The sequence below is a fragment of the Euwallacea similis genome, chromosome 31 (assembly GCF_039881205.1).
Source record: "Euwallacea similis isolate ESF13 chromosome 31, ESF131.1, whole genome shotgun sequence".
In the NCBI taxonomy this organism is placed as follows: Eukaryota; Metazoa; Arthropoda; class Insecta; order Coleoptera; family Curculionidae; genus Euwallacea; species Euwallacea similis.
Genome location: NC_089639.1, coordinates 1,062,193 through 1,134,281, shown reverse-complemented (window position 1 = coordinate 1,134,281; position 72,089 = coordinate 1,062,193). Strand labels below are relative to the sequence as shown.

The following is a 72,089-nucleotide window of genomic DNA, read 5'->3' as shown; positions in this document are numbered from 1 at the left end:
TCCTTGGGATTCGTACTCTTATAAGAGATAAATGCTGTGTGAGCATAAAATACATTTATGTACGTACGTCATAAAACGTAAGGCAGCTAAGAAAGATGATCCATATAACTTCTACATGTCTAATAAAAAAACATGGATGACGTCACACTTGTTTATAAAAATTTTCCAAAATTGGAATACTGGATTAAAGAAAAAGAAAAGAAAACAATTTTGCTCTTGGTAGACAATTTTCCAGTGTACCCAAAAATGTCAATTTTAAAGAACATTAACGCTCAATATCTCCCACCAAATACCACATCAGTCCTGCAGCTGGTTGACCAGGGTATCATAAGATCAATGAAAGTTCATTTCAGAAAGCTTCAGGCAATAAATATTATTGAAAATAATCAGCGAAACAAAGAGCGTGCTATTAATTTTTTTAATGCAATATCAATTATTTTCAAAGCATGGAATCATCACACAATATCATTTCAAACAATTATGAATTGTTTTAGACATGCATGTCCACAACTAGCACCAGTAGCTGACGAATTTGAAGAGAAGGACGATTTTCCTTTAGCTGATAAATAATGATTTTCAAAGAGAAGATGATGTGCCTCTCTCTTGCTATGATAAAAGAAAACCATACATTATCAGATTAGCTGCTTATGGACTGATTTTGTAAGTGTTGATTTTCACTTTGTAACAAACGGTGCTTTATTTGACAAGCAAATTACAAACGAAGTGCTGCATTCAAGAATCCAAGATGAAAGTGATGAAGACTCTGAGGGTGGTGAAGATTTAAAGCCCTCTAAGCTGTAAAAGACAGCTGTGTAAGATTAAAGCCCTCTAAACAGTTTTGCGCTATAGAGTTATTTCAGCGACAAAATGCTTCGAAATGAAATAAGTTCCATGAAGAAAAAATTTAATTAATTTATTTTAACATACGTTCAAAAAAGCAAACAAAAATTACAGGATATTCGAATGAACATCCTGTAATTGTAATCTTGTAAACTAATATGTTTTTACCATACATACTACGTAAATATAAATAAATTAGAAGTTGTATTAAATTATTTACGTTTCATTATTTATCTGTTATAGTTTTTAATTTTTTACTCACATTTTTGTGTTTTTTCCATGTTTCTTTAATCATAAAAAAAAACAAATTTTGATGCAACGACGATCGGATATAATGACTCTACTCGATCCCCACCCCGTCGTTATATTCGACTTTCACTGCATTTTCAGAGCTGTATGAAATTCCGACCGAAAATGAATAGGATATATTCCTACAAAGTTTAATACACTGCCAACAAATTAAACAACGATGATCACAGAACAAACTCAATTCGATTTCGTATAAAGTTCTAGTTAGCAACCTCAAAATAAATGTTTGCAGGGATGCTTTCGTTGGTTTGTATGGTATTACATATTGTGCTCACATGTATGTGTTAAACGAATCCGAAGCCTGTTACAAGAAGGACGCATTCGGGAGACAAGAGAGGAAAACGAAAAAGTGTGAACGCCTTGAATCCTTCAGAAGTTGTTGTAGTCATTTAACATATTTCCTCATTTCCAACTAAACGGACTCATTATAGTATTCGCGAACAGAACTTCTCGCATGCCGAACTGAATGTTAAAATAATGTATTCTCTATTTCTGTAAATACACCGTGCATCGAAAATAAAATACGAATATTATAACAAAATCTTCAGAGAAAATTTCAAACTCAGATTTGGAAGACCACAGGTGGATAAGTGTAATGAATTCGGAATTCTTTCACTTAAACTAAAAAATAAATCCCTCAACTACACAGCAAAAAGGGTTGCCGCGGCAAAGCTTCTAGATCATAAAACACGGTCGAAGAAATTCTACGATGCCTTAAAAGTTTCCAAAGAGTTTTGTCGTACACAAGAAAATGTGCTTGCTATTTCGTTTGACTACATGCAAAACTTGCAGTTGCCACGATACCTTGCTCAAGATCTATTTTTCTTATTTTCCTTAACTGTTAGCGTGTTTGATGTGCGATATGAAAACAGATAATGCCGTCTTTTTTATGTTTCATGAAGACTAAACAAAGAAAAGCCCAAATTAAGTTAATTCGTTATTATTGCAATACAGGTTATTCCCCAACCCGTTCGTTAAACGTTTACTAGAATCTGAAAGTGATACGAATTTACAAGTTTTTGTTTTTTAAGTTAATTTAAGTTAACATCGACGTATACTATTTTTTTAAAATATTTTCAATTTTCTGTTTCTTTCGGTTTGATCGGAAATAGCTATAAACTTGCTTATTTCAAACGAGACATCCAGTATATTATTTTACTTTTAGATTCTACGTAACACTTGAGACTCATTTTTTGTATAATATTCTCAGCTCTTATCGTTTTTAAGATATTATTATATTATTTATATTAGATTTTTTCGTATGAGACTATATTAAAAGCAAAGCTTATTCTTCTTCAGTGAATACTAGCGAAGATTTGCTCGACAAGATGCGGACAACATTTGACAAATTGGACAATAACCAAATCCGACAACCTGCAATAGAGGTCCAAAGAATTGAATTGTGCCTTTAGATGGACGGTCAACATATTAAACATTTGTTATAATACCTTTGTTTCGAAAATTATTGTAATTTAGTTATAATAATTAGTTTATCAATCGTATTTGTTATTCTTATTATTATTTAGTTCTTTATTCGACAGTTATTTAGTTGCATTAAGTTAGTTTGAATTCGCTTCAATTTTGTTTTGTTCATTGGCCGCAAATGGGGATGTCGTTCATTAAATACACGGCAAGTTCTCTCCAAAATTTTGTAACATTATCCATGAATTTAAAACAAATTGAGCGTTTGCGTATTCTTCTATTTTGTATTCAAAGTTTTATTTTTATTTTACTTATCTTTTTATTATTTAGTTTTCCATCATCACCTACGTGAAGAGTAAACATTTACCACAATGAATATGTACTACTAGTTTCACATAAAATTTAATTATTTCGAAAGTGGTTTGGAATAGGTACAGGCAACGCTGATACAGTTTGATAGAGAATTATATTCTCTATTTGATGCTATTACTAGGTGGGCTATTATACTCCACACCCCAAAATACCACATTTGGCACCTATTACCAACTCAAATTTTCTAAATCCCCAGATACCTGCCTAGCCCTCAATCACCGCACTAATCTTTTTGCCCCACTTAAACCATTGGAAAAACTTTTAAGCAAAGGCATCAAAAACCTTCTTAAACCCCCAAGTACCTACCTGGGAAAAATTAAAGAAATTTATCCCGAAATTTTTTTTTTCCCCAAAAAAGTTACTTTGCACAACATATGACGAGTGGGAGGAAGACTTTTAGGAGCATCTCTCCTTTTTAAAAAATATTTTATTTATTTAACACATTTTTTATTGTATCATAAATACTTTAAGTTCATAGCCCCTGGCAAAAGTCGTTTAACCGATTTGCATACAGAGGAAAAAGAAAAGAAGAGCATACAGAAACACTGTTTATTGATTTGTTAATTTATTTAGATACAAAAAGTAATGACTGCTTAAATGTTACATTTTATGTTCAAACTGCATCACATCTTCCTGAATACAGATATGACACCGAGTGCAAGCGTAGTTTTCAGAGATCGTTAACTGACTTATGCCAGGTCCTGTACTATATAGGATATTTCAAATTCGACCCTTACTGTTGCGATCTTGGAAACTAGAGGATATACGAAGAAGTTTGAATGGGGGCAAAGTTGCGCAATCTAGAGCTTGATTGAATACTATTTTCAAAATTTTAATTTTCTCATTCCTTCCGAAGATATCCGGCACTCGAAAAATTAAAATTTTGAAAATGGTATTCGGCCAAGGGCTAGATTATGCAACTTTGCCCCCATTTAATCTTCTTCATATCTCTTCTAGTTTCCGAGATCTCAATAGTAAGAGTCGAATTTAAAATATCCTGTGTACATATTCAATTAAACTGGTAGGTTTGGACTTGGTGTATCCGAGGACCTTCCTGAATCGTCATCACTGCAAGAATATAAAAAAGAATACAGTTTGGCTCAGAAATAATAAGGGCTCATCTTGATCTATATCTTATAGAAGACTGGAACAAAAAAAAGTGACAAGCTATAGATATGACATTCTGCATCTTTATCAAAAATAAGTTTTTTATAAGGACTTACAGAATGTTAGTTGTTGTATTATAGGATTATAGTTGCCATTTTGTTAACAACTGTTATATTATAATTATAGTTCATATTTTACCTATCAGCTCTGATGAGCCTCCGGAACGCATTTTTGGTCAATTCAGTTCCAAATTCGATGTCGATGTGGTGTTCCTGTCCTAAGAGCTCCAGTTCCAGTCTTATGGTTGTTATATTTAAGTTTATTACATTATCAATGTCTGTAATCCGAAGAGACATTGAAAAAGGCCCATTTGGCCCTGGCGAAATGTGGAGGAAAGCACCTATTTCATTATCTTCCGCTACTTGCAAATCGGCTTCATATGCGCCTCTCTGCATGTAATTTATGAGAACACGATATTGTCGTGCCATGATTCGTGTAAAATGTTTTCTAAGATTAATTTTTTTCTTCATTTTATCAATTTTTAAGATAGGGAGAGCACTAGTAGAATAACATAACCTTGAATGAAGAAAAATAACAACAATATGTACATGTTAAATGTCAAAAATGTGTATAGTGGGTAGTTTGCTCCCAACAGAGCACCTTGATAACTTCTTTCATAGATGGCGCTCGCTGTTTAAATTTGCATAGATTTAATACTATTTTTATTTTAAAAAGATCAACTATGTATTTTTAAAATAACTTCTTTATAGGTAAATGAACTATGAATAAAACATTAAAAAATGTTTGATCTCCCTTTTGTTGTGCATATTTGATGTTTAGTTACATATAAACACATTTGTGGTTCGGTTTTAAAATTTTTAATTATTTCCTCAACTTGTTTTTTGGTTAAATTACCATTTTTATATTTATCATTTAAATTGTATATAAATTTGTCAGGTGCCTGTTCATTTTCTGATTGATAATTATTCGCATTCGTAACCTCATTATCTGGCTGTTTTAATTGCCTCAATTGCTCACTTTGTTTACTTTTCGTTATCTCTTTGTTACTGTTAATTACAGTATCTTTATAATCACACTGTGTTTGCGCTTCAGTACTAGTACTAGTACGGATTTGCCGCATTTGAATAGTAACGTTTTCAAGTTCCTCTTTCAATTTGGTTACAGGATCTTTTAGTCCATGTTTATTCATCATATATTCATATATCGGTTTGATTTGATTATAAATTCGTAACACATTTGCTCCAGAAGTGTTACACTTATGTCCAATTTCTGTTATAGAACATATTTCGTACTCGACCAGTTCGTAAATTTTTAATTTTTGTTCAGAATTCATTTTAATATTTATTTATTAATATTAAAATAAAACTTTTATACGGGTGCAAAGCGCCCTACTAGGATGCCGCCGGCATCCGTATAACATTAACGGAACATTAACAATGTAATCGTGTAACGTAAGGTAACAGTTATATAACAGATTGAATTTCCTCTTTTAGAGTATTTTTTAGTATATCGTGATGAAAACTTCCATTTGAAACAACAATTACATAACATATCGTTCCTTCTGAGGTCCTCGTTGGAGCAGTGACATTTTTATTAAAATCCACATGAAGAATAATTTTGTTTTTGAAACCAGAGATATTGACAGGCTGGCGAGACAAATTTACACAGTAAATTGTACGGCCATTGTTGAATGAGACAGCCGTGTACAGATGAACTGTATTACCAAGTTCAAACACTTTTTTCAAATTATTACTCTACATATCATAAGCTATAGCGTATTTTTCATTTTCCAAATCTAAGTCAAGAAATTCTTCTGGATAACGTTTGCCATTAATTTCAAAGTAGAGATTTTTTACGTTTGCATCATCAAATAAGTTGTTATTTTTTAATTGATTATTAGTCCTATCCGTTTGGAAAGCTACGAATGCAAATACCGGATTATCTATATTCATATAAATGTTCGTGATATCTAAATGTAGTGTTTTTCCCAATACATTTTTGTGCTGTATATATTGTCAATTTTTAAATACGTATTGGTAGTGACCTGTAGTCAATTGATCGATAATTTCAACTTTAGTGTTATCGTCGTACTCTAGAATTGGTACTCTTAGTAAAAATTCCGTAATTACAATTTTTCCTGGATGAGGTAATGTACCATTGGCCTTTTTACTTTTCTACCTGTATAACGCTTCGTTGTCATTATTCCTCGTAAATGTTATTTCAAAACTACCTTTATAGATAGGAATATTCACGTCGTAAAAAAATCCCAAACTTAAATCCCCCAATTTGCCAACAACTGAAAAATTTCTTCCACCACTGAATCTCGAGATAAAACCTGAATTTAAAAGATATCCGTTCGTAGTAATTACACTTTTTAAACTTTCATCTGCAATTTGGGCACCAGAAAACGATACAGCTCCTTTAACTGTTCCTACAATTTCGGGGAACTCTATCTCGTTTAACAGTTTATTATGTTTCTTTACTTCGACATGAGAAAAAAGGTATCCAACAAAATTGTCAATTAGTTTGATATTTGAATTTGGACCATAATTTTTAGTATCGTCCTGATGTTTATATGCTCCAATGATATAGTACTGGAAATCGGAAGTACAGAAATGATCACCGGTATCGATTTGAAATAAAGTCTTCTTGTTTACGCTATTTACACTTAGCATTGAAACAGGATGTACATTTTTATATTCAGCTCTAATCACATCTTGAGAATATTTTGAAAACATTTGTTTACTCATACTGTTATTTATTTATGTAAAGATATTTTAAATATTATTTTTTAAGAGATATTTAGGTCTCTTAAGAAATGGCGGAGCATCTTTGGATCTATTCCTAAAACTTTTCAATGTTTCTGCTTTTCCGATTGTCTTCCCTTTCTCAATTAATGCCATTTTAATATCTTTACTAATTTCTGTTGGTTCCATTTTATTCTTATTGTATTCGTTTAAGATTAATGTCTTCATTTTTCCATAATTCTTTATTTCTTGTTCAACGTCATTGAACTTTTCACCTGTAATTTTTCCGTCTCTAATTGCTTTATAGAATTTTTCTTCTATTGAATCAAGTTTACTTTTTGCCAACAACCCTGTTGGGAAAATACCCAACATCTTCACCTAATAATAAATTTCTTTCTTTGTCAACGTAAACCCTTCTTAATCACCCTTAAGGGCAGTGTTTACATTATCCAAATGCATACACATTCCACACTCTTCCCACACTCATAACTCTTCTCACTCATCATTTTTCTCACACCTTCATGGCACCGTATTGATAAGCAGCCCTTATTCCCTTGCACTAATAATTCACACTAATTGGTATGACTATGAGGTGTTAAGTATATGGATAAGATGAGGTTCATATTCGGTGGGAAAATTAAGTTTTTGAGTCGGTCAAAAACAGTCTCGTATCTCGTGTCTCACACAATACACAACGCCTCTTCAACACCTCTCCAACTCTCTTTTTATACCCCTACAGCCTTAGTAGGGTCTCAATACTGCTCTCAGTTAAAACATAACTGTTTTAAAAAACTCCCAATCCTCAAAAGTTCTCGACAGTCAGTGGTCGCTTGTGGTTCTCTAGATTACCCTAATTTTATAATTTGTTATGACCCTTGTCACTTGTGCAGTAGTGTTGGACATTTAGTCAAATAAATATAAGTGTGTTTGTGCTACATCGGTTCAGTGCCAAATAAGCTGTGGTCCTTCGAACAAAAACAAGATATACACAAAAGAGATACAGTTCACCTCGGCACTGCCAACCAACTGTGCCCCCCTTGTGTCTGGGGTGATACAGCAAGCAAAACGCAAACTTGCCCCGTTCAAACCCAATTGCAGCATGCTTATTAATTTTTTCCGTAATTATTCCACTAAAACTTTGCAAAACCGCCATAAATGTTGTGAATCCAACAGAAATTGGTACGCTGAATGGAATTAGAATTGGAACTGCAGAAGATGCAATCATAACTCCAAGTTCTGAAAGTGTAATTACACATTCTGTACCAAAAGTTCCTGCAGATATTTTACGATATTTTTTTTCATACGATTTCTATCCTTTCTCTCCCCATCGAGATACTGGTATTGATTCACTATTCGATTAATTTTGTAATTGGTAGAGTTGAATTCCGGAAATGGAATTTTTGGGTAGAGATTTTGATGAAATGGTTCACAAAGCAAAATATTTTTTTCGGATGGTGCCGAAGCTGTAATATCATTTAAGTAATTTTCGTTCATATTTTATTTAATAAAATATTTTTTTCTCAAAATTTTGTTGGTTGCAACTCGTAATTGTAAAACGAACCAATAATTTCTTCATTATCTAAGTCTTTAATTTTATATGTGGTAGGGTTAGTGTGCTGAACTTCATTGATAAATATTTCGGTAAAACTTGGATATCACGGAAACCACTTAGAGCGTTACTTTTTTTTCCCGTAATCTACTCGCTTAGTAGTTCACCAATATGTATTTTTTTTGGTGCGGAAATGCTTTGTTCAAAAGTTTGCTTATCCACATTTATTTCAATACTCGACTCTCTTACGGGACCGTGGAGCGAACAGGGGTGCTAACCTGAACTAACTCGAACTAACCTGAACTACACCTTGACTTCCAGTTTTAGGCATTTGTTCCTGCATTTTCCCCTGCAGGTCCCTTTTATTGGGGCATTGGAGACACGCTAAATTGCGGATCTCAGCATTAGTTTAATTTAGACTGCACCTATTCACAAGTATCGTATTTCCCAAACATAAAACAACCCTCGGTATGGCTTTTTGGGTGTCGTCGTCATTCCCTCCACATAAAATCTCCCCAACAAATATTGACATATATTGGCGTAGCTTAAGGGATTAACTACGGCTAGTTTACGATTAAAATTAACTAATTACCTAACTCAAGGCACCAACAATACTACAACTTACCTAAACTTACTTTCATTTATCCTACCCAGCACCCCTGTGTCCCCACGGTCCCGTAAGAGAGTCAAGTATTGAAATAAATGTGGAAAAGCAAACTTTTGAACAAAGCAATTTCGCATAAAAAAAAACATATTGGTGAACTACTAAGCGAGTAGATTACGGGAAAAAAAGTAACGCTCTAAGTGGTTTCCGTGATATCCAAGTTGATCCAATATTTCTTTCGACCGATTATTTTTATATTTTATTATAACTAGTTCCCATAATCAAGCACATATATACCCTTTATTGTTTAGCCCTGTATTAAATAAGAATAAATCACTTGTTGTAGAAGATAGAGAGTCTGTTTATCATCTTGGCTAGAACATAAAATACAGAAAACGATTCACCTATCGGTCTGTTCTAACATAAGTGTGAACAGAATGATAGAGGGTTGTGAGCGTAGGAAGAAGGTAGAATGGTACATGTCAATTCTTTTAAAGATCAACAGATGCACTCGGGGTACGGTGCATCTGTTGCATCTTTGGTACGGTGGTACATTTGATTCCCGAAAAGGAGAAAATAAAGTTGTTTGAGGACACGTGCGTGTATTTCATTAAATATAAAACCTACCCTCTTTAACAATTTATTTGCGAACGTACTCTTGTAACTAGTTATTCGTACGCGATCTCCAACCTTATATTTAGGTTTATCGAAAGTAACACTTCTTGTGCTCAATCGAAGCAGAATATCTGCTTCATTACTTGTTTTAACTTCGGATAGTTTCATACCGATTGTGCTGCGCACATTTGTATAGTTATATTCCATGAACAGTTTTGGTAAAATATCAATCCATTTAAAATTTTGGCGAATCTCAAATTGGATTTTTAATTTTTCGTTCATTGTTCTGTTAAATCTTTCGATAATTGTCGACTTTTGTTCATTTTCCGTACGATACATTTTAATATTGTATTTTTTTAACATTGATTTGAAAGTTGCTTTTTCAAACTCTAATCCTTTATCTGTATGAAGCAGATTTGGCGATTTATGATTTACACGCATCGCTGCGTATATAATTCTTTCGAAAGCTTTAGTAACTTCTACACCACTTTTCTTCTTTAAAGGATCAAACCGTGCAATCTTGGAAAATGTGTCAATCACATTTAGTATATATCTAAAATTATCATTTTCTTTTTCACAATTAACCATTATAACCAGATCAGCTGCTCAAATATCGTCAATTCCTAATGTTATAATTTTTCGTGTAGGAAAATTTTTCCGAACTCGGTTGTGCAATTCTTTAGCTTCTTCTTCGGACACGGATGCCGGAGGCTTCCTTCGGATACCTTCAGCATCCGATGCTTCGCATCCTAGGAGGTCGGGGCGATCTCGTGACATTTCTGCACCGGTTTTAATTACAGCTTCAGATTTCGGTAATTTAATAAACATACTTTTGTTGGATTTACAAATTTTGCATTGTGCTTGGGATGCTGCAAGTCTCCAACCCCGTTAGACGCTTGTACTGTAGAGGCATTGATATTTTCCGTCTTGTTTTTACACTTACGACAATAAAGGAGTTCTTGTCTTGACATTTTTATTATATATAGAAATTATTTCCTATTTATTCTTCTAACAAATGCAAATATATCATAACTTGCAGAATATCTTTAATTAAGTCATTGTTTCTGTTGTACAATGAGAGTTTTATATTTGAAATTGTTATGTCCGTGGGATATAACGAAATAATAAAAACCACTAAAATACAAGTATATTGTACAAGGACTATTTACAGTATATGTAAAGGCTAGATGATTGCCGTGTACTCTAAGACTCTGATACTCGCTCTCTGATCCCGCATGCATTTATATGTGAGGTTCAGGTGTCGAGAACTGAGGCGCTCGAATATTCCTGAACGCTGTGGAAGAGTGCTTAACGTCTAGATTACGACAGGGGAGTTTTAGCATGGTTATTAGTATGTGGTGCACGTAATTTAAGTCAGGTGTTGATTATGAGTACCTGATTTACTTCCTTACCTGTTCCTTTTTAATTGTTAATAATTAGTTTATTTATAGGTATATTATAATCTGGCTATTGTCATAGATAGGTCTGGCAAACTACCGTTTCTTATTATTTTTTAGAGTATTTGTGAATAGTTACTTTTTGTCAATCATTGTTTGAACGAAGCCATATTTAAAATGATGGTCATTTTAAGAAAAATGATTAATAACATCATAAAAGTTATAAAGCAAAAAACTAACTTCCAAGAAGAGGATTTAATAAATATAACAGTTTTGAATGATAACTTTTTAGCGCCTATATCAACAGGCTACCAGAAGAAACCCAATGTTCGAATGTTATTGGACTTTATAGAAAACATTTTATCGTCCAACCGAAGTGTCGATATAAGCAACCCTACATTCAATATTCAAATTGTTAATATTTCCAGAGGCCAAAGACTGAAGAAAATAAATGGATATTCAAAAATTATAAATTTAGTAGAAGATAAAAGAGCAAAAAGAAGTATTACGCAAATTAAAAACAACGACAATTTATGTTGTCCAAGGGCTATAATAACAGCTCTTACCTGTCACGCAACCAATATTTTAGGAAGAGAATTAATCAATCGTGTCGTAAGAAGTATAAGAGATGGAAGGAAATTACAGTCTGATTTAACAAAAGCATTATGCCAAAAACTAAAGGATTATAACGAAGATGGTTTTACATTAGAAGATATTAAGAACACGGAGGAGTTGCTAGATATTCAAATCAAAATTATTTGTGCTGAAAATTTTAATACTGTAATATATTCGAGAGAAGAGAGACTAAAATTTATCTCTATAAGAATGGTAACCACTTTGATGTAATTAATAGTATGTCAGGTTTCTATGCTACTTCATACTATTGCAAAAAGTGCGATACACCTTACCAAAATAAGGAACAAAATTGTGAGAAAAAAAAGAAAAACAACACTTGTATAATGTGTAAAAAAGTTCAACACGATAAGTTACACAAAAATAAAATATACTGCAAGGAATGCAACAGATATTGTTATAACGAGCAACGTCTTGAAAATCACAAAAGTGTTTGTTCGAAAGTTTACAAATGTTTGGAATGTAATAAAATTCTTATCAGGGAAAAATACCATAATTGTGGTTCAGGAAAATGCTTCAATTGTAATAAAGTGTATGACAACATTGCAGTGCACGCATGCTACATGCAGCAAAAAATGCAAAAGGGTGGTATTTGTAAAGAGCCTTGTATCTGTAATGGAGAAGCTGACAAAAAAAGTAAGTCTTGTACTTATACGGAAAAATACATATGGTTTGATTACGAAGCTCAACAAGAAACGGGCGTCCATGAAGCCAATTGCGTAAATGCACATTATTTAAGTGGCACTAGGCACATTTTTAAAACAAATAAAGAATTTTGCACTTGGCTCATTTCTAAAAAGCATGCAGGTTATACAGCTATTGCACACAACACTAAAGCTTATGATTCACAATTCATGTTACAATTTTGCGTTGAGAATTCTTTGAAGCCTTATACAATTTATAATGGAACTAAAATAAGGATGCTCGAAGTAGGTTCAAAAATTAAAATTATTGACGGCCATAATTTTGTTGCTTCCGCCCTTTCTGATGTACGTTTCTCGAGGTAACGTACCACGATTATCACTCTCGGTATAGTACATACACACTGTGATAATAAACGTAGCAATAGTTTTGTGTAAATAAAGATAGTCGAGTAGTGTCAGCGCGTATTTTGTATCTATGACTAGTATCTTTGCCGGGCTAGAATACTGGTCCCTTCAGCGTATCCAACTCGTAACGGAAAAGTAAATCACCCCGTTAGCATCAACAACACGCCGCGTTACTCCGAGTCCCATCGGTAAACGCAAACACCTATAAACCCGACAACTCCAAGAACCTGCACCGACAAGTGACAGTTGACGAGGGGCAGGGGCAAAAATAGCGAAAGGGGTTAGTTAGCTATAAAAACTCAAAACTACCCTAAAAATCTCTTATGATTTTTCTCTTAGCTCTCTCGAGATAAAGTACTACAATTATCACCCTCAGTATAGTACACACAGACTGTGATAATAAACGTAGTAATAGTTTTGTGTAAATAAAGATAGTCGAGCAGTATCATCGCGTATTTTGTATCTAGGGCTAGTATTTTTGCCGGGTTAGAATGCTGGTCCCTTCAGCGTGCTCACCTCGTAATAGAAATATAGATTACCCCCGTTAGCACCAACGGCACACTGCGTTACCCAGAATCCCATCGGTACACGCAAACACCTATAACCCCAACATATTAAATATACGTCGTTAAACATTGAATTAAAGGTTATTTATTCCATTTTTTACTATAAAAAAAATTAGCTATAAAATGATTAAGAGTCGTATTAAGATGGCACTATACAGAGTTATAATAAATTATATGGATGAAGGTGCTTATGAAGCAAACATCACTACACAAGAAAACAATATTATTATTTCGCCGGGACCTGTAAACCGGATAGAAGGATTGGATTTATCGATTCCTTTCACAATGTTAGAAAACGTAGCTAACGTTAATGTTACCACCATAAGATTGGAATTATTTAATGGATTGCATGTGGACATAACATTTGGAAATCCACAGTCAAAAAGTTCTTTTAGGAGACGTATTCGAGCCGACAGGTAAAGTATGAACTATAATTATAATATAATATTATTAAAATGGTCTTGAACCTTTATTGGTTCTGAGCTCAACTGTATATTACAATTAAAAATTCTTTTATATTCTTGCAGTGATGAAGACTCGGGTGTGTCTTCTGGTACACCAAGCCCACCATTGTAAATTATGATCTTGTCGTTATATTAAACAATAAAAACATTTTTAAGAAAATTAAATATTTTGTAAAAAGAAAAGATCCATGTAAACTTCTTCCTCTCACTTGTCATATGTTGTGCAAAGTAACTTCTTTGGGGAGATAAAAAAATTTTTTGGAGAAAATTTCTTTAATTTTCCCTCAGGTAGGTACCTGGGAATTTGAGAAAATTTCTAATGCGTTTGTTTAAAAATTTTCCAATGGTTAGAGAGAGACGAAAAGATTAATGCAGAGGGTTTTTAGCGGTTATGGGGGCTAGGTAGGTACCTGGGGGTAAAGGGTAATATGGGGTGGGAATAGGTGCCAAATGTGGTATTTTGGGATGTGAGGTATAACAGCCCACCTAGTAGTGATACTACTTAAAATTGTAGGGTGTCCCATTAAAAAAATGTTAATGTTAGGAGCTGAATTTTGGACATCCTGTATAATGCTAAGCCATATAAATAGTAAAAGTGCACACTTAAGATTATGTACTGACATTCTGAAAAATATGACGATATTATGTAACGCAACAAACACTTTGTATTGTTTCCATTTGTGACGCCAGTTTGATGTAGTAGACTTTTTTCGAATTCGAACAAAACACAGAACACTCGGAAAATGGTATATTCTGCTGGTTAAAATTCACTGTAATCAGTAATTACACAAAATGAGCAGGATCGCGAATAACGTGATTGTGAGGATTGTGAGTGTATAAGAAATAAGAGAATCAAGAATGATAATTACATTAAGAATGAATACAATAGAATAAGAGTACTACTTCAACATCCTAAATGTTAAAAAAAGAATATCTCCTTACAATTGTTAAGATTGGGTTGTTGATGGGGGGATGATTATAAAGAGAGTGAAATAATAACGTGAAATAGTGATTTAATTTAATAGAAGGAAACTTAGTATATGGTTCAAATCACGTAACTATTTATGCACGTCACAGGCTTCACATCAGCAGTGATGCCACATCTTTTCAAAATCAATATGTTGCAGGAATTTGTCAGGTATCGATGCAATGCTATCAGTATTTAACACCATTTAATAGTTTTGTTAGATCGGGAGCGAATAATGATCAGACTAATGAACAAAAAAGTAAAAATAATAATAATCTTTATTGCTAACAAACTGACAAATCTGAAGAAAATATTCTGAATAAACACATTTAAAAAAGTATACTTAATCACTAAAATCACTAAAGGAAATTTCTGATTCACTTAAGTAATCATCAACATTAATAATTATGAGTGAGATTGCCTTTCTATCAAACAGTTTCTCTCTGTTAAACAAATTTTTACCGCCAAAGTCAATGAACAAAGAAGACAAAGGTTTAAAACACCAAATTAAACCAAAATCTCCACAGATTAAGCGGCAAAAAATTAATACAGGCGCAGACATTCAAATATATCTTTATTCTTTTTTAACATGTTAAATGTATATGACTCGTTATTTTACGTAAGGCGACTCTCAATTTTTACATTTTGTGACGGGAATAAAAAGTTACGTGATTTGAACCATAAGTTTTATAATGTCCATATAGAAAAATTAAAAGGAAAATAAAGTTGATTTTAATACGCCGGTATCATCATTAATGTAATCCACTAAAGTCTTCTTTGGGGTATTTACACTGCGTGACATAGAAAAGAGAACACCCCGTAAAAATGATTTGATTTAAATAATTTTTGGTATGCATGTTGTTTACGCCAAAACAAATACTTCATTAAAAAGTTGAACAAATTTAATTGTTAAAAACTAAAAAAAATTTAATAATTTGTCGGTCCTCCGCGGTGTCTTATACATTCCTGTACATGTCTAGGCATGGATCTAATGAGGTGATTGATGTCCTCTTGGGAGATCTCATTCCAGGCTAACTGGACAGCATGACACAGCATCGCTAGGGTTTGCGGGGGATGGGGTAAATTATGCAACCTTCTACCTATAATATCCCATACATGTTCGATCGGCGAGAGGTCTGGAGATCGAGGTGGCCAAGGTAGCAAATTGACTGCATTTTGTTGGAAGAAGTCCATAGTCACTCTAGCCACATGTGGTCGTGCATTGTCTTGTTGGAAAACTGGATCAACAAGAGTTTCCAGATAAGGCACAAGATGAGGTTCCATTACTTCTTGGATGTATCGCTGGGCTGTCATACTGCCTCTGACGAAAACTAAAGGTGACCTGCTACCATATGCAATGGCACCCCAAACCATTACCCCAACAGTCTGATGGACATGCCTCTGTATTGCAAACTGAGGATCCCATCTTTCACCCCGTCTCCTTCGTATTCTTGCCCGACCATCATGCATACCGAAACAGAATCTGGATTCGTCACTAAACACGATATTATCCCATTCCAGAGTCCAATGTATCCGCTCTTGGCACCACTGTAGTCGATTTTGACGATGATTTAATGTGAGGGGTAACACGAGATAGGGACGGTAGGAAATCAATCCAAAACTTCTTATGCGGCGATAAATGGTTCGTATCCCAATGGGCCTTCCATACTCAGCGAACCACTGATCCGCCAGCGTCCTCGACGAGACGAACCTATCTCTTAGGGCCATAATTCGGAGTCGGCGATCTTGGCGTTCTGTAGTTCTTCGAGGTCGTCCAGTACCTGTTCTTCTGCCTGTTTGCCCTTCTTCGAACCATCCCTGACAGCATCTCACTATAGTGTTTACACTACGGTTCAATCTAGTGGCGATTTCCCTAAATGACAGACCAGCCTCTCGTAGACCCACTATTCGACCCCTATCAAACTCGCTCAATTGATGAAAATTTCGCTCTATTCTGGTTCTAGGCATATCTCTACGCAGTTTCTAAGCACACTACACTCCAATAAATGTTATTTTCCAGTTGTATTGTTGATATTTTATTGCAATTTTTATATTTAAAAAAAACCTAAAATTCCGAATAACTCGTAAATACGTAGATAAATATGAGTGAAATTTTGATCGTTTCTGCTATACATATAAACAAACATGCATACCAAAAATTATTTAAATTAAACCATTTTTACGGGGTGTTCTCTTTTCTATGTCACGCAGTATATTTAGAGTGAAGCACGACCAAAATATAAATGATAACTCAAAGAGATAAATATTATTTTATTGTACCAACGTTTGTGAATTTAGAAGTGTTTAGTTGGGATTGTTATTCTTCGAAACAGTATTGAAAAATTATCAGTCTAGATATACATGTAAGAAAAATATTTCCTCCTTAGGAAAATTAAAAAAAAAACACAAATTTACGCAAGACTTCTTTATTCGTCAAAGATTAGGAATAGAATGTCTTCCCATACAAGGTGTCGGAGTCATCCCCGCGTATCTGTTTTTCTTCAAAAAATAATCGGTAAACCTTCCACATTCTTCCCACGCTTACATCCCTTAGTCATTCTCTTCACACCCCCATATGATAAACAGACCCTCGTTATCTTTTAAGGCAATGATCTACTTTAACTAGTACAAGTTTAGTCAATCTCCAATGGGGCACTCATAGGTGTCTGTGACATACCACATATGCCCAAGGATAAGATATAGCACTATCTCTGTAAGATAACAGGTTTATTACTCTTGCCTTAAATGAATTAATAACCAATCCCGTATTAATTTCTTTATGAAAGCTCACACGGCCAATCCTGACACCAAATTCGCTCTCGAATTTCCTTAACAATTACCAACAGAAAAGTAGTACACAGAGAACTTAGAACTAGGTATTAGTAAAGCTACAGAGTGCGAAGAGCTACAGTTTACAACATGACAACAAAAGCACATATTACAAAGCGTGCCGCCCCTAACATCACTACAATAAAGAACAGGAACTATATAGTGCTCCGTTCTCAACAGGACAACTAACATTAGTTGCGAAGCGTCCCGCTTCCAACAACTTTATAAAAATTTAAAAAATAATAAAAGAATATGAACTGCAAAGCGTCCCGCTTTCAACAACTTTAGAAAAATAAAAGTAAATAAATCATGAATTGTCCGATAAGTCATCAGGCCATAATTTAATCATGTCCTTGGCCACAACTCGTTTTCGATTTGACGCAATACTTTTCAGCGCATACCTTTCATTAGAGAGAACTTGAGTTATTTCAAATGGTCCCTCATACCTGTCGTCTAATTTTGCCAAATGACTATTGCCTGAAGGGTGATAGACGTAGTCACCTATTACGAATACCTTGTTTGACCTTCTTTTCTTGTCAAACAAATTTTTCGCCAAATCCGCTTGCTTCTTCATACGTTCGTATGCCAGTTCTCGATCGCTTAATAAATTATTGGGGACGTCCTTCAACGAAATGGACGCTATCAAGTTTTTTACATCGGGGCTACTGCCCTTAACCCCCGTTAATAAATACACTGGCGAAAATCCAGTTGTCTTTTGTACCATAGTGTTCAATGTATTTTGCAATTTCTGAATTACATTCGGCCCTTCTGTTTTATTAGTTATTTCTGCCCTAAGCAAGTTGGTTACTGTTCCCACATAGCGTTCCACCTGTCCATTGTCCCGTGGAGCACTTTTGGCAATAAAATGTTGGTGAATACCCAGTTCCGAGAGTAATTTTTGAACTAAACTATCAGTAAAATTGGCACCCCTATCGCAGATCACTCTCCGCGTGATACCAAACATATTTAAGTACAAGGTCATGGCATTGCACATCTCAGTACTTGACAAGGTCTTAAGTGGCGCCAAAAATAAAAATTTCGCGGTAAATAGGCGGGTTTTGACCGGGGTTAATTTTTTTAAATAACAACTCGTTTTGACAAAAATAGTCGGTCGTGAGTTTCCCGTCGTTTAGTTTGTTTATGATGCCCTGGGTTTCATGATCTTTTCTTTGGGCCCTCTTTAACCAATTGTCCGTGGTCACAGTCTGAATTTTTACGACCTCGGAGTCAACGACCTCCTTAATGGATTCCTAGTAAAGTAGTCCACGTGTTGGATATATTTTCCTTTGCGATATTCAATCTCAAAATCGTACGATTGTAAAAATAACCACCATCGGGCTACTCTCGGTATTAACTCCCTTTTGTTTTGGGATAACTTAAGAGAGTTACAATCGATTACGACTTTGAACTTCATGCCAAGTAAATAAACCCGGAAATTAATGGCATAATATACCGCCAGGGTTTCCAACTCGTAGGAGTGGTACTTCGACTCCTCCCTCGATGTTCTTTTAGAAAAGTAAGTAACCACTTGCAATTGATGGTCGTGTTTCTGAAAGAGGATGCCTCCGTAACCTACTGAACTAGCATCTGTATGGAGTTCTGTTCCCAAACTCGGATCAAAGACGGCTAGTAGAGGTCTCTGAATAAGGAAGGCGCAAACATAAGATTTCGCGATTTTTTGCTCATCCCCCCAATTAAAATGTAAAGCACCCCGGGTTACGCATACGTAATAATATCATATATGTATTAACCTCTTACATTATTTCTTGTACTATTTTCTCATGGAAACCTAAGGACAATATTAGAACTTAATTAGAATGTATATTTACGTAGAAACACAATTCCTTTGTATAACAACCATCAAATTGTAATTAGCTGAGACTCAAAGTCTCAGTACTGTTTAAGGTTCAAACTACCCTTATTAATGTACTTTAGCAAAGTCCACGTAGATATCATTTATATAAATAGGGCAGTCAAGCAGTTAAGAGATAGTCCAGCAGAAACCTTCAGACTCATCTACACAAAACACTTACATAAAAGGGTCTTTACGCCTCGCTCCCGCTCTTGTATTATCGAGAAGTTAATAAAGTGTTATATTTTTGACTCGCGTATAGTTATTCCAACCCGGCACATTACAAAAAGGCTCGTTATTCTTTGTCAATTGCGTGATGCAGGCCGTACGTGCCACCAGTTCCGGAACAAATTTATGAAAATAATTAACAAGACCCATAAATTGCCCCACTTGCTTGACGTTGCATGGATCGGGGGCCTTCAAGAGGGCGTTCACTTTATTTTTCCCTGGCCGTATACCATCTTCAGAAACTTCCTGGCCCAAATACTCGATTTGCTTTACAAAAAAGTTACACTTGTTGATATTTACCGAAAAACCTGCTTCCGTGAGACAATCCAAAACTAGCTAATTTTTTCAAGCCTTCGGGTATGGTCATTGAAGGAATAAGTATGTGAGATCCGCTTGTCAGACCGTTTAGTGTACATAGTTTGTAAATATTATGCTATAAGTTAGGATTAAGAATTGGGGCATGAGGGCGATTTACCCTTAAGGTACGCCCATGGTTGACGTTACCCGGTAGCCTGGGTTTTTTCCACGACGCTCTGTTGGCATGGGAAGTACAATGCTGGTTCCCTTTGGCGAGATCTTCGCCAAGGGCTGGGTGCCAGATGTGGACGCAGCGGCTCCATGCGGAGGGCTTTTAATATGTCTTTAAGTATTGTTTAGATGGTACGCCCGTGGTTTACGACCATGGATGTTCATACTTAAGGTTAGGGAGAAAGCGGATCGCCCTCTTTTTCCTGGCTTCCCGGGGGACTGAAGACTCGGGGGTCGTGCTCGCGCTTTTTACTCAGTTTTATCTAATATATTCATATCGTTAAGTTGACGTGGCTATCATTGAAAAGTCCCTAGCTATCCCTAAAACACAATTGCCGAAGCTCCAATTAATAAACCCCTAGACAACGGAGAAAACCTACAAGTATGTCGTCTAAGTAAACCATGGCATCCTTATCACTTAGAGCGCCACAAATCGTCCGCTGAAAAACAGCCGGTGCGTTCGAGAGACCGAACGGCATTCGCAAATATTTATAGTGACCATCAGGTGTCACGAAAGCAGTTTTTTCGATCGAACACCTGGCTATTGGTATCTGATGAAATCCAGATGCCATATCCAAGGTGGTGAAGTACTTATTTTTACCTAAACGGTCAGCTGATCATTGATTCTGGGCAAGGTAAAACGATCCCTAACAGTGATTTTATTCAGCGCCCGAAAATTACAGCACATACGAGTGCTCCTGTCCTTTTTGTGAACAAGAACTATGGGACTTGCAAAGGGGGAGTTGCTTTCGCGTATAATATTATGTTCGAGCAATTCCTTAATGATTAATTTGACCTTTTCTCGTTCAGAATGAGTCATTCGATAAGAACGGAAGTTAACTACCTTGTCATCCTTTAATTTAATTTCTAGTTCCGCGGTAGCAATTGGTGACACTGAAATTCCAGTAGTGATGTATTGGCTATACTTCGTGAGTAATGCCAATAAATCCTCTAAATTTTGTCCCCGCAAGGGCGTCTTCACAACTTCCGCCGAAACGGAAATGGTGTTTACGCCCTTAGGTAACGACCCACGGTCATCTTTTAAATAAATACAGGTGCCCTTATCGTCTGTAAGAAGCTGGACCCCGGGGTGATTAAAAATATCGCGACCTAATATGCAATCGGGGACAATGGCGGAACTATCAACCACAAAAAAAACAAATTCGAAAGCAGTGCCGTCCTTCTCTATATTTAAAATCGTTTTCGTGTTTACAACTAGGGAGGACGCTCCTATGCCATGTAAAGTTAGAAAGGTTGGCTCCAGATTACAGTTTAATTGCTTAATAATTTTTTTCGATATTAAACTGCACTCAGCGCCGGTATCTACAAAGCAATTAACCGAAACATTTTGGATTTTAAATTGGGTGCAGAAATTTTTGTCCAAGTTCGCGCAAAAAAAGTTCACCTGACGAGAGGTGGACGGTTGCTCTCGCTTTCTCTGAAAACAGTCATCAACCCTGTGCCTTGTTTTATGGCAAAAACTACAGGTAAGGCTACTTCTATCTGGGAATTTACCCTTAACATTATCTACAGAATGACTAAATCTCGTTCTTTTTGGACAGGCACGACTAAGGTGTCCAGGATCGTTGCAAATGAAACACAACTTAACATCAGAGTTTCGTTGAACTTTGAAATCGAATGGATAATTCCTTTTAGGTTTACCGGAATCGAATTTACGGTTATTTTTATTATAATTCGCCAGAAGATCTAATAATTCGCTGACATTATTAATCTTACTGTTGAAGGCAGCCGTTTTGACTTGGACATCGTCAATGTCCCCAATAATAATTTCCAAATATAGACTTTCGGTTAAATTGACATTTAAAGATTTTAGCAAGGATAATTTTTTTCTGGCATACTCACAGTATGAACCCATCAAATCACTAGTGAAGAGACTAGCTCTCCGCAATTTCTCACTTAAGTTCTTTTTTGTCGGAAAAACTGTTATGTACCCTGATGCAGGGAGGCAGGTTTGAACAACAAAAACGCGTTGGTTCTATTAGTCACTACTATAATCAACTATTTTGGTCGAGATTCTATTGGGAAGTCCTCTTGTTTTTATCCTAAAGCTATATTTATGTATATGTCTAATCAAATAGAAGGGTGATTACAAAACTAATTACTATGCAATGTCTATTGGAAAAACCCCGGACCTTGGCTTAATTGCTTTATCTGTAGGGCCAAGGTTAAGTTAATATTATTGGTTGGGCCAAAGGCCCAGTTAGTACGGAACAAATACAATTCTTCATGAGAAATACAAATAAGCTCGAATGTTAGTTAATTTATCCTAATTCATAAGATAGGTACATTACAAACGAACCAATAATTTCTTTATTATCTAAGTCTTTAATTTTATATGTGGTAGGGTTAGTGTGCTAAACTTTATTGATAAATATTTCTTTCAACCGATTATTTCTATATTTTATTATAACTAGTTCCCATAATCAAGCACATATATACCCTTTATTGTTTAGCCCTGTATTAAATAAGAATAAATCACTTGTTGTAGAAGATAGAAATCTTGGCTGGAACATAAAATACAGAAAACGATTCGCCTATCGGTCTGTTCTAACATAAGTGTGAAGAGAATGATCGAGGGTTGTGAGCGTGGGAAGAAGGTAAAATGGTACATGTCAATTCTTTTAAAGATCAACAGATGCACTCGGGGGTGACCCTGATACATCTTTGGTACGGTGGTGCATTCGATTCCCGAAAAGGATAGAATAAAGTTGTTTGAGGACACGTGCGTGTATTTTATTAAAAATAAAACCTACCCTCTTTAACAATTTATTTGCGAACGTACTCTTGTAACTAGTTATTCGTACGCGATCTCCAACCTTATATTTAGGTTTATCGAAAGTAACACTTCTTGTGCTCAATCGAAGCAGAATATCTGCTTCATTACTTGTTTTAACTTCGGATAGTTTCATACCGATTGTGCTGCGCACATTTGTATAGTTATATTCCATGAACAGTTTTGGTAAAATATCAATCCATTTAAAATTTTGACGAATCTCAAATTGGATTTTTAATTTTTCGTTCATTGTTCTGTTAAATCTTTCGATAATTGTCGACTTTTGTTCATTTTCCGTACGATACATTTTAATATTGTATTTTTTTAACATTGATTTGAAAGTTGCGTTTTCAAACTCTAATCCTTTATCTGTATGAAGCAGATTTGGCGATTTATGATTTACACGCATCGCTGCGTATATAATTCTTTCGAAAACTTTAGTAACTTCTACACCACTTTTCTTCTTTAAAGGATCAAACCGTGCAATCTTGGAAAATGTGTCAATCACATTTAGTATATATTTAAAATTATCATTTTCTTTTTCATAATTAACCATTATAACCAGATCAGCTGCTCAAATATCGTCAATTCCTAATGTTATAATTTTTCGTGTAGGAAAATTTTTCCGAACTCGGTTGTGCAATTCCTTAGCTTCTTCTTCGGACACGATTGCCGGAGGCTTCCTTCGGATACCTTCAGCATCCGATGCTTCGCATCCTAGGAGGTCGGGGCGATCTCGTGACATTTCTGCACCGGTTTTAATTACAGCTTCAGATTTCGGTAATTTAATAAACTTACTTTTGTTGGATTTACAAATTTTGCATTGTGCTTGGGATGCTGCAAGTCTCCAACCCCGTTAGACGCTTGTACTGTAGAGGCATTGATATTTTCCGTCTTGTTTTTACACTTACGACAATAAAGGAGTTCTTGTCTTGACATTTTTATTATATATAGAAATTATTTCCTATTTATTCTTCTAACAAATGCAAATATATCATAACTTGCTGAATATCTTTAATTAAGTCATTGTTTCTGTTGTACAATGAGAGTTTTATATTTGAAATTGTTATGTCCGTGGGATATAACGAAATAATAAAAACCACTAAAATACAAGTATATTGTACAAGGACTATTTACAGTATATGTAAAGGCTAGATGATTGCCGTGTACTCTAAGACTCTGATACTCGCTCTCTGATCCCGCATGCATTTATATGTGAGGTTCAGGCGTCGAGAACTGAGGCGCTCGAATATTCCTGAACACTGTGGAAGAGTGTGTGGTGCACGTAATTTAGGTCAGGTGCTAATTGTGAGTACCTGTTTTACTTTCTTAATAATTAGTTTATTTATAGGTGTATATTGTATATTGTTGTATATTGTTGTCATAGGTAGGTCTGGCAAACCACCAATTATTATTATTTTTTAGAGTATTTGTGAATAGTTACTTTTTGTCAAATTAGTTTATTTAAGTAGTTGTCAAGATTAAATAAAAACAGTTCTTTACAACATTCGCGATCGTCAACATCCTTCAACAATAAGGACAATTGGTGACTCCGACTCCGAACTCAACTCATCAACCCTCTAGAACACAAGCTATCTCATCCAATCATGCCACGTTCTAAAACAATCCAGCCAGAAGCTAACATCATCGAGCCCTCTATGGACCAAGAAGCTAGAATCTTCATTAAAGCTCTACCATTTAGTAGAACAGATCCTGAATTGTGGTTTTCTCAATTGGAATCACAATTTTTTATCAGTGGAGTGACTTCAGACGACTTGAAATTTCACACTACTATCGGAATTATGGACACAGAAAGTTTGATTTGTGTTAGAGTTCTAGTTATTAAACCTCCCATGAACAACAAGTTCCAAACCCTTCGTCAAAAGGTATTGGATGCCCTTGTAGAATCACAAGAAAAAAAGTATAAGAAACTTTTTTCGCAACTCCAACTCGGAGACAAAAAGCCTTCCATACTTCTATCCGAAATGAACAGTTTGGGAGGCAGCAATGGAAAAAATTTTGAATAAAGAAATTGACAAAATAAAACTAAATTATAACTAGAAATGTCAAAAATAAAACATTGGTTAATAAAAACGTAACAAAAGAATTTAAATTTGAATGTCATAAAAGAATGATATTAAAAAAGAAGATGGAATACCGTGGAGCTATTGTTGAATTAAATTGAATATAACAAATATTTTGTAAAAATAAATAAAACAAAACAATACAATTAATAATGGACTGTAAAAAATTAAACGCAAAGTGTGACCGTTTTCAAACACGAGAGCAAAGCGCCTTAGGATGTACAGCATCCATATCGCCTAGTTTAGGTTCGTTAATGGGTGCAATGCTATACAGCAATATAATGGAAGAAGAATTTGCTAGAGAATATTTAAGCTATTATATGATACCATGCAATGAAACTATTAGAGTCGATAAAATTGGGGGTATTAAATTTTAATTGCTTGAACAAACAGGCAATAGGAAAAATTCGATATAAGACAATTCGTGAACGAAGTCCTGAGTTGTTTCCTCCGGGGACAAATCCGATATAAGAATATGAAGATGACGAACAAGTATCACCAACAATAATAGTTAGTAGAGACAAAAAATACCGAACTGATCAACGATTATGGTTTCCGTTATCTGATATAGCTACGGATATTATGATTAAACAGGATAGAACGGGTAAGATGCTTTTGCCCATTGAATTGTTTATTGACAAAAAAGATAAATAGATTTTACCTTTATTAAATTTGGCTACGATACCTAGACAACTTGAATTACTTGAAAGTAAACGCAAAGAAATTAACAAAGTAAGTTAAGTATGTTGCGGCGTAAGAAATAAATAATACAGCCTTCGTCATTCTGTATGGACGCGAAGCGTCCTAATAAGGTTCTTTGAACCCGCAGGTACAGTGAGTCTCATGAGTATTCCTACCCTATTGATTCCAGATTTAAAAATAAAAATACTTTTTTATAAGTAATTTTCAACAATTTTTTTTTTAGTAGAAATATTTTATGGGCGTGTAAAAAGCCCAATTCCTATAAACTTTATTGAAGATAAACAGTATTATTAACAAAATATAATTTTAAGTATAATAAGTAACAAAATCACACCCACAAGAGTATTCGTACCTACTAAAACTATACTAAAAGATCAGTTTATTTTCTATTATTTAATATTTTGTTGGACCTCCCCGGGATTTTATAACACTTTTAAGCCGATTAGGCATACTACTAACTAATTTTTTCGTATATGTTGGTTCAATTTTATTCCAAATATCCAAAAGTTTTACTTTTAATGTTTTTTTGCTATCAATTTCGTAGTTTTTTAATCTTCTTTTCATTTCTGACCATAAATGTTCTATAGGATTGATATCGGGACTTTGGGGTGGTGTTGCCAAGGTATGTGGCGTATTATATAAGATCCATTCTTTCACAATATGAGCCGTGTGTTTTGGATCATTATCTTGCTGGAAATAATAATTATGTTGTAACTCTAATTTTGTAGCACTTGATGCCAAGTGATTCCGTAAAATATTTAGGTAATATGTTTTGTCCATGATTCCTTCAATAAAAACCAAATCACCAACACCATTTGCGGACATACAACCCCACACCATGACGGAACCACCTCCATGCTTTACGGTTCCTTTTAAATTTTTTAATTCGTACTCTGAATTTGATTTTCTCCACACCATTGTTCGTCCATCTGAATTGAACAAATTGAATTTACTTTCGTCAGTAAAAATTACTCGTTCCCAAAAATTAATATCCTTGTCGACATATTTTTTTGCAAATTCTAAACGTTTCATTCGATTCCTTTTATTAATAAATGGCTTCTTTCTGGCAATTCTCCCATTGTAGTCGTTCTTTCTCAAAATTCTTCTACATGTTTCTGCTGATACTTCTTTTTTGAAGTATTTTAAGACGAATACTGCTAACTTGGGTCCACTAATTTGTGGATTCTTCTTTATTTCCTTAATAACTGCTCCTCGTAAGGAGTAAGTTTCTTCGGGCCTCCTTTACGTTGTTTATTGCAAATATCTCCACTTGACTTAACGTTTTTTATAACATATTGTACCGTAGATTTACTTCTGCCCACTAAATTCGCAATTTCTAAATAACTTTTACCTTCAGTGTGCCATTTTAGAATTAACTTCCTATCACTTAATGAAACTTCACTACTTTTTCTCCCCATTTTTACTAGTATCTCCTAAAGACTAACAAATCGATATGTCTATATTGGTAATCGTTCGTATTATGCCGCAAACAAGTTAAGAGAGGCTAAATTTCTTATCATCTTGATTTAACCCATAACAGACAGTTGCAGTACGAATACTCTTGTGAGCCTCATTTTGTTCTTATTTCCTTAAAATTACGTTTTCGCCATATAAACATTTGAATTTGCAAGAAAGTACATATGAGTTTAAAAGCCCTTTAATTGGAAAGTAGGTTTGTGATGGTACCAGTTTCAAATCGTTCATTGTAAATTAATAACAGTAATTTAAAATAGAGAAGCAATAGAGTACGAATACTCATGAGACTAACTGTATAACGTTTTCGCTTTTTTAAAAGTATTTTCTTACTTTAAAAAATCTTAAAGATCCTGATTTTATTTTCATTTCGAAAAATCATTTAACAACAAAATTGACCGTGAAAAACGATATTAAGCTAATAAATAATTATTTGATTATTGATAACCTTTAACTTGTGTGAGTCAGCGTTTTGCTGTATTGTATTAATTAATTATAATACCTTCCTCTCTGCATTTTTCTAGACTTGAGACTAGCATTGGTTGCACTAAAAGATGTTTATCCTATCGTTGATGTGTGGAATCGCTAGGCGCTTTCCGTTGGGTGTCAGAAATGGGATTTCCACACAGAATTCGTAAAACAGGAACCTTAAATGTTTTATTACTAAACTTAGAATAAACTTATATCTACTGTATACAGAGTATGATTGTTACCAGTTGGAGTACATGTGGAGGAGATAAAGCCCAAAAGAAAAAAGAGAAGGTTGTTGATGTGATCAACGGTTTTATAGAGTTTTTAATCGAACATTCCGGAACGTATTCCCGAAAACCGTTACGGAAAATGTTTTCCCGCTGTTGTTTAAATTCTCTGCAGAACCGATATGTTGCTCTTGTTCGTAGTGCACTGTCACTGTCATTATTAGACGGGTGACACTGCACCGCGCTTCTGGCTTCGCCACATATTTGTGGTGCATTATACACTTGTGATGCATTGTACACTCAAGAGCAGTTCATTCTGTGGTGCATTATATACTCGAGAGTAGTTCACACCGAGAACCTGCACCGGCAAGTGACACTCACAGAAGTGACAGTTGACGAGTAGCAGGGGCGGAAATAGCGAAAGGGTTGGTTAGCTATATAAACCAAAAATTACCCTTAAAATCTCTCTCATGCTCTTAGCCTCTTACACTCTTACAGTCTTATACCCATATACTCTAAAGCTCTAAAGCTCTTAAACTCTTATACTCTTACTCTTAGCTCTCTCGAGGTAACGTACCACGATTATCACCCTCGGTATAGTACATACAGACTGTGATAATAAACGTAGCAATAGTTTTGTGTAAATAAAGATAGTCGAGTAGTGTCAGCGCGTATTTTGTATCTATGACTAGTATCTTTGCCGGGCTAGAATACTGGTCCCTTCAGCGTATCCAACTCGTAACGGAAAAGTAAATCACCCCGTTAGCATCAACAACACGCCGCGTTACTCCGAGTCCCATCGGTAAACGCAAACACCTATAAACCCGACAACTCCAAGAACCTGCACCGACAAGTGACAGTTGACGAGGGGCAAGGGCAAAAATAGCGAAAGGGGTTAGTTAGCTATAAAAACTCAAAACTACCCTAAAAATCTCTTATGATTTTTCTCTTAGCTCTCTCGAGATAAAGTACTACAATTATCACCCTCAGTATAGTACACACAGACTGTGATAATAAACGTAGTAATAGTTTTGTGTAAATAAAGATAGTCGAGCAGTATCATCGCGTATTTTGTATCTAGGGCTAGTATTTTTGCCGGGTTAGAATGCTGGTCCCTTCAGCGTGCTCACCTCGAAATGGAAATATAGATTACCCCCGTTAGCACCAACAGCACACTGCGTTACCCAGAATCCCATCGGTACACGCAAACACCTATAAACCCAACATATTAAATATACGTCGTTAAACATTGAATTAAAGGTTATTTATTCCATTTTTTACTATAAAAAAAATGAACTATAAAATGATTAAGAGTCGTATTAAGATGGCACTATACAGAGTTATAATAAATTATATGGATGAAGGTGCTTATGAAGCAAACATCTCAACACAAGAAAACAATATTATTATTTCGCCGTCACCTCCAGGGGTAAACCGGATAGAAGGATTGGATTTATCAATTCCTTTCACAATGTTAGACAACGTAGCTAAAGTTAATGTTACCACCATAAGATTGGAATTATTTAATGGATTGCATGTGGACATAACATTTGGAAATCCACAGTCAAAAAGTTCTTTTAGGAGACGTATTCGAGCCGACAGGTAAAGTATGAACTATAATTATAATATAATATTATTAAAATGGTCTTGAACCTTTATTGGTTCTGAGCTAAACTGTATATTACAATTAAAAATTCTTTTATATTCTTGCAGTGATGAAGACTCGGGTGTGTCTTCTGGGACACCAAGCCCACCATTGTAAATTATGATCTTGTCGTTATATTTAACAATAAAAACATTTTTAAGAAAATTAAATATTTTTTAAAAAGAAAAGATCCATGTAAACTTCTTCCTCTCACTTGTCATATGTTGTGCAAAGTAACTTCTTTGGGGAGATAAAAAAATTTTTTGGAGAAAATTTCTTTAATTTTCCCTCAGGTAGGTACCTGGGAATTTGAGAAAATTTCTAATGCATTTGTTTAAAAATTTTCCAATGGTTAGAGAGAGACGAAAAGATTAATGCAGAGGGTTTTTAGCGGTTATGGGGGCTAGGTAGGTACCTGGGGGTAAAGGGTAATATGGGGTGGGAATAGGTGCCAAATGTGGTATTTTGGGATGTGAGGTATAACAGCCCACCTAGTAGTGATACTACTTAAAATTGTAGGGTGTCCCATTAAAAAAATGTTAATGTTAGGAGCTGAATTTTGGACATCCTGTATAATGCTAAGCCATATAAATAGTAAAAGTGCACACTTAAGATTATGTACTGACATTCTGAAAAATATGACGATATTATGTAACGCAACAAACACTTTGTATTGTTTCCATTTGTGACGCCAGTTTGATGTAGTAGACTTTTTTCGAATTCGAACAAAACACAGAACACTCGGAAAATGGTATATTCTGCTGGTTAAAATTCACTGTAATCAGTAATTACACAAAATGAGCAGGATCGCGAATAACGTGATTGTGAGGATTGTGAGTGTATAAGAAATAAGAGAATCAAGAATGATAATTACATTAAGAATGAATACAATAGAATAAGAGTACTACTTCAACATCCTAAATGTTAAAAAAAGAATATCTCCTTACAATTGTTAAGATTGGGTTGTTGATGGGGGGATGATTATAAAGAGAGTGAAATAATAACGTGAAATAGTGATTTAATTTAATAGAAGGAAACTTAGTATATGGTTCAAATCACGTAACTATTTATGCACGTCACAGGCTTCACATCAGCAGTGATGCCACATCTTTTCAAAATCAATATGTTGCAGGAATTTGTCAGGTATCGATGCAATGCTATCAGTATTTAACACCATTTAATAGTTTTGTTAGATCGGGAGCGAATAATGATCAGACTAATGAACAAAAAAGTAAAAATAATAATAATCTTTATTGCTAACAAACTGACAAATCTGAAGAAAATATTCTGAATAAACACATTTAAAAAAGTATACTTAATCACTAAAATCACTAAAGGAAATTTCTGATTCACTTAAGTAATCATCAACATTAATAATTATGAGTGAGATTGCTTTTCTATCAAACAGTTTCTCTCTGTTAAACAAATTTTTACCGCCAAAGTCAATGAACAAAGAAGACAAAGGTTTAAAACACCAAATTAAACCAAAATCTCCACAGATTAAGCGGCAAAAAATTAATACAGGCGCAGACATTCAAATATATCTTTATTCTTTTTTAACATGTTAAATGTATATGACTCGTTATTTTACGTAAGGCGACTCTCAATTTTTACATTTTGTGACGGGAATAAAAAGTTACGTGATTTGAACCATAAGTTTTATAATGTCCATATAGAAAAATTAAAAGGAAAATAAAGTTGATTTTAATACGCCGGTATCATCATTAATGTAATCCACTAAAGTCTTCTTTGGGGTATTTATTTAGAGTGAAGCACGACCAAAATATAAATGATAACTCAAAGAGATAAATATTATTTTATTGTACCAACGTTTGTGAATTTAGAAGTGTTTAGTTGGGATTGTTATTCTTCGAAACAGTATTGAAAAATTATCAGTCTAGATATACATATATTTGCTAAACAGTTCCGTGCAGGAACTTTAATCTAGGAATTTATCTAAAACAAATTGTAATCTTGGAATTTAACTAAATTTCGAGAAAAAAATTATTGGTGGTCCTTTTACACTTTTGTATAAAAGTCATAAAAATAAAAAATATCATAATGTGTAGTTTAATATCGCAATATTATAACATTAGTCACTTACCATAAATACGGAAAGTGACATTTTATCGCGCGTTGATTGTAATTGACTGAATAATGCTAAACGGTATTCGATCAAATCAGCAATTAATTATGGTAAAAACACCAATTTCGCACATGTTAAGTACAATATTTTTCCTACAAACTCCTGTGCGTAAAACTTTATTGCCCATAAATTGAATTAAATATTAGCCAGTGGTAAAATCTTTACAGGTCCAAGTGTCGTAAAAAGTTTTACCGTATGCATCTCAATGTCAAGTGTCTAGAATTTTTTTTAACTCTAACATATATCACTTTGATATGAGTGCTGTAAAAAAGGTGGTGGGTATTATTTTTACCGCACATGTACGATAAATTGCTACTTAATTTTGTAAATGCGTGCGATTAACTCTTAATTTCAACTCGCAAAAGCTGCTTTTTCGCACGGTCGCAGGAAAATTTTATGAGATAATTTAAGTCTTATTAACCTGCAAAAACCGCATAAATTAAATAAACAATTTGCCACGTTTGACATTAACATTAAATGGCGCCTGTAGGCATTTATCAAGTACACCAACCTGTTACAATTTTAGGACTAAATGCATTGCTATTTTTTTTTTTTTTTTTTTTATTAAGATTATAGTGCCTCAACTACTTAGGTTATTGGCACTCAACATACATTTGACAACATACGGTTTACAAGACGTTTCTAGTACATGTACACTTCGAGTAGACATAAAATTACATTTAGATGGAGTTAAAAAGATCGATTGACTTTAGAAATTCTAAGGTTGCTCTCTGATCTACGGTGGAGTGCCAGTTCTTGTGCAGTTCATCCTTAATTCGGAAAGAGGCCCTATTGGCACTATAGACTGGACACTTTGTGACGATATGGTCGACTGTCAGCAAGACATTGCACCTATCACATTTTGGTGGGGGTGTCCTTTCCATTAGGTGACCATGAGTCAGTCTTGTATGTCCAATCCTCAGTCTTCTCATGGCCACAGTGCCTTTTCTATCTAGTTGGAGTTGTTTAAAAGGGAGCAGCGATGGTTCGATTTGTGACAGTTTTGTGTTGGATAGGCTCCAGAGGTTTTGCCACTTACCCTCAATAGCCACTGTGAAATGTTTGCTTGCGTCCTTCGGTAGGTAAAAATGTTGCTCTATGGTCCGAGAGCGGGCCGCATTTCCCGCACTCGAGTCCGCTAATTCGTTACCTGCTATTCCGATGTGTGATGGGATCCATACCAAGTGAATTTTGCAGTGGCTGGAGGATAAGGTATGGATGTCTTCTTGGATATTTTGAATTAGAGAATTCGGGCTGTAAGGGTCCTTGATTGCTTGTAATGCACCTAGTGAGTCCGAACAGATAGCAAATGTTTTGTTGTCACCGTTCATCCCTTTCACTGCTCTATATATTGCGAACAATTCACCCGCATAGATGCCACACACATCCGGAAGACCAGAGCTCGCCACCAAGTCGCGCGCGCTCGTGACTGCCCAACCCACGCCCTCCTTAGATTTAGAGGCATCCGTGTAGAGTATACTGTCCGGTGCAAATGAGTCAATGATTTGTTGAAAAGAACGGATGAGAAGGATAGCTGGCGAGTCTCGTTTGCTGTATTGATGAAGGGCCAAGTGAAAGTCCGGCGGTATCCTACTCCATGGAGGTGTGGATGTCACATAGTGGTTGAAGCTCGGATAGAAGTCGATATCCTTCAGCAATCCTGCCAGGGCGTGAGAAATGGGAGAAGGAGACCTCGATGTAGTTTCCAGACCCTGCAGGCCGCTGAACAATTGAGCAACAGGGCTTCCTTGGTCCGCCATCTTTCGAGTGAAGTAGTTCAGTAAAAGTTGTTCTCTTCTCAATTTAAGAGGCATCTCGTGTGCCTCGAAAGCCAGTGAGTCGGTTGGACTGGATTTGAAAGCACCTAAGGCCAGTCTCGTTGCAGTATTTTGTATTGTATTTAAGGACTTCAAGTTTGTTTCGCTAGCGGATGCGTACACTATACTGCCGTAGTCCAATTTGGAACGGATAAGGGCTCTGTAAATCCGAAGCAGCATCATTTCGTTTGAGCCCCAGTGTTGGTTTGCTAGAACTTTGATTATGTTCATCCGGTTGAGGCAATTCGCTTTAGTCTTTAATATGTGCTTTTTCCACGTCAATTTGTTGTCAAAGGTGAGACCTAGGAAGAGATGCTCATTCACATGTTGCAAAGGGGTTGATTTCAAGGTAAGTTGAGGCAGGCGTGCATTTCTTTTACGGCTAAACAACATGACTTTTGATTTTTGTTCCGAAAAGTTGAAACCAGAGCTGGATGCCCATTCCTGTAAGTTGTTGATGGTATTTTGTATTACTTTGCACGTAGTGGAAGTGTTTTTTCCAGAGAAATAGATGGCCAAGTCATCGGCATACAAACAGTGTTGAACAGGCTTCTCAATGAATCCTTGTATATCGTTGATGGCCATGTTAAAGAGTGTTGGGCTAAGTACTGAGCCCTGAGGTACTCCGTTCTTCGAAGGAAAAGCATCCGATTTTGCTCCGTTAACCACTACTCTGGACATTCGTTCGGTTAAGAAATTGTTGATGAAGACTGCTATATTTCCTTGCAAATTGTATTCTTTCAGTTTGTTGTGTATGAGTGGTTGCCAGACTGTGTCGAAAGCCGCCTCCAAGTCAAAGAAAACCACCACCGTTTCCTGTTGGGATATTATCGCGTTGGATATCTCCGATTGAATTAGTGTTAGGTTGTCCAAGGTACTGCGATGTTGTCTGAAACCGTTTTGATAAGGGTTCAAGAGCTTGTTACTTTCCAGATACCATAGTAGTCTTTTGTTTAGCTATTTTAGAGTTTGCTATTTTAATTTATTACTATTAATATAAACTTGCTTGTTGTCACACATGTTTAATTACAAAGCTCATCGCCTTATTCTTTCTACGAACTTGGAGTTTTGCGACTTGCCTTATGAAATTTATATTTCACAAGTCACTAGTAAGTATACTATTGCGTTTTCAAATTATGTATGTTTAAATGTGGAACAAATATTAATATGATCATGACTAGTTGGCCAGTGGTTTCGACTCTGTGCCAATAAGATCCCAAATCAATAGGATGATTTACTATTTGAATAGCTTCGCAGACTAAAATGTCAATAAAATGTTATAATAATTATTATTTCCAATGAAGTGGTAACCCGAATTATCATTGACTCTTAACTATCTCTAGTTTGTTAAATTAAAATCCGTCTTCCTTAAACTACCGTAATTTTAAATTACAGTTAACAGGTATATTTGAAAAAATATACTACTAGACTCACAAATTGCACTGAGCAATAATTCTAGCAATAAACCCACATTAAACCTACACTATTATCTAACTATTATTTTCTATAATACTTTAGCTATTGTCCCGCTGTCACAGCCTAATTTAACTTAATTCACCCAACTGTAGACTGCCTTTCTGCAGCTCTCTCAGTCTTTTTCCTTCCTTCTACATACTCGGCATAATCAAGATAACCGTCTTGGTTTTTGTCGTCCTCCTTTAGAACTTGATCTACTAAATCTAGAAAAACGTTAAATAAGGCGTAATACGTAAAAGGCAATAAAGACTAACCAACAAAACGATTGAAAGTCTTTTCATCAACGCTGTCCTCTTCATCGGATCTTGGCATGGCACTTATGTCATTACTGTCGTGGTCTTCCTCATGAGTGGTATGCAGGATGGCGTTGAGGAGCTCCAATCCGTCGAGTTTTGAATTTTTATCGGTATCATGCAATAAGAAATAGTAAAGCTCTAATTCTGCCTCCGTTTTTTTTGATAAATCCACTTTTGGCAACATTTCTTCCAAATGTTCCTAAGGAAAAATAGTAGATTACATATCCAGATGGAAATAGGTTAGCTATTGCTTGGAGCAGATAGAGAATATTTTACATCGTGGTGGGTGTATAATTTTTCCCACTGATTGTAGAATTCATTTTCTGACTTTTTTTTTCTAAAACAGTTTATAACCAGTTAATAACTGACTCGTATTTGGCCGATTTTTTCTTTGCGAGCTAATCGGTCACAATGTCATCCTCATTATGATTGCCAAGGAAATAATTCAAGACGCGTTCTGGTTTTCGCTTTCGGATTTAATTTATGCTTAATTTAGACAAGTTTATTGTAATTTTATAAAATACATTTCAGTTAAGTCTAATATTGGAAAAAGTTGTATATGTAAGTTAATTGTGAAATAGTCATGAATCTCACGTCTCAGAGCTGTTAGGTCTGCACCCTTAGGGATTTAAACTTGGCGTTCGGGTTACATAGTCTACTTCACTACCTTAGTTTGCAATATACTTTTATTTACAACCATATTTCAATAGAAATAAAAAAATAAAAATGGAATTATTTAAACAAAACTCGATATGAGCAACCGAAATTGAACCGGTATTGTTAGAGGTTGTGTGAAATAAATTAGCTGTTTATTTAAAGTCTGCCGCTACAAAATTTAACAAAATATGTCCGAGATTGAATATGGTGAAGAGCCTTTTTCGCTCTACATTCCAAAAAATATGCGTAAAATATTACAAGAGAAAAAAAAGTATTTGTTGCATCTTTGAGGTACCATTTGACATCCAACCGACGGAAAATACTCACATTCCACCAGAGTGGAGAGTCAGTAATCAAACAATTTCTACCTATGCAAAGGTAAATATTTACGGACATATGTAGTTGTAAATAAAAATACTGCTCCTAAAAAGGGAAATGAGCAATAAGACTTTAGCTACCTGGATGTGCTGCTTGTCCTGCAGTAATTTAGTGTCCTGAGTAATTTTTTCAGAATTTCTCTCAGGTGTATAATGAACGTGCCGTTTTGTTATGGATGATCCTCTGGGGTGATGAGGTCCTCTGGCCCAGGATTTTGGCATTAAATAGAGCAATAATGTCAAAATCAAACCAATGTAGTTCATATTCAAATTTACAAACATCATCTGAAACAAATGTACCTATGAGGTAAAATTATACGACTGTTTGTGTATTTCCGAGTGTTGCCAAAGAAAAGGCACAATTAATCCCCAAAACCCATATCTTTTGACCATAATTAAATAAACATCAAAATAAAGACCCCAAATCCGAAGCCATTCATGAATATTGGGCTTAAACCCATGGGGTAAGCGCTCGGCGAGGTCTGTCGTCGGGGGTTGTTGAGTTTTCAGAGTTAGAAGAAGAATATTTAAAAGGGATACTGTTTTGTAATTAAGATCGTTTATGATTTTGGTTTGAGTATTTCAGATGTCTTTGTTTTCAAAATAAACAAATGTATTTTTTTAATTGCCAACAGACAATTAAATTTCTGGAAAACATTAATTGTCGAGAAAGATAGAAAGATTTCTAAAATTTCTCCCAGATTTGAAGTTCAGAACAGAACTTATAATCAGTTTGAAGATCTTACTTACAAATTTGAAAATCAATACTATTAAATTTCCATTCAATTTTATGCAGATTTGAAGTAATATATTTATAGATTCTTCTTTTCTCGTATGACATACATATTTAAAATAAGAGTCAGGATGATTATTCAGGTTTGAAGCTCATGATTTCGACAAAAAAATAAGTTTGCTGCATTTATTTGTACATAAAACTACAACGCTTCCTAGCAAATTAAAGTAAAAGGTTTGTTGAGGTTTCTTCGATAAACGAAACCACGAAAACAACAATTTGGTTTACGAAAGTGGACTGTATTCATTTTCACTTATTTAAATAATGACAAAGTATTGGTCCAAGTACGAAGTGAGAGTTTGCTTAGTTGGGAAGATTACGAATTATATTTACGATCACATGCCTAGAGCAAGCCCTGGTCAAAGAGAACAAATCTACTACGCTCTTCCCTTAAGTACTAAACCTGAGAAGCTCCAACCAGGGGCGCACTACTACTAGGAGCCCTTATGGGCTATGGTCGCGCCTAAGGTCATAAATCGCCGTCATCGGGTAAATACCTATACAAGTCGCTTTTATTAAAGTATTGCAGATCGCGGCAATGGTCCAATTTAGAAAGCTTCCTTTGACGAGTAGCGTATTTCCCAGCCATAAAGAGCCCTTCGATATGGCCTGATGGGTACGGTTGTCTGGCGCCCAGATAGAATTCTCCAAATAAGTATCGATACACACTGGCGTAATTTAAGGGATGAAAGATGAAAAACAAAATACTAAGCAAACTACACCAAAAAACAATAACCTAAAATCCTTAACGACGTTGTACTTTGTTAACAAAATTTGGACAAATTCTTGTAAGTTCTGTTTCAATTCTTACTTTAACTAAGCGAATAGTGAGGTGATAGAAATTCGCAAATTTTTATTAGAAATTTACGGCCTTCTGGATATTTGAAGCTCAGAATTCCTATAGGAATATTAAACCTTGAGATTCTAATCATTAAATTTAGTTTGCCTTGAATTACTTTAATTGAATAGAACATTTATTTTCTGTGAGAATCGCTTAATTTTGAGTATTTTTGAACCTAACAATTCCAAATTTAAACTATTTTGTGCAGGAAATAAATTTTCTATTTAATGAGATTTTTGAAATAGCGTCTGAATTTTTTTAGAATATTTTCACTAAGGTAAAACTATGAAGAAAATGTTTTAAGATCCTTGAATTATACAAACATGGATAATAATTTAATTTTTCCACTGCCTCCAATATTATAACATATAATAATAATGTTATTATAATATATTATAATAATATTATGTCGCATTTGACATAGAAAAAACCCTTAGAGAAAAATAAGCTTTTTGAAAATTTCCAAGACATACTTGATTTTCTAAAAGTAAAATTATAATAGAAATTTGTCTACCAAGTAGGGCTGAACCTCAAAAAATTAAAATTTAAATCCAAATGTTTTACTTTTTATAATAGTCGGTTCACTTATCCGGGAACACGCGATATACATATGTATGGAATATACTATATAGGGTATAACATTTAACCTGAAATATGGAAATATTTTCAATACTAGATATCCCATAAAGAAATGCTTAATATCCAATTTTAATCACTCTGAGTATTGGTATGAATGTATCGGTGCTAAAGTTGATTCTCCTTCACTCTCCGTGTAGGCGGGGTGGGGGTTAACTTTTTAATTTCAAACGGCAACCCCCATTTTTTTACAAGTTCGGATAATATGATTAAAAATAAGAAAAAAATGTCTGATATATTTTTTTTGGTTCATGCTTGAAAACACTGTAATTAACAAAATTCAATTTCTCTTTCACTTATGATTTACCGAAAGGTTTGATAATATCTGCCTTAAAATTAATGAAAACGTGAACTTTTGTATAACTTTAATTTAAAGAAAATGTCGAAAATGATGTCCCTGAATTTTAATGTGCTTATTTATCTGTATTTTAAAGGACTCTTCATATCTACGAAGTGTGTCTTCAAATATCGGCACAAGCGTTTATAATCCGCAGAATGATATCCTCACGTGTCGTTGGTATTTTTTTATAAATCTGATATTTGAGATATCCCCACAAAAAGAAATCCGGTGAAATGGTAAAATCTGGAAATCTAGCAAGGTAATTCATTAGACCAAATTTGCCGATCTATTGACTGTTAAAATTACGATTAACGACTTCCCGTGCTAATACAGAATAGTATAACCGTTATATTGAAAACACATATTTTGATGACCTAAACTTAAGTCCCGGTGTAATATGGCCTGCTCATTTTCCAAAATATTCCGGTACATTTCATTATTCAAGTTGCCTTCAACTATATGGGAACCGATAAGTTTACTGCCAATGATTCCACGGAATACGTTGACAACTCAAGGACGCTGGTGCTCAACTTGTCGAAGCCAATACGGATTTTCAACAATCCAGTAATGCGTTTTATGCCTATTAACTAACTATACCATGATTTGTAAACGATGACTCAGACATAAGACAGAGAATAATACACAATGGAAAAAATTTATATTTCATTCTATTTGTCCAGATGTCCACTCACAAAAGTCTAAATAAAAAAAAAAAAGATTTTGAAAATCTTCCTCATGGAACTCTTGGGATAAAGAGATATGATAAGGATGAAACTTATGCATTATCAGTATTCTCCACACACCCATATGAAAAATTCCTGATAATCTTGATATTTCTCTTGTGCTCATTTAGGGATTAAAAGCCACAGCACTTAGTACTGTAATTTGATTATTTTTTCCACAAGCAATACCTGGGCCAGTTCTTTTCTTCTAATTTACAGTTTCTTCATTAATAAATTTTTTAATCACACGATAGAAAGAAGTCCGGGATCGTGGTTTTTCAGGAAAATGCTGAGCGTAGAAATTGACAGCATTATCAAAATGCCTACCGGTTTTTCCATACACCAAAAACATTTTGATTTTCTCTTTTACGGTCAAATACTTCATTGTGAAGCAGTATTAATGACAGAATGTTTAAAATAAGTGCTTTATTTGTTTACGCTTTTGTTTATTTATCTCATTTTATTACCATAAAATTTTTTAAAGTAGAAGTTGCCGTTTAAGATACGAATTGAATTTCGTTAATTACAATGTTTTCTAGTAAAAATTGAAAAAAATATAGATTTTTAAAATTTTTAGCCCTATTATCCGAATTTGTAAAAAAATGGGGGTGGTCATTTGAAATAAAAAAGTTAAACCCCACCTCACCTACATGGGGGGTGAAGGAGAATCAACTTTAGCACCAACACATTTTTCCCTCAGAATGATTAAAGTTTTATTTTTAAATAAAGATATGTTTATACTAAACATATTTTTATAAGATGTTGAATATTCGAGATATTTCGATATTCCAAGTAAAACGTTACATACCGTATATGTGGGGTGTCCATTTAACAGCTCTTCGGACTCCTTTGAGTTTATTTGTGATTTAATAAAAAAAATCAATTATGGGGATTTATATAGGACTATTGAAGGTAAGTTTTAAAATTAGCGACAACCCTACAGGGTATCCCAAAAAAACAGGGTGTTATAAAGTGTCATTTTTTTTAAATGGGACCACTTGCATTTTTCACGTTATAAAATCTTCTTTTGATCCTGTGTTAGTTCCTAAATTTTTTCCTCTGGAATGCGTGACTCGAAGCTATGATGTTTTAAAATAAATTATAGACATTTGCGGTGCCTCATAAAAAAATTTAAATCACAGTTAGATTTTAATGATTTTAGGATAAATTCTCACGTAATATCATATTAGCAGGCACGATTACTCATTTAGCCAACCATACACACAGGGTCTTCATAAAAACAACTTTAATTTTCGTTTTTTCAACTACAATTTTCACGATTTTTTCAAATAGGATAGTATGTTTTTATGACTTAGAAGGAAAGAAAATAAAATAATCTTCATTTTGGTTTAAAATGTCATCTATTAGAAAATAGTTGTGCCGAGATGCTATTAAACAATTTTCATCATATGAACCAATTACATAAATCATACTAATAAGTTCTTGTTGAATATATGTATTTCATTTTGGTAGCCAGTTTTAAGATAAATAGATTACGAAGGAACAGTAAACCGTAAATAAGTTGTCAAAATTTAAAACAAAAAATGCCAAAACCATGACAACACTTCAGCACTTAGCCATGAATGTAGGTTTTCCCGATATAATTAATAATTTCATAGAGATTTAAGATAAATAGACATTATTTTATACCAAAATGAAAAAAATTTAATTTCTTTTTGTCCAAATCCATAAAAATCACACCGTCCTATTAAAAAAAATCAAGAAAATCCAAGTTGAAAAATGGGAAAATTAAAGTTGTTATTCTGAATACCCTGTACGTATCTTTGGCTAAAAGAGTATTCGTTCCTGCTAAGGTCAATTTACGTGAAAATGCATCCTAAAATTATCAAAATCTAATTTAATCCAACTGCAATATTAATTTTTAATGAGGCACTGCAAATATCTAAAATTTCTTTTAAAACATTAAAGCTTCAAGCAACTGTATCGCAGGGTAAAAAAAATCTAGAAACTAACACAAGATCAAAAGGATTCTATCACATGTAAAAAATGCAGATGATCCCATTTAAAAAAAATGACACTTTATGGCACTCCGGCTTTTTGGAACACCCTGTAGAGTTCTTACTAATTTTAAAATTTACCTTCATTAGTATCATATACAACCTCATAACTGATTTTTTTTTTTGAAATCACAAATAAACTCAGGAATTCGAGGGACTGTTAAACAAACACTCTCTATACGCAGGGTGTTCTTGAAATTACTGTACAACGGTTGATCAAAAATTCTTTCATAAAAAATTAGGCGTTTTAGGTAAACCTACCTATATTCAATGTTGCTTCATTTTACCACTACAGGGCGCCAAACATGTCAAATGAATATCGTTTTTTCGAAATAACTGCTAAACGCTTTTATCGATTTTCGCTAATTTTGGAATTAAGAGCCACTACATAGATTAGCGTATTTTGATATAAGCAGGATTTTTTTTTAATGCGTGAAAATATTAAAAATGACACGTGGTTCGTAAATAAAAATTTGTATTTTTCTTGCCCCTGTACGAATGACTTTAATTTTTTCTCTGCCACTACCGCTGACTTTATTTTAAAATTGTTTGGTCTCTTGTAAAATTTATGCCAGATGTTCAGTTTCTTTATAAAAAATTATTTATGATACCTCGCAATTTATAAGTGTTCAGAAAATAATATTCAAAAAAGCTTGACACGATGCTCATTGTACAGATTAATTTTTTGAAATAAACTCATTTATGTATTCAGGAAAATGGTAAATACTTTGAACATTTGTTATAAGAATTAAACTAAGTTGGTAATTAGTTATAATTAAAACTTTTTTCATGTTTTCGTTCCGACCAAACAAAAATGATGAATTGCAAAGTGTCCTCAATTATATTTTATAGAAAAACTGTATGTCTAGCGAAAATTTTACAAAAATCAAAAATATTTCAAAATAAATTCAGCTAGTAACAAAAAAAATTAAAGTCGTTCGTGCATGTGTAACAAAAATACAAATTTTTATTTAGAAATCACGCGTCATTTTTAATATTTTCACGCATTAAAGAAATATCTTGTTTATGTCAAAATACACCAATTTATGTAGTCATTTTTAGTTCCAAAATTAGTGAAAATCGATAAAAGAGTTTCGCAACTATTTTGAAAAAACGATATTAATTGAGAAATTTGGCGTCCTGTAACAGGAAAACAAAGCAACATTGGATATAGATAAGTTTGTCTAGAACGCCTTATTTTTGGATAAGGAATTTTTATCCAAGCTCTGTATAGTCATTTTAGGGGTACCCCGTATATAACAACTATACAAACTTTATTAAGATATGAAAACATTCAATGGGTAATAAAGACGATAATGTTCCTCATGATGTAATTTTTAGAATTAAGTAACTCTTTATCTTGAATTTTTATGTTTTTATTAATCAACTTATTTTCTCCGTTTTTATTTTATCAAGACTTAATAGCTTCTGTTAAATTTATTGCTTTGTCATATTCAAGATTTTATATTAAGGTAAGTAGCGGGTATTTCGAAATATGGGTTTCACATCTGTTTGAAAAAATGGAAACTAGAATACAAGAATTGATTAAGGCCACAAGGAAGAGCTATCGAGCTCCACTTTTATAGGAAACCATTTATTTTTTAGTTTTTAAAATGGCAGTAAAGCTATAATCATTTTTGATCTATTAACATATTTTTAAAACGTTCGTTAACATCTGATTTTTCTGATTCCGTTTCGTTAGGAATATTATAGTGTATATCTAGTTATAAAAATAATATATTGTCAGTTAATAGTGAAAATTCATGACGGAGGCCAAGAATATGAATTTCCTACGTGACTAAAGCTCATACTATCTTTTCTGCAATTCAAGTCTACCTTCTATGTGTAAATTTTAGAGATCTATACGCAAAGAGCCCTAATAATGCAAATATTTTCCATCTGTTATTTGTTCTCGTTGTCAAGTGTAACGGACATTTCCAGATAATCAAAACCTGGACCTATCAGGGAGAACGACTTTTGAGACGTCAAAATATGCTAGAATTTTTATAGCGATACCGATGAAAATATCCATACCATATCTAATACGATAATCTGTATTGAATGAGAATTCGAAAACGCGCAATATCGTTCAGCTGTGCGTTAGAACCATAACATACTCTAAAACAAACAATAAAATTTAGTAGACTGTGATGAAAAATATATTTGTATTAGTCAAATAAGCTATAATAAATATGTTGCTATTAATAATTTAAATATATCCTACGTGTCTCCAAAGTTCAAAATAGAAAAAGATTAATATTTGGAAAGCAAGCATTTAGCAAAACATCAAAATATCGCTTTTTCTATGATTCTCTGTCAAAATTATTACAATCGTCAATTATAAAAATAATGATACGTAGATCTACTATTAAACTACAGCGTTAGTCTTATGATTTTAGTGTAAGACATTAGATGTTATAATATTAAGCTTCATTACTAGTCGTGCGGTTACTTTTTTTTTCTTTAATTTGTATTTTATTCTTTTTGGTCACGGGAAAAACACTGTGGATAACTCACTAGAAATTTTCTTAACACACTCGCGTGATCGTCACTTGTACCTGAGGTTCGTGTGTTAACGACGACTTGCTTTGTTGGTTATAAATATAATATACTATTTGCAATATACATAACTCCAAACCTTCAATTATCAATTACGTAAATTTACAAGTTTTTGACGAGACGACCTTTGGAGCTGATTCCAAGCATAAAATTAAGGAAGCTAAGGCAGTAAATTTACATTTTTGCCCAGTAAAATACACATTTTTTTCACCGATTGGTATACAATTAAATGTTGATTTGTCTTTTAAATACATTTATTGTAATATAAGAATTGTAAGGCGAAGGAAAGCAGAGTTGTTAGAGTGAGACATGGATCATGGAATCTTCCTTTAAAAATATATCATAAAACACAGTAACTATTACTCTTAGAATAACTTGCCAAATATCTTTATCTTTTATTGCCACAATATTATTTATAATATTAATACAAGGACATTTAAAAGCATTTTTATTTAATAAATTTGAATAACTGTCTACAGGGGGATCTAAATTTGGCACCCTAGGGTTATTATGGTCAAACGGAAGCCAGAATCGATAATCGAAATAACAGTTCTTAAATGAAGGCCGCTAAGGTTTTTTCTAAGGTTTCTGAGAAAAAATGTTTATCATGTCACGGACACTATTTTTCCACATTTGGAAAAATTTAATTTTCAACTAAAAGTAGACTTTAGGGAACTTCAATTAAGAACTCTTACTTAAATTTTTGATTTCGGCTCCCGTTTGCTCACAATAGGCCCAAGGAGCCAAATCTGGATTACCCTGTACAATAAAAATTGTAAAAGAAAGTATTATGAAATCAAAGCATGTCAAATTTATTCGAAACTCGCTTTAAAAAAAATAGAATTAGAAACAATAATGGAGGCTGTAAATCAATAAATGCAGGGATCATGTTGAGCATTAGGAAGTATTACTTTACGTAACTTTCTCCATCTTGTGCCACTTATTACTTGACCAGTAATATTGCACTTTACTCACAACTGTACTATTTTCTAACCACTTCAATAAGTAGCTATCTTTTTCTTTATTTATTAAATATATTAGGGAGTCAGCCTCTATACATTTTTTTTTATTTGGCATGGGTTTGCATTAAATGCTTGATCAGAAATTAAAATTTGCATTTAATTTCTTTAACTTTCTGACTAATCCTGACAAATTCCCAATTTTAATAAGAATTTTGATAGAAATTCAAAGTGAAAAAAAATGAGTGTCAGAATGAAAGAGTTTTGAAATTTTAATGAAAAAGTTAGGACTCTTTTAGTTTGAAGGATCTTACACATAAAAGTTTCCTAGCTTTTTCTGCCAGAAAAATTTAAAATTCTTGATTTCATTTTTATTTTACCTTAAATTTATTTAATTGTACATTAACTTGCACTTAAAAATTTGACAAATTAAAATTTGAAAAGGTGAAGAATACGACAGAAACGAATTGGAACTTCTAGTTTACACCTCAGGAAATCAATGTTTAAGTTGAAGATTGTTAGAGAAAATTAGTATTTTTACTTTGAAATTTAATAACAAAAAAACACTTCAGAAAGTTTGAAATTCTCAGATTTAATGGGAAATGTATGAACTTGTGGTATTATAGTTTGGAATTCTTAAGGTTACAAAAAAATCGTAATAGTAACGGCAAAAGTAAATTTTCAAGTAATTTCATAGAAAAAAAGTGAACACTTGTCTTGAATATCCAAATACTCAAGTACTTTCCTTTTTTAACATGAAGTAAATGCATTTAAATTGAGAATATAAGACGAATTGAAAGTGACAAAACATTTATTTGATATAAATATTAACTGAAATATCTATTTTGAAGTATTTTATTGTCGTAAATGTAGCAATGTACACTGCTAGATATGAAGTACACATCATATGGGAAATTTTTCTGCTTACGAATTTAGGTAAATTTTATTTTTGTCTCCCAGTTCTGATCCAAAAAATATGAAAAATTACATTCACTTCAAAAACAAACAACTATCTATAACTTATATTTTTTGAACAAATTACATTTTTTGTAACAAAGAAAATTATTTTTTCTCAAAGAATATCTTATTATTTTTCAAAATTTAAAAATATTCTCAAAAGGAAAAACCACAAAGTGAAAAGTGTGGTATTTACTTATTTTCTATCCATATGCCAATTTCCAAGATTCTCGGGCGTCATTCAATGTTAATTTTTTATTCTGTTTATGTCTTGCAATCTTGGAATAATGATTCTATTATAGTGAAATGATTGTTTATTGTTATAATATAAGTATAATTAATAGTAATATTATAAGTTAAAGCCGGAAAAAAATAACTTAAAAAAAATACAAAATACATTGAAAAGACTACGTATGTATTAATGCAAAGTTGATCTAGATTAAAACAACTATTTAGGTTAGCTTTCACAGTATTTTTATAAACCTAATTGGTACAGAAATAGGTTTTTAAAAAGGTATCAGCCAAAAATGACAAAATTATGTATTAAATAGCAATTATGATTGTATGCAAATATTATTAAAATGCAGGAAATACTAAAAACATTGTAAAAATCGAAAGTCGTTCGAGAAACTAGAAATTTTACGTATAGATAGAAAATGAAAAATCAAGACATTTTTTTTCTTTGGGATTTTTCTAAACTTTGGAAAATAGTAAATTTTTATTTTTTTGCAAAAAATTGCAATTTAATTGTTATAAACATTTATTTGTTTTTTATATATCATTTCTCATATTTTTTGAAGAAAAATAGGAAGGCAAAGCCAAAATTTACTTAAATTTATAAGTAAAAAAAAAGGTCATATGATCATACTTTATCTGTGTCATTGTGTAACACCTCTTCATGTGGAAGCTCGTCAGGCTTGCACTAGAGGGTGGCTTTTTATACAGAGTACTGTTATAAAGTGTGGACTTTTATTGAAAAGAATTGAAATGTAAGTGTTGACAGGCAGGCATTCTGTAGGGAATTGTAATGAGTGGCTAATGAAGGGGTTCGATACATGTCGAGCATTACAGGGAGGGAATACGTAATTTGTCCTCAGCGGCGACACACATTTCAAATTCAATATGTGAAGGCGTATTTGGTTACACAGCTATTGGGCCATGCAATGGGACACGAGAGCTTACACGTAGTTGAAAGAAGCCTCGTTTATTATTTTATGATCAACTATCGAAAATACAAAATTGGGGACTAAAAAAACGATCCACCTCTGGACTAGATAATAACAATGCCAACATACAATATCCCCGGGGACAGTCATTAAGGCGTCAGATAACATCTCCTATGTCGATAGAGGGGGCGTGCAGGTCCATATGGTCTCGCATGGTGTTGAGCTCAAGTGCTTTGAGGACTGCACCCCGCGGATAAAGGACTTTTGATCACCCCTGTGGAGCCCCATGAAGGGCAGAGGATTGGGGCACCTGTTATAGTTTCAAATTTTACGCCTCGAATTCTACAAATTCGCCCACTAGAGATTTTTTTTCATAATCTTACGTTTTCTAGCTGTGTGACCTACTTTTTACTACCTAGGCTCTAATTATTTTGATCGTAACTTAAAAATCTAAACTATACAAAATTAATAACTAATAATTTGATGGGCACATACCATATCAGTTGGACTCAATCCGACGATATTTTCGAGAATTGAGTATGTCGTTTTACGATTTATATTTTGTACTTCATGTTTTGGCACTGTATAGGTTAGGTCTCGCTCTTGATCGATAGAGCGCTCTAAGCTAATGACTTGCGCGATGAATCATACTGAATTTTCACAAAATGACATGCCACTGAAAAAATCTGCAATTGATTTGATTAAATTTAGGATTTATTGAGGGTTAATGATGCAGACCACGATACACAGGGGATTTAGGGTGTCTACATAATATACATCCCGTTAGTTTATTTATTAATATTTGAGTTGCATAACTTCTTCAAGACCCGGTATCATGGCTGGTAGGTATAGTGCCAGTTTATTTTTACCCACGGTAACGTGTTGCCATGCCGCGGTACCACATATATCCCTTAAGACACCTTAAAATTTTTTAACGCATGCTCATTCGGAGTTTGCAGGTCATTAGGTGTTTCATTTGTGTTTACATGGCGTAAGATTGGGCAGTTGCGCCAAAGCCAAAAACAAGTAAATAAATACGTTTTTATTATTGTTTCGCATAAACAGTGTACGCCGTATAGCACTTTCCGGTTTAGAATGGGATATTTGTTAACACATGATTGGAAATTACGATTTTACCATTGCGACGTTTTTGAGACAAAAAAAACCTTCTTTTCAGAATTTTTAACGCAGAAGAAATTGCAAGACACCGTTGCTAATTTGGGTTTCGATAATTCAGATACTGAATAACTCTCTGAAGTTAATAATGGTATTGTTTTGAGTCAAAATGATTAGGGAGAAACTCAAAACGAGAACAACAATTCTTCATCAGATGATGGGCCATTAGCTCATTATCTATCAGATAATTGGCCCAGAAGCCGTGCGTTTGCGTCGATGGGGTGTAACTTCAATGTTGAGGAATTAAATTTACAGGAACTTGGGTTACCACATGTGTACCTTAGAAAATATATTCAATAAATGTTCTATCGAAGACGTGGTCCTCTTTGCGAATACGTGTGAAGTTCCTACAAGAAGTTGCTCCCTTGAAACTTCTTCAAAAGAAACAATATTTTTTTTGGTCCTCTATGTTAATGAACATATACAAGCTATCGAGAATCCTGACGCTTTGAGCGCAAGAGACCAGAGCACCAATCATTTCTGATAATATACCACAAAATCTTTATTTATTATTGCGTTTACCGTTTAAACTTGTAGAAGATCAAAATGTTTCTAAAAAAGCCAGAATTTTGGACAAGTTTTGGAAAGTTAAAATCATGCTGAATGTGGTGCAACATAAATATAGAAATAAACGAACCAAAGTAGTTTGAAAAGATGATTCTGTATCGCGAAAAATAGACATGAGACAATATCTTCTGGTCAAACCGAATCTAGTGGTTTTGAAGAGCTGTGTGGTTACGAACCCAAAAAGTATTCAATTAGAATTTTGGCTCTATGAAGGAAAAGGAACATCTCTGGAGTTAGCTCTAAGTTCACCTGAAAAAATAAATGTAGGCATCCGAATGGTTTCGCAGCTTACTGATGCGTTGTTGAGAGGAGATTGTATTCATGTAAATAGATATTTTAGATCAATTGGATTAACTGATGCTCTACTTTTCAGACAGATTTTCTTAGTTGGTACAATAACTGCCAACAGAATTCCAAAGAATGCAGTTTAGTTGAGAGATAATAACTTGAAGAAGATAGGACGGGACTCATCTTACAAATGAGTAAGGCAAGATGGAAATATTGTTATGACTAAATGGTTCGATGCAAGACTTTGGAAGTTCGCAATGTTGCGTGGAACCACAAGCTGTGTATACCAGATGGTTAAAGAGTATTAGGTCTCTAATTGTTATAGAGCAAGGTATAGTAGCTGCGTAAAATGTCAACATGGGTGGAGTAGACCTCTAAGATAGACTGATTATGAAATATCCAATGCGTGCAAAAATCTTGTTTTTTTCATTTTAAAGGTGCTGCTAGTTAGGTGGAAACCGAGACAATACTATCTGCAGAAATATTGGCAAAAAAGGTTTCGTGTTATAGCTGTCCGAATCGCTGATATTTTCTGGAAAACAGCAAGTTACTTCTGAATTATATAGGGTGTTTCAAGTTTTAATACATAAACTTTAATCGTGTATTTTACGTTTGAAAATAACCCTAGTTTGCCACATAAACTATATTCCAGAAATGATTCGTTTAGGAAATACAGGGTGTTGAAGTTTAATTAAAATAACACCAAAACTCTATTTTTTACAGTACACTTTGAGGTATTTCAATGAAATTTTAGGGGTGTCCATAGCTATGGAAGGTGCATATTTTGCAACACAAAATGGTTTTTTAGTCTTACCAGTAGCGCTCGTAGTGGCACGTCACTAGCTATTTAAAAAATATATATTATTTTATGATTCCCTATTCAATTCTGAAGAAAAAAACTCGTCCCAAAAATGTTCCATTTTCGAATAAAATATGACTAACTTTTTATGTGAATTCTTTTATTTGTGCTCATCTTATAAAACTTAGGAATACTATAAAAAGTTAAAATTCAATTAAATTAGTTTTATGTTATTTTGATAAAACTCATCGTTTTGGTTCTAACGAGTAGAGAGTGTAAGACTGTTTATTGTTAGTTTGACATTAAAATTTAAATTCAACGCCCTGTATTTCCTAAACGAATCATTTCTGGAAAATAGTTTACCTAGCAAATCAGGGTTATTTTTGAACGTAAAATACACGATTAAAATTTGTGTATTAAAACCTGAAGCACCCTGTGAATTTTCAATGAAAATGAACTATCTCGGAAACGTAAAAAATTATTTAAAAGTATATAAATATGCAAAGTCCTCCAATATAGTCAATAATACGTTGTTTTTTGCATAAAAGTTTGCATTTTGGTTTGTTTTCAATTCAATGTTATTTTTGGTATCCCAATTAATATAAAAAAATATATTTTCTCGAAAAATGTGCCCATATTTGAGCTTGGGTCCAAAGATTAAAATCAATTAAGTATAAGGTATGCTCAACAGAATGAAAAAATTATTTTTACTAAAAAAATTTCTGAATACATTAGAAGAAACATTTTTAAAAATTATCAGTAATTAGTGAATTGGTAAAAATATCATTAAATTAATTTATGTAGGTTAGAGGTAATAATATATTTTAAATGTGGTGATATTAAATTTTCTGTTATAGCGTTCTTTTGCTCGTATGTTGTATAAAAGCAACAATGTTGAATACCGCCCCATGTTTATCGATTTCTTTAATCCATATTATTATTATTTAAATAAATATGATTATTAGGTATTATTATATATATAATATTAATATATAATATGTAATTAAATTTCTATCAAAGTCTCCGAATCAAAAATTATTCAAATATATCATAAATATGTAACATCTAGTTCTTTAAATTTTTCTACACACATCTTATTTTAAAACTAATCGACAATTTTCCATGCACTTGTAATAACACATTATCATGTTACATATAATTATTTTCTGATTTATTATCAGAAATTCATACTAAAAACAATGTTTTGATTGATTTATTAGAAACACAGGGAGGGGTTTAGTATTTCTAATAAGTCGCTATCTGAGAAAATACTAAAATTATTAGCATTAGGAAAATATTGACTAATTCACATTGGAAACAGCGTTTTCTATAATATGAAGTACAAATATCTCAAAAAGGGAGCTTCTTGGATTCTTTTACGAAATATAGCTCTTTTGCATAAAACATATTGTGGTAGACAAATTTTATTAGAACGAAGTTTTGTACATCGCTACAAAAAAAGTTACTCTTCTTTAGAAGGCCCCGATATAACACTCGGCGTCCTTTATATTGTACAGGGTAATCCAAATTGGACTCTATTGAAAAGAAAGTTTGCTAAAAAATTGGTTCCAGTGTTTGATGTTCAGTTTTTATGATAAACTTAATAGCGTTTTTAAAGGTTTCGGGACTAGAAGGTAATTTTTTTTTCTATCGTCCTGCGACACGACTTTTATTTGTATACTGTGAAAAGAATGGAAGAAAAATAAGGGGAGCCACAAACAGGTAATATCTTGGACTGTTGTAGCAATATTTACAAGTATAAATTCAAGATATTTACTGCAGCTTCGCCATGGATATCTCCTGTGATTTACCCAACCAGGAATGTTTAACAATGGAAAAGCTTGTACAAATGAATGTAAGAGTAGGAAAAGTTCAAGTAAAAGTAGTTTTATACTTGGACACTATTTTTTTACAGGCTTACCGTTAACATGAAGCCGGATTCTTCTGGTCGGACATAAAGGACCGGGGTTCTCCGATCGAACCTGAACGGCCGAGGGTCCTAATTTTTAAAATTTAAATTAGCACCTATTATAACACATATGTATTCACTGATAGTTATTTTTCACATTTTTTACGTTATTTCATAATATGTTATTGGAATACAATTTTTGAAATAAAAATCATCATCATCATTATTATACCGACATATATCCGTAAGAATAGCACTTAACCCAAATTTTAACTTAAGGTGTTATGAACTCTAAGAGCTATAAAACAATTTTTGAGAATCGTTTTTAATCATCTACATCTTCTATTTCGACAACGACTGAATTAAGAATCCAAATAGAATTCACGAATCACATTCCAAGTGATACGAACAAGGAGGATAGCCATGATAGAGATACTCCCGCGCTTCTAAATAGATAATCTCAATTAATAAGATTGCATTTGTAAAATAGATGCCAAGTTTTGAATGTTCTTGAAAAAAATCATATTATGGATTGCCGAGATAAAGTTGAGTCTGCAGGCTTAAGAAGAGATATAGGACATACGAGACATATGAGAACAGCTTTTACGAATCTAAGAGTTTTATTGGGAGGAAAATTGAAAGTTCTCTATGTTAGAGCTAAACCATCACATTAGTATGAGACCCAAGCAATCGAACAGGGTTATCAGCTGTACCGTAGAACGTTATAGGCATGGAGTAACTTTTACAAACATTAAACCCTGCAGGAAAATGCTCACTATTTCAATGTTAATGTTGAAAAAATTTAAATATAATTTAGGAGACATTTTAGGAAGTTAAATGTCAATTTCGCAAATTTTACAGTTAATACAAAAAAAAAATCACCGACGCAAAAAACGAAAACCAAACAAAGTCATTACGTTAACCAGGGAAAGGATCTTTTTAATTTCTCGCCTTGTTAAGCACTGATGCGATTGGCAGAAGTATTCAAAGGGATAATCACGATAATCCGCTCGAGTTGGGAAAGATTACCTGAAACGAATTATGGTGAGGTCTCCCTTTTGCCACCACCATATTTGCTTTAAGTCTTCAGAAATTGTGTATCGTACCACAACAAATTATGTTACGTAAATATATTTACCGAAAATTAATTAATACGAGCGATCATTTGGACCTCTCATGCGAAGATCTAAATATGAATATACCCAGTAAGCTGCACTATGTATAGAATGGATAATATCCGGTTTAAACCAAAACATTAAAGCAGTTCAATTAGGTTGGGCTTCCAATACGAATTCGGGTGGAGAGTGGTTTAAAGGGCCGCTTGAAATAAATATTATGCAGATACACGTGTTTTCCAGCCGTTGATAAAGGCGGAAATTCCGCACAAGCCGGAAAGGAAACCTGCCTGAACTGTATACTGAAACAGTGCGGAACATTACATTAGCTGACGCCAATAATTCAGTGACGTTCTTGGACCTTTCTAACTTGAAACGGAGGAAACAATTGAAAATTTATGGTTTCATTCGTTACCTTTGATAAATGACGGTCACATTGCCACCGATTTATTCTAACCAGGTGTCACGTACTACCACGAACGATAAAAAAGTCTGGATTAAGTATGGTGACAATGATACGCCTATATTCCCAACAAATACTTTTTCAGAGGGCTAATTTAAGAAAAACCATGTCGCAATTGCCTGCCACAAATGTTACGTGGAAAGATATAGACGAGTAACTACGTTGGAAGAAGCGTGAGATGCTGCGTCCAAAGGGCTCTTGTCCCGTTTGAAAGGGACAAATTAACATTTACATGCAATCTATGTATGTAAAACCGCATACAGCCTTTAAACAATTTTTTCTCCACCACTGCCGCCTCCCACCAATCAATATCCCGGTGGAGCCGCCGGCGATGTGCGGTTTCCATGGTGATACGCCATAGCACGCACCCGTTCATCTCCTGCCACCGGCGGCATTTTGTCGGATACCTGCATGGTTGGATTACTTTTCCCTCGAAAATGCGAGCTCTTTTTCTTTATTGAAAAATTTTTCTCTTTCTTCGACTTTCCATTTTAGAATATTCCACTTGATAAATGCGGTCGGGACACACAGGACCCACTTTTAGACGCATTGTAAATTGCTTTCGCAACTGAATTTGGTTGATTAGTTTATGTATTGTACATGTACAGTATACGTATGTGTGTAGGTACATACAGTGACTCACAGCTTAAATGATGCAGTGGACGTTAAGGGAAACTAACTTAGCTCTGGAACATGATATATATTTTGAAAAAACGACAAAGTAAAATTGAATTAATATTGTTGTTTTAAAAGCATATAAACTAATATTTTGTCTTAGACGGGCCACACCTAGGAAAGGAATTTTTTTAAAATGAAATTATGCCCGATTTGAGTATCAGCATTAATGATGCAGACCGCAAAATTACAAAATTAATAAGGGTAACAAACTCCTATAAATTAATATGGCACTGTTAAGACTTGGTCGGTCCTCCTTTGTTATCAAGGACTGCCTGTAGGCGTCTAAGCATTGGTTCTATCAACTTTCTTGTACCTTCCGAGGTAATGATGCTCCAAACTTCGGTAATTTTTGTTAAATATTGGATCGTTATGTACTTTATTTTTTGTTGTGAACCACATATTTTCAATTACATTTAAATCTAGTAACTGGGTAGGTGTTTTAATGGCATTTTGAGCGGTTATAAAACACCACCGTTGTCGTGATAAAAACGATAATTATTGTTGAGTCCTAATTTTTGATCACTTGGTACAAAGTGTTGTCTTAACATATCTAAAAACATGTATTGGTTCATAAGTCCTTCAATAAAATGCGAGTTATCGTCTCCTGCAGACCATATACACTCTTACAACCTCAGTCCATCTCTATCGTGCTTCACAGTAGCTTTCAAAACTTTCAAGTTCAGCTTTTTATTAGGCTTTCTCCATACTGATACTTTTCGATCCGACTCAAATAAGTAGATTTTGGTTTCGTCAGCAAATATTACTGAAGAAGTTTAAATCTTTACCAAGATGCTCTCTGGCGAACTCCAATCGTGCCCTCCAATTTCTTTGGCTACTAAACGGTTTATTTCTGGCAGTTCCACTGTGTATATCATATTTTTTCTCAAAATGCGTCGAATTCTTTGCGGGCTACATCTATTTCCAAATTGCTTTTCCACCTTAACATACAATTTTGGGCGACTTTAAGATTATTGGTTATTTCTCGTACAATGCATCCTTCTTCGCGTTTCGTAAATATTTTATTTGGGGCCACCCGGGACTTTCTCGCTATTCTATTTTCATTGCGGTAACGCTCAATGATATGCTGAACAGTTGATAGACATCTATTTAGCATTTTGGCTATGTCCTTTGGCTGTTTCCATCTTTGTAGCGGATCAGAATTAAGTTTCTTTCGTTGACCGTTGTTTGACGACTCATTCTTAAGTAATTTCGGCTAACTCATTGAAATATTGCTTGGACATGTCAAACTAAGTAAAAAACAAGTGCTAAATCAATGCCATCTTCTAAAATTAAAAATGACACGTTTGGTGCCGTTTTTTCTTAACTACAACATTTAAGCTGTGGCATTTAAATTGCGCTTAAAAATCAATAAATATTTATTGTTATTCAAGAGCAGCATATTTAAGTAAAATATTAACTTACACGCTTTCAGAGCAATCATATTAATTTATTTTCAATATATTGTTTTTTCAAAATAAATATTGTGTCACTGAGGCTAGTTGGTTTATTCCACTACAAACTGCATCATTTAAGCTATGAGCCATTCTAAACATATACTTGCCACACATGCATATGTGAGAGGAAAATATTTTACGAAATGATTATAGAGTTCATTTCCTACACTAGAAGAGTTATGTACCTAAAAGTCCAATTTTGAACGGTTTAAGAAATATTTCGTTTTTATCGCTTTCCTTATTTCTAATAAGATGTTTTCTACCACTGCAATTCTTCAATTACATATAGCAAAAATTTAGATATACTAGATAGACCATATGAAATGAGCATAAAATTTACTCATCACACAGCACATTCGCTCTGATTTAATATTGTCTGACTACTATCTCAATTAAAAGTGTTTCAATTTACCAACAGCTCTGTCCTAGCTTTTTTCTTACAATTTGTTCCAGATAGTTCTCTTGGACGTATCTTGGTAAGTTTCACACATCTTCAAAGTTTTTAAAGTAAACAAAGGCATGTAATAATTTTTTTAAAGTTAAACACACTACTTTTTAATTTTATGAATACATCAAGTACAAGAAAATGAATCGTCTTGTTTGTTCGATTACTTCCTATGAAAATCTAGTTGACATGTAGGGCTCAGTTGTTTTTTTAGCATTTAATAAACAGCGTTCCTTAAAAACAGTAATTAACAATACTTACCAACGAAGAGTGTGCTGACATAATACTACGTATAGCTTTGCTAACTGTGATGCATTTGAAGCTGTTATAAAATATGAAAATATTTTCCCAGAATGGCATATTACCAATAACAGAACACTTGGAGGGAAACATTGTCATACTGTTTGGAAAAAGGGTTAATATTCTTCACACTATGGTACATGGGTGTACACCTGGTCAACACTTTCCATGAACAATCTTTGAATTCGTTAAAAGACGCCAAGGAAGTTATCGTCCATTTCTGTCAGTGGTACTTAGGGATGTATGCAAAAGACACACAATTTGAAAAACATCATAATCCGAGATCAAATGAATGTATGAGGCAACATTTACGAGTGCAAGAATTTTTTATTCACGCAACTTACGCCATCAGGTTCACGACAATCCATATGCAACTCGGCGTCTCTATTACCAATATCAGTTTTCTGGGTTAATGTTTGGCCAGGATTAATAAGACACTACTTATTTGTGGACTACTTTATTCAGAATAAATCAAGGGCAGATAATTTTTAAACTTTTTAAAATTGGAACTGAACTCTCGCTTGGAAAATATTCAATTGTTAGTAAGAAAGCGGCCTTGGTGTCAATTGGACCGTTGTCCAGTCTACAGAAGTATACAGGTAAAGATGAATTGGACGCCACGGTTTCGTAAGATGGCCTTCATGCAGGCCAGACGTAACACCTTTAGATTTTTACGTTTGAAATGATTTAAAATTTAATTTATTTGCAACCTATCAACTCCGAAGAAGAATTGATAACGAAAATAAAAAAAGCTTATAAATCCATGTGAGAGAATCTACAAGAGATTGCGCGTACTGTGGAATCTGCGTGTCGTTAAAGTAGACTGTAGTAGTACTATCGAATAGAGATGTTCTTATTTTGATGGGTTGTTTTTTGCGGTAAAAAAGGATATTTGATTGTTACAAATATATATATTTAAATAGTAGTTTTTTTAATTGCAAAAATAATATTACATGATTTTTTCTTCTCTAGAAGGTTATAGTTTGAAAATGGTTTTCCTGTATTTCGCCGAGGTGTTGACTTAAATTTTACTAGAATTAAACTACATCGAATCTTTTAAACAACTTAAAAATCGATAGATTTAGACGACCTAAACAAGAGTACATTTTCTCTGTAGAGTTGAGCGTTCTTTTGAATTCTCGACTTGTTTTAAGCATGGCTCAACAAATAAAAAAAATATGTTTTATATTACTTAAATAAAATTATGAAACTGGCGCCTTCTAGAAGCACCATCAAAATAAGCTTAAAATTCGTAATTCTCGAACCAAAAAACATAAAACTACCAATCTTTAGATTTATACCATTAAAACTTTCTTAGTTACTGAGAAATTTTAGAATAAAATTAAAACTTTAAACGCGCTATATCTCTTAAACCAGCACCATTGGTATAAGCCATTTTGAGTTCAAACAGAATATTTTGGTGTCCATATATGTGTAGTATATATGTATATGTATACATATAACATATATAAAAAAAGTTTATATTTTGAAATTTCCTAATAGAGTGGTTAAAGGAAAAAGGAAGTAGGATTGTCTTCTGTATCTTATAAGGCAAAGAGGATTTAAAATAGTCCAGTTGTAATGATTGTCTTTTCTTTTTGCCTCAATCTGTAATAGTCTTTCAGTTATTTTTGACATGTGTGTGCTTTCGTATAGTCATGTGTCCAGCTAGTTGTCGGGGCACTTTATCTTTGCAATCAGCCTTAGTGCAATCTGTCCTTTTATATGTATTTATTACTTACTGTTATATTTTTTTGTCTTACCAGTCGCTTACCAAATTTCAGTCATGTTTATCAAATTTAGTCGAGCTAAATGGTTGTTTCAATTTAGCGTTATTGCAAATCTCCTTCATTGTCCAAGAAGATACTCATCACCATACCCCTCTAGTTCAAAGATTGGCTAATTCTGCTGGAGCCACCGGGTTATTGAGTGCCATTTCTGCTGATTTGCAGGTGTGGTGGGCTTAATGACAGATTTTAGCTTACCACTAGCCTTCAAAGGGTTGTTTTTATCACATGCACATTAATTTTAATAAATTAATTTTCTACGTTTTCGAATCGTCTGCCAATAAATGCTATTAAGTTCCCTGAAAGGCACATTGAGTAAAACCCTAACCAGAAATCCGCCATCATTTGCCGGGCTATGAAGTGGTATGACAATACTGTAATTCCACGCCAAACTTACTTAAGGGTAGAAAACTTTATTTAAGGACCAATTCAGTCGAATTTTGCAGGCATATTGGTCTTTAATGTTAAGAGTTGGATAGTTTTTAAAAAATCACGAAAATGAAACGCGCATTCGTCTAGTTGATAATAGAAAGAAGAGTAGGACATTTGACCGTTTTTTACTCAACCCCGTTTTCCCGGCCTGCATTTTATTATAAAAGGCCTAAACGAAAGTGCACATATACATACTTCGTAAGGTCTTTTAAAAATGTATAAAGGCGGAAGCGGGGCTTTAATACGGGCTAAAAGCATAAGCCGTTTGGCCAATTACAAATATAAAAAGCCTCTCTCATACGATCCAAAGTGCTATTCCTGGATTTTCAACTTAAAAAAACCCTCCCTGCCAATAATTTCGTACGACTGTTATAAATACATATTTGGACAGAAAAGTACAGATGTGGAAAGGTGATAGAATTACTTCAATCAACTAACTAGTCCATTTCAATAAAGGTTATGCAATGTAATTTTAAATGATTCCAATAAAGTATCTTTATGCTGCTAAAACCCCAACATTTTTACTCATTTCCAACCTCCTCTTGGCGTTTAAACCCACATGAAGGAGACGCGCGTCATATGTTAATAAGCAGTCACATTTTGCTATATTTAGAAGAGGTGAATGACGAATAAGAGTCAACAACTTATTTATCAATATAACGTTATATCAGTCATTTATAAGTAAAAAGTATATATCATTTCAGCTTTTAAAAAATCTCAATTCGCCATAGAAAGCAAATATTTTACCCTCTATAAGTAATGGTCAGTGACTGTGGTCAAAATTAACAACTTAGTAATAGAGTTATAGTGTTCTCGATTTACAATCTCAGAGCGCTCAGTGGTTGCTCTAACAGCGAAGTTTCTGTTCGACTTAAAAACATCAATTCATCGTGTATGATCTGTGCTTCCGATTTACCTCGCCCTGCGACCGAAATTCTAATTGGAATTCTCCGAGTTCATTTGGTAAATTGAGCAAAGCGATGACTGATCTCATAAAAATCATAAAAAGTAAGATCAAAGTGAAATGTCAAAATTCTTTTTATATCGTATAGTGTAAAGGGTGATTGTCAAAAACGTCCATGTGTGTGTAAACAAGTGACATTTAACAAATAAATAACAGTAGCTGTTATCTATTTCTGATATCAGTTTAACATCGCTTGCTGCAAAATTTTTTATAGAAAGGTATTCCTTATTTTGGAATGAAATAACACACATATGTGTTGGATTTTGATAAGGTGAGGTTGAGGGATCACGTTGACGTATGTTAGATCCTTGTATTGGTACTTTGGGCCCACGTGTGATCAATGTAGACAATTATTTTCTTATCATAATGTATTTCTCAAGGTATTAACGTTAATTATATACAGTGAATTATGAAAATATTCGTGCACCCTATATAAACTTCAAGATTTTTATTTATACATATATATTTCTACACATATATATAGGGTGCCCCATTTAAAGCTATGATTGAAAATTAGTTAAAAACGGTACGTTGTATGAAAAAAAGTTTCAAATAAAAGAGGGGGACATGTCATGAAGATAGTAACTTTTAGCCAAAACGGCATTTTAATGTCATTTCAAAGGCAACTTTTTTTTCAAGTGGCAACCCTATATTTTTTTAAAGATCCTTGTAGACCTTTAAAAAATGAATATCTTTTTTTGAACAATTTTTTTATTAGACGTTTTGTTGCAAGGTTAGCCTTGATTTTGTCCAATTTTTGAGGTAGTCGAAATTATTGCATTTTTTTTCTAGAAAAGTTTTGCAATGCATATTCTGTTTAAAACTCATAACAATCCTTCTATCTAATCAAAAATATATATATATTTCTATGAAAAAAAATGTTTCTTAAATTTCCTCCTGTTAGTCTAGCTTATAACATGGTCTACAGGAAATCAATATTCTTTTTTCGACAATCAATCTAATTGTTTTGCGGGAAATTATTCAAAAATTATTCTTTTCATTTCAAAATTCAATAATTGAAATGGATCGCTACACTTTAAATGAAAAATTAGAAATGGTTTTTATTTATGAAGAGGCTGGAAGAAATGTTAATCGGGCAATAGAACTTTATGCTGAAAAAGTTTCGGATGAAAGAGTTCCCTGTTGGACGAATTTCAACAGTGTCATTAAACATTTCAAAGAAACGAAAATGTTAAAAAACGCAACATATGTATATACATTTATTTTCTATAAAATAAAATGCTTAAAATGAATTTCACAAAAGTATTCGTATACTTTACTTTAAAATACATTTTGCCAAAAAAAACAAAAAAAATATTTTTGGCATTTTCTTTATCAAATACGTAAAAACAATGTTTGTTCTGATGTTTACCATTAAGTTGATTTAAATTCATAATTCGGTTGTTAAAATGGGGTGCAAAAGTAAAGAACTTTCGTCTGATTTAAAACATTTGATAATAAAATTGCTCAAGGAACGAAAAAAAATACAGTGAAATTGTATACATTATTGTAAAATGTCGTTCAACTGTTCAATCAATTGTAAAAAAACAAACATGAACAAAGGGACAGCGTTTTAAACAAACAAAAAATAATTAGCCGTCTAAAAATTTTAAATTCGCGCAAAATAAGAAGCGTTATTGGCAAAGTGAAGAACCGCCCGAGAACAAATGCATCTGCAATAGCTGCAAGTTACGTTAAACATTCAAAAAAATGTTCATCCTGAAAACGTTAGAAGCATTTTGCGTTCTCATGGATATAATGGAAGAATTCCACGTTGTAAACTATTCATTTCTGTACGAAATCAAAAACGTTTAGAATTTGCCCAAAAAAATATTAAAATGAGGGTAAGGAATTTTGGAAAAAAGTACTATTTACAGATGAAAGTAAATTTAACATTTTTGGATCAGATGAAAAAGAAAATGTTTGAAGGAAAGGAAATACAGAATTAGAAGAAAAAAATTCAGGGACAATAAAATACGGAGGTAGAGGTGTCATGGTTTAGGGTGCAATGGCAGCATCTGGTGGGGGAAAAATTATATTTTTTAAATGGGACAATAAACCACAAAGTTTATTTAAGCATTTCGTGCAATAATTTATTAAAATCTGTTCAAGTTTTACAATCGAACAGTGACTAGATTTTGCAACAGAACAATGATACGAAACATATGGTGCGAAATGTGAAGATATGACTATTGTATAACATATCCCATATCATAGGTCATCCACCACATTCCCCTGATCTGAACCCAATCGAACATTTATGGGAGGAATTAGGCAGAAAAATAAGCTGCTATAAGAACTACAATTAAGAATAAAGAGATCTAAAAAGAGCTCTGCAGACAGCTTAGAACTTTACACCCCCCAGTTGAACGAAAAATCTTGTCCTTTCGATGCTAAGAAGATTACTTGGTTGTTTTTGAAGCTAAAGGATGGCCAACAATTTTTTTTTTATTTGTTGACGATTTAGGTTATTATAATATATAGGGTGTTTGGTAGAGCGACAAAAAGTTTTCAATGAAAGATGAGATCATTTTGTATTTATATAATCATATTTATCCTTATTTAAAGTCTCATTGTTTCTAAAATATCAGTCAAGGGGGGAAAGTAGAGAGGACAGAATAGAAGGGGTAAGTAAGTGCATTAAAAATGAAGAGTCTTATTTTAAAAATGAAATTAATTAATAGTAGTATTGTTCAAGTTAGCATTAGCATTATAAGTTTTAAAATGCTTAATACTTATTTAAATTTAATGCCACTTATTTCTTGTTGTGAATAATATTTCCTTTTGTTTTTAATTTTTTGAACTCTAATTTTGTCATAATATCATTGAAAGAGTATATAATAGAGAAGTTTTTAAGACTATTTGAATTTCTTGAGCAAGCGTTGCATTGGAGAAATTTTTTTAAACGGAAGAATAAATTGGAACTAAAGTATTTTAACACATTAATTTGTCTACATAATTATTTGTAATAATCATTTTTAATAAATATTTCTTTTGTTTTCTTAATATGTATATTGGGAATGTTTTTAAAAAAATTCCAAAAGTGGAAGTATTTAATATTAAAACAAATGAAGTTAATTGCATTAAGTCAATTATTTCGTATAAAAATCTAGGAAGGCCGATATTTTAAAAACGATGAGACTTAGGGATAAATATGGTTATACATATAGATTCAAAATGATTCCATCTCTCCTTGAAAACTTCCTGTCGTTTTACTAAACCCCCTGTATTTGACAACTTTGATGTACTATTAACATTTAACTGATATCTCTACTGGCTTAAATTATATTAATTGGCCTGAAGTTAATTTGATTTTCCATTCAGATTAGCGTTGGAATATATTGTAAAGCTATGAAAGAAACGATGCACTTTCACTTATAATAAACCTTCCCAGTGAATAAATTAGTTCTGGGAAATTTTTTAATGCGCCATGATTTTCCTTTAAAAATTCATGATGCATCAAATGAATATGTGAATATTAATTCGAACATATGGGAAATTCTGCACCAACATATATAGGGTGTCCCATAATATGTGGACAATAACCCGGATTTGTATAGAATATATGAAAATAACGGACAAGTTCCTATATATTTTTTCGTGTAGTCACCATCTTTTTCCGAACATGTTGGTCGTTAAGGGTATAACTCGAAATAAGAATTGTTACCTGCAAGATATCGTTGATAATTTGGATTTTGCGAATTCAGATATTAATTAACTTTCTGAAGTTAGTGACACAGATGATGTTTTTTTAAACGAAAATGATGAGAAAGAAACTCAACATGAAATTAACTATTCCTCATAAGGTGGTGAACCATTAGCATATTATCTACTAAATAATTGGTCAAGAAAACGTGTGCTGACGTCGATATAATGTACCTTCAATGGTGAGGAATTATAGTTACGGGAACCTGAGCTGCACCAGATGTGTTTAGAAAATATATTCAAGCTATTTTCTTAGGAAACGTTGCCCATGCTGAGTGCAACATGAATGCCATTAAAATCAACGAACTAAAGCAGTCTTAATAAGTGAAGAAATTATTTCGTTTCACAGAAAAATACACGTGAGACAATATATTAGGAGGAAAATCCTATCTTTCACTTACAAAATGTGGCTATGACCCCAAGAGTTACTCTACGAAGAAAAAGGGACATTTCAGGAATCAGTTCCTATTCAACGCCTGAAAAAAATAGAAATAGACGTTTGAATGGTTTCGGAGTTTATTGATATATTACTGATAGGAGATTTTGTTTATATATATATATATATAGATAGATATTTTATAACAATTGGATTAATTGATGCCCTACTCTTCAGACAGATTTTCTTGCTTGATAAAATATTAGTCAACTGAATTCCACAATGCATAATGGAACAGTGTATTTTTGTTGAAAGATCATGAGTTGAAGAAATTACAAAGGAACTCATCTCCTCTATTAGTAAGGAAATATGGATGAATTGCTCTGACTAGATGGTTTGACTCGACACCTGTTCATTTTGCAAATTGAAAATGTTGTGTGAAACCAGAAGGTGCATGTATCAAATAATTAAAAATTGGTACAAAGTATATCACCGTCAAACAAACCGCTGTAGTAGTTGCATACAATTCTGACATACCTGAAATAGACCTTTTAAAAAATGTGTTCAAAGAGCCCAAGAGGAAACCAATGGACCATTCGTACTATTTTCCATTTTTTTTTTCATTTCGCAATTGCAGCTAGCTGAGTAGAATACCGAGAACATACCATCTCGACAAATTTGAGAAAAATAATATTTTGAACTAGATAGATTTCAAATTACACAGTAGTTAATTCTGAATCAGATATTTCAGGTAAAGATAGCACACCTTGGAAACATCGAATATTCAACAATTATCATACTGAGTATTTTCCAAATAAAGTAATAATCATGTATTACCTTTTAAGAAACATAAGCAAAAACCAAGATTAAGATATACAGGGTGTCGGAAATAATGTTAAAATATTTTGGAAGACGATTCTAGAAATTAAAATAATAAAAAAGTTCTTATAAACATACTCAAAAAATTGTTTCTTGATGGGGCTAGAACTCCTTAAAGGGGAAACTCTTAACATGTTTTTTTCGCAATATTTTCGAAACAGCTTACGCTAAAATTATCAAAATTGTTATACTGTAATAAGTTGGAATGGGAAAACTTTTTTTTATTAATAATTGCTGATTTTGATCTAGAACGTTACATACAAGGGGTCTCCTATGTAAATGTTATCCTAACTTTTTTGTTCATGAAATTTCTTAAATTTTCAAATTAACTTACTGAATCGCAAATGTTTTTAAGTAAAAAATGTCCTCTTATTTCATCTCGTTAAGATAGACCGTTTCCCAAAAAAATGTTTTTTTATAAGCTGATGCATGATTACACGAATATTGAAATGCATCTTAATAAACATGCTATGAGATCATTTAAATTTCATACCTAGCCAGCTGTGGGATTTTACGCAAGAGAAATAGAAGATAAAGAATAGGTCGTAGCTTGATCATATTCCGCAAAATGGCGTTAAAATTAATTTTTGATAAAGGAGCCGAGAGAGATTATGTTTCTTTACTTACTTTTATCGACGTGGGTTCTTTTCTTCAACAAACTTCACAGCTGACTAGATATGAAATTTAAATGATCACTCTGTAGTAAGCATCCTTGTAATAGAAATATTTTTGATTAGCCAACAATAACAAGACTAATATTATTAAAAATGTATAACTTATTTACAGCAAATGTTGAAAATGGCCTCCGTTCACCTCAATGCACCCACTAATTATTTTCTTCATAGATTTCGATGTCAATACGTATGATCATGCATCGGTTCACAAAAACTAATTTTTCTGAAAAACGGTCTATCCTAACGAGATGAAATAAGAAGACCTTTTTTACTTAAAAATATTTGAGTTTCAGTAGTTTGATTTTAAAAATAAGAAATGTCACAAACAAAAAAGTTAGGGCAGTATTTACGTAGAAGACCACCTGTATATGAGGCCCCTGACTAAAATCTGCCATTATTAACACAAAAGTGTTTTACCATTCTAACTTATTACAGTATATCAAATTTTATAATTTTAGTGCAAACCGCTTAGAAAATATTGCGAAAAAACATCTTCAGAGTTTCTCCTTTAAGGGTTTCTAGCCCTGTTACAGAACAATTTTTGGAATATGTTTATAAGAACTTTTTTTATTGTTTTAATCTTTAAAATCACCTTCAAAAATATTTCAATGGTATTTCTAGACACCCTGTAGATACCGTGAGCGCAAAAAACCTACTTTCGCCAAATATTCGTGATGCAAGGTTATTATGTTGTGCAGTAGAAAGAAACTGTTTTGCATTATTTCATCAATAAATTTGAGTATTTAAATATGCTCTGTATAGTTCCAAGGGATTATCAGTAAAATATTGTTTTTTGCACAGAACTGTGTATTTTAGCTTGTTTTCAATATTATGCTGTTTTTGGTGTCTAATTAATACAATAACAGAGAGTAATGGACAAAATTAAGAAAACTTTTGAAATTTTCAGAAATAAATTTAATTTGACCCTGTGGAAAGTTCATATGTATATGTACATATATCCATGTTTTGTTTATAAAGAAGTATTCGTTCAATGTATGCAGTACATTTTTTTTATTGTTCTTATCGATGATTTTTTTGGCTGATTTACGATTTGTACTGGAACAAAACTAAAGAAACCATGGTTTGTATCGATTTTTGTTAGTTTAAATCTATGCTTTGTGTACAATACACATACGAATTTAGTGCATAGCATGGCGAGAATACCTGCCAGAGGATATTTGTCTGAAGACTTGCAGTTAAAAATTATTAAAGCGTTTCAGAACGGAATGAAACAAAAATACATTGCAAACGATTTTTCTTTGCATAAATCATCAATCTAAAATATTAAATAGATACAGGACACGAAGGAATAGTATTACTAACAAACGTTGTGGTGGCAGGCCAAGAAAAACGACCAAACACCTAGACAAGCGTATAAAAATGATTGCAAGGGTACAGCTGAATTTGTCTGCAAGGGATATTCTACGCGAATTTGAAGTCGAAGATTTGAGTTATAAGATTGTACAAAGCCGTTGTAATGAAGTAGGGCTTGTAAGCAGACAACAAGGAAAAACACCATTGATTTCTCTGGAAATAGAAAAGCTCGACTTGCTGTTATCTAAAAGTATTTTCATTACAATCTAGCATTTTAGAAAAAAGTCTTATTTAGTGACGAGACCAAAATAAATCTTTTCGGATCTAATGGGATAACATGGGTAAGGCGTCCAGTTGGTAAGCGGTATGATCCCAAGTATACTTTATCTACAAAAAATGATGGCAGAGGTTCTGTTCTTCTATGAGGACGCTTTTCGTCTTACAAAATGGGTCTATTTTATTGAACGAAAAATGGACAGGTTCGTGTACCTAAATATTTTGAAAAATGTAATAGAACCAATTTGTGGCGACAAACTGTCATTTAATTGGATATTCCAGCATAACAGCGACCCAAAATAAAGCAATAATCGTTACCAGTTGGCTTAAGGAATTAAAAATTTTTATTTTGAATTGGCCAGAGCAAAGTCCAGACTTAAATTCAACTGAAAACTTGTGGAATTAATTAGAATTAAAAGCACAAATTAGGAAACGAAATGTCACAAATAAGGAAAGTTTAAAGCAATTCATTCAAAACATGTGGAGAAATATGGGTATGTTCAAAATAAATGCTTTTCTTGTACCGATGTCCAGAAGATGTGCAGAGATTATTGTTATTAGATTTTCGAATTGCCCAGAAGATTTAAACCCCAGTTTATGCACCATATGCCATAGCTATGATGAGCCGTTTTCAAAATAAACATTTTTTTTTGGCTGATTTGGCAACAAATAGCTCTAAATTGAAAAGCACATATCTTTTTAACTATCATAGCTAGAACGCTGAAATTTGAGCTACAGACTCTTATTAGTTATCTTTATTTTGTAGCATTATAAATTTTTTGTATTTACATACAGGGCGTGGAAAAATTAATGCGATATCGGAACGATATAAATGTGAGTGTTAAATCATAATCTTAAATAGAATACCCTATATTTTTGGATGGCATATGAAAGATCAATAAATTATCTATCGAAAATTATTATATATCGATAAAATTATTTTCAGTCGTTTTTGAGATATTTGTAAAAATGAGAATCTTTGAGAGTAAAAGGTATCACTCATTAGTTGATTTCATTAGGAGGAGGCTATGGGTTAACAACGTAAAATAAACGAAATTGTAACATTCTTTATAGTAAACTAGATCTAAGTAATACACATAAAATTACAGATTTTGTTGAAAATGGCCACCGTTAACTTTGAGACATTCTTGAATTGAATTCATAACATAGATGTTTGTAGCTCTCTGTAGCTCATTTGGGTCAAGTAGATCAAATGCTTCTCTCACTCGTTCCTCTAACTGTTCAATATTTTGCACCTCGTCCCGGTATACTCTATTTTTCATGACACCCCATAAATAAGCATCAACCGGTGTAAGATCTGGTGACCGGGGTGGCCAATTCCAAGGACCCAAACGCCGTATCCATTAAGAATAAAGAGTAGCTACGCATTATTAATTTGGTCGATTTTGTTTTATGATAACTGTTGTTTATTGTTAATGTTTCCAGTGTGTCTTTAGTTTTATCTATTTTTTTACAGAATAATTTACCGTTTTCTTTATAATTACGAACTATTTGTAATATACGTTAGTATGCTTCTTTTCTTGGCTTATGTACATTATTATGCCTATATCAAACTACGTTAGTTCAACGGAAGTATTAAAAACCAGTAATATCGAAAATTTCCTTTGTCTTGTCCATTAGGGTATGTTTTCGGAAAATGTATCCTAATTTGATCTTGAGTCCGAAGAGGATAATATGGCAATAAATATATTCTTTAGATCGATTTCTTGTTAAAAAATAGCACTTTTAGATCAACGGACACCTAGAATTTGTCATCTTTTTTATAATTATCTGCATTTTTTTGAACTCACTGATGTACATTTTTTGTTCCTATCTTTTATAATTTATAGTAAAAAAAATAGCAATTAAAACAATTCATGGCACAGCATCAAATTATCAATGAAACTCAATCCACATTATTGTAACTATTAATAATTATAACTCAAGCCAACCTAAACTTGAATGTTTTCGTTCCATAACTATTCTATTACACATTTAAATCACACTTTGATTGCACCTAAATGATATCAGATGTGCCCAGCTTGACATGGCTGCCCCCAACTGTTTCCATCCCTCTCATTAGAAGTGGGTTAACAATAGTAGAAAATAAGAACCAATCTGTCACAATTTTCGATTCGTTGCTCATTAAAACTGACAAAAACACGTTTGACGAGCGCTCTGATGATATTGTATGCTGGTTCTCTAAATTACGTAGGCATGTAACAAAACGAATGACGTAAAAGCTCCGGCCCCAAGATAAGAAATTCAATTTTCTATCGGCAAAATTCGCATTAAGACAGGAAAACGTAAATTTGAATATTGAGCACACAAAGTATATGTATGATGATGGGATGGGAGACTGGCTATATATGTATGTGGAATGTCGCGTCTCAGTTGCTTTAGGGGATGTAGATGTACGACGAAATTCCTATACGAAATTGGGAAGAGAATGTCGGCTGGTGTAAATGTCATGTATGGCATATATTAAAAGGAAACTAGAATTAATGTAATGGATAAGCTTCAGTTGCTAAAGGCTCTTAAATCAGGCTTTACGACGCTTGAAAACAATGCAGTTGGAAAAACGTGAAAGCCAATTTAGTATTCTGCGAATGGTGCAAAAAACTTCAGAAAGGGACGGCACAACTACTAAATATTTATACAATGCATTCTGCTAAAAGAATTTTCCCTTAAACTTTACTTTAAGCAAATGCTCAAAGTATTCGGGGCAACTTGTGGAGTATGTATAGCATCCTTAATAGCAGTTTTGCAAGAGACGACAATGCAAACTAGTCGACACCGAAAACTCTGTCCACGCCAAAAAACTGAATAGGGATGACATACGCTAAGGCTCGGTTGTGTACAGTGTGATCGGAATTGGTTTGCCTTAACAGAGAAAACCTATTTCCCGATTAGATAGAGCAAAATCCATTTAAATGTCATGGGCTCGATTTCTGAGAAATGTTTAATGATAAAAACCGCCTGACGATATTTTCACTGTCAACCGCGATATGGGGCGTTTTTCAATTTTCGGCCATTTTGAAAATTGCACATAATTTTTTTATTTCAAAGAATATTTTAATTCCGTAAACACACTCTTAAGACACGTTTTTAAGTACATTTCCGGTGGGTTACTCAGATTTTTTCTATAATTATCCATTTTATCAGAGATGCATATTTTTTTATTGGAAATCATAGTTAGTTGTGAACTTATGATATAAAATTGTGGGTACCTATTTCCTCCATTTTTGGAAAGGGCTAAACACAGGTATTTTTTTAAATTCATGACCAACCATGATTTCCAATTAAAAAAATATGCATCTCTGCTAAAATGGACAACTATAGGAAAAATCTGAGTAACCCACCTGAAACGTGCTTAAAAATGTGCCTTAAGAGTGTGTTTACCGAATTAAAATATTCTTTAAAATAAAAAAGTTATGTGCAATTTTCAAAATGGCCGAAAATTGAAAAACGCCCCATATCGCGGTTGACAGTGAAAATATCGTCAGGCGGTTTTTATCATTAAACATTTCTCAGAAATCGAGCCCATGACATTTAAATGGATTTTGCTCTATCTAATAGGGAAATAGGTTTTTGTCTGTTAAAACAGACTGATTCCGACCACACTGTACGTTAATGTTAAACTCCACCTGCAGTTTAACTAGACATTTTGACAGTAGAACAATAGAACATATGTCAAATTTAAGACTTAAACCCCAGGTCGAGTTCAAAACGAGGTTATACAACTGGGCTTCAAGTGCAGCCTGAAAGTGGAACGAAACAAGTCATCTGTTTAAAATTGAAATAAAGGTAATTTAATACACTTCTGTAAAATGATATGCGCATTTTCGAATTGGAAGGGCATAGTCACATGCGTCATGTAGATGTATAACACTTGTTCTTATTATGCAGTCCCCTTTTTATTAAACTTCGATTTCATTCTCATTGTAAAACACTTTTTTAAGAATTATGAGTACATTCCAATCTAAAACGACTATTACACGGAATTCATAATTATTTAATTTTTTTGGAGAAAACTTTCTTGTAAATTTGCGTACTTCTTGAGAAAAGAGATGCATATTGTCGGATTCTGGCAGTGATCAAACTACTTTTAGCATTAGCATTTTACCTCAATTAGTTCTTCTAACTTTTTTTACATTAATTTCCATGGCAATGATCTTCATTAGCTCGCTAGATAAATAATGAGCCATCACGTTTCATTATTAACTTGTTTTAGAAACAAAACAAAAAAAACGTACTTTACAATCATTCAACATGGGCATTAATGATGTCGTTTAGTTAGTACTGGAAAAACCATTTTAATCCAGCAATTCCGATCCGATTTCTTAACCTAGCTTGGCTCTATCTGGTTTATTGTAATCCAATTTAAAAAGGTGTTTTGATAGTTGTATTTAATTTTTGCACCAAAGTCTTAAAAAAAATAAAGTACCACTGATTCATAGTAAACTAAAAAACCTCTAAAGCTGACCTGGTCCTTTTGAAAGTGTCTAAAATAGATCTCAAATCGTCTGAAGTGGTGGTCTTCAGAGGAAAGGAGCTACCAATTACATTCCAATCCAAAGTACCCAATATGCTTTTATTTTGGTCATAATCTTCGACAGTTCTAATTTGATAATTTGAACGAATCAGTTGAATTCAATTTATTAAATCCATCTTCAAGAAAAGAAATAGGAACTCGAAATTACATCTTCTTTTGCGAAATCTTTATCAAAGTCAACATCGAAAATATCATCGTGCAACTGTTTAAAGTCTGTATAATTTTCTTCGAAAACCTCATAAAGAACTTCAAAATGTTATTTTCCTTATATATCTGTTTTTGCCTTAACCACTAATTAATAAGTTGCTGTGAGGCATTTAATGAACATTCTCTTTTTTTGTTGAGTTTTTGTAACTTACTCATTTTCAATTTAAGTGATTAAAATCACAATTATTTAATCTCAAGTTACAATACAACAACTTTAAATAAATGAATGCTTCAACAATGAGATCGTTTTTGGAAAAAATTGAAGTCAATTTTTGCAAGAAATCCATTAAGTAACATAGTGAAATAGAGGGCACTCAATAATAAGATACAAGTATGTTTCCAATTTATGTAGGTAATGTAAGTAAATTGCTTGTTAAAATAGCCTATAGGAATTTTTGAAAATGTGTGCAAATGTAAAACACCTCAACTGAATTTGCAAGACCAAAACGTGCTCTAAACCCCCTTTAGTTT

At 33.3% G+C, this 72,089-nt stretch overlaps 4 protein-coding genes across 4 annotated transcripts; 2 read left to right on the top strand and 2 right to left on the bottom strand.

Annotated features, from left to right (window-relative positions):
- Positions 1-3,430: 3,430 nt before the first annotated feature.
- LOC136417921 (uncharacterized) lies at positions 3,431-4,613 on the bottom strand. The gene is made up of 2 exons (XM_066403781.1): positions 4,249-4,613; positions 3,431-4,011 (listed from the first exon to the last, which is right to left on the bottom strand). Exons 1-2 carry the CDS (start codon positions 4,578-4,580, stop codon positions 3,957-3,959), a joined length of 387 nt encoding a protein of 128 aa, XP_066259878.1. The 5' UTR covers positions 4,581-4,613; the 3' UTR covers positions 3,431-3,956.
- An 8,313-nt stretch (positions 4,614-12,926) lies between these two features.
- LOC136417944 (uncharacterized) lies at positions 12,927-13,837 on the top strand. The gene is made up of 2 exons (XM_066403789.1): positions 12,927-13,647; positions 13,759-13,837. Exons 1-2 carry the CDS (start codon positions 13,355-13,357, stop codon positions 13,805-13,807), a joined length of 342 nt encoding a protein of 113 aa, XP_066259886.1. The 5' UTR covers positions 12,927-13,354; the 3' UTR covers positions 13,808-13,837.
- Positions 13,838-28,722: 14,885 nt separating this feature from the next.
- LOC136417919 (uncharacterized) lies at positions 28,723-29,729 on the top strand. The gene is made up of 2 exons (XM_066403779.1): positions 28,723-29,452; positions 29,564-29,729. Exons 1-2 carry the CDS (start codon positions 29,142-29,144, stop codon positions 29,610-29,612), a joined length of 360 nt encoding a protein of 119 aa, XP_066259876.1. The 5' UTR covers positions 28,723-29,141; the 3' UTR covers positions 29,613-29,729.
- Positions 29,730-34,433: 4,704 nt separating this feature from the next.
- Positions 34,434-47,850, bottom strand: LOC136417909 (multiple coagulation factor deficiency protein 2 homolog). The gene is made up of 4 exons (XM_066403770.1): positions 47,751-47,850; positions 36,346-36,549; positions 35,189-35,429; positions 34,434-35,137 (listed from the first exon to the last, which is right to left on the bottom strand). The coding sequence occupies exons 1-4, from the start codon at positions 47,751-47,753 to the stop codon at positions 35,013-35,015; spliced, it is 573 nt and encodes a 190-aa protein (XP_066259867.1). The 5' UTR covers positions 47,754-47,850; the 3' UTR covers positions 34,434-35,012.
- Positions 47,851-72,089: the final 24,239 nt, after the last annotated feature.

Bases quoted from the DNA above. Each gene is read 5' to 3' on its own strand.
- LOC136417919 (XM_066403779.1), top strand. From the start codon at position 29,142: ATGAACTATAAAATGATTAAGAGTCGTATTAAGATGGCACTATACAGA. The intron at 29,453-29,563 runs GTAAAGTATGAA...ATATTCTTGCAG, and splicing joins AGACGTATTCGAGCCGACAG to TGATGAAGACTCGGGTGTGT.
- LOC136417944 (XM_066403789.1), top strand. From the start codon at position 13,355: ATGATTAAGAGTCGTATTAAGATGGCACTATACAGAGTTATAATAAAT. The intron at 13,648-13,758 runs GTAAAGTATGAA...ATATTCTTGCAG, and splicing joins AGACGTATTCGAGCCGACAG to TGATGAAGACTCGGGTGTGT.
- LOC136417921 (XM_066403781.1), bottom strand. From the start codon at position 4,580: ATGAAGAAAAAAATTAATCTTAGAAAACATTTTACACGAATCATGGCA. The intron at 4,012-4,248 runs GTAAAATATGAA...ATATTCTTGCAG, and splicing joins AGGCTCATCAGAGCTGATAG to TGATGACGATTCAGGAAGGT.
- LOC136417909 (XM_066403770.1), bottom strand. The intron at 35,430-36,345 runs GTAGCTAAAGTC...ATTTTTCCTTAG, and splicing joins AGGACAAGCAGCACATCCAG to GAACATTTGGAAGAAATGTT. The intron at 35,138-35,188 runs GTTAGTCTTTAT...ACGTTTTTCTAG, and splicing joins GACTTTCAATCGTTTTGTTG to ATTTAGTAGATCAAGTTCTA.